Source organism: Ostrea edulis, chromosome 5 (genome assembly GCF_947568905.1).
Source record: "Ostrea edulis chromosome 5, xbOstEdul1.1, whole genome shotgun sequence".
Taxonomy (NCBI): domain Eukaryota; kingdom Metazoa; phylum Mollusca; class Bivalvia; order Ostreida; family Ostreidae; genus Ostrea; species Ostrea edulis.
The window spans coordinates 36,713,387-36,785,475 of NC_079168.1; the positions used below are offsets into that span (position 1 = coordinate 36,713,387).

A 72,089-nucleotide genomic window follows, 5' to 3' on the forward strand; every position below is an offset into this window, starting at 1 on the left:
TCAGAAATTCAGATGAAAACTACATGGTCCATGCAGCAAAAGGTTTGAAGCTTAGAGGAAAGGTAGATGGCCCCATATGAAAAGTAAAGTTTACGAAGGGCAGAGTTCTTGAACAGTACTCTGATGGAGTTTGGATGGTGCGGTTTTAGCACAAATGAGGGGAAGATCAAAGCGAGAAATGGGCACCTGCTCAGAGGATGTTTATGCACCAGCATGCATGGATTACATGTAATTTAGGGCACTACATCAACATGAAACATGCAAGTTTTGATACAAAAGGGAAATAAGATATTTTATCATAACGTGACATTGATGTACCCTCCTCCCCACAAGTTTCAGGGGGGATTGTCCCCTGGCACTGGAAGCTGGAAGAAATATCTTAAACAACTGAACTCAGGTTAACCCGTCTTGCTTTCATAAATAATGCCTTAACTTTATGCATAATAAGATGTTTTCATATATGGTTTCTGGCGTATATATTTTAACAAAAAAATCTACAATTGTAATAGCGTCATAAGATGGCCAGCTACCTCTGGTTAATATTCCAGGAACTTTCGATCATTGGTATTTTCCCCAGGCTGATACTTCCTCAGATAATTAAAATCTTATCAACACCATATGGATTGTTTTATGAAAGTTTATTAGACATTTAGGTAGCGTCATCAAGCATAACAACCGGTGAATCATGTATACTTGTGCACGCGCAAACTTACTTTCCCTATAACATCCGGTTGAACTACCTTGTACATTTTCTGCGTGGACTTCAATCAGTCTACGCAGATACAATTTGTTCCCAACCCATTGCTCATTGTTAATGATTTAAACAAATACATGTATACATGAATCAAATCTATAGAAGACACATCGGAAGCTTTTTTGTGTCGTTATTGATAGCATGATGAAATTTTGGATTTATTTTCAGGTTTTATTGGATTTGTCTTTCTCATGTGAAATATATAAACAATCACTGATATCCATTTAAGATTATAGAGGTATTCAATATGCATATATGCTTTGAAATTGACATATTTGCATATTTACATTTTTCATTTCCATCTATATAAGAGGCTACATAAATTCCATTTTATTTCATGGTATCTAAATTAGCTTTGCTGTAGTACTGTTTTGTAGAAACCTCTAATGATACAATTACGCTTAATGATATAAACTACATTAAGGGGTGGAGTTGCAAAGCTTAATGATACAAATTATCGCATTAACGGTCTATAGTATAAACCGTTAATGATACAATCCCCCCTAATGAAACAATTGTATCATTAATCGTCCCACTCGCAGTTTTGTTGCGACGCTTAAGGATACAACCACAAATTTGCAGTCCAAACCGCTAATGATAGAACAAGTTGTATCATTAAGCGTCGCAATAGCAACGCTTAATGATATACTTTGAATTAATTAAGGTATATGTGAAAGGTAATTTTGATTTGCAATTATTCTGTTGACAATATCTTTTGAAATTATTATAGACATGTTGAGTTATTTTTCCTTCTATACATGAACTTTTTCCTGTTGAAAGGGAAAATGGGTTTTTTTATTATCAAGAGGTGTCCATAAGAAAAATAAATAAATTGATGTTAGGTGACGAATTTCTCATATATAGAATGTAATTAACAAGAATCGGAGACAAGAACACATGTACCGGTGTTATATAGTGAGAAATCCCCCGTAGTGAGGTATCCCCCGAAATACTGACTATATAGTGAGACTCTCCCTCAGAAGATTGGCTATATAGTGAGACTTTCCCTCAGAAGATTGGCTATATAGCGAGACCCCTCCCCCGGAAGACTGGCTATATAGTGAGACTTTCCCCCGGAAGACTGGTTATATAGTGATATTCCCTCCCTGGAAGTCTGGCTATATAGTGAGCCCTCTCCCGGGGATGTATCACTATATAGCCAGAATTCCGGGGGGGGGGGGGGGGGGGGTTCTCACTATACAGCCAGTCTTCTCCGTTTATAGTCAGGCTTTCAATGAATATTTTCATATTTGAACTTAATTGTCAATGACTCTTATATCCGAAGGACAGCATCAATTTGAAGTGTCACATTATATCCAATATGTATGTTCATAAGTTAATCAAAGGAATCTGGTTTTCTATCACGGCGCGCAATCAGGTTCAGTTTAAGAGGGGTGGGGGATGGGACTGGGCGTGGACCAATCCTCATAGGCTGCCATTATGCCTTCCGTGTGTGCATGACTAAACCTTGACGGGACATGGGATGAAGCCTCTGGTGCTATAGAGTAGACTCCCCTCTGGAAAATCTACTTTATGCCTGGCGATTTAGTATTCTTTTAGGAGATATCATGATAAAAATAGGATCCAAAGGGGTTTTTACGACCTATGATAATATTGAAAATTCAAAAGTTATTCTTTATTCACTATTTGATTAATCGTCTATTATTCAAGCAATGCCTTTCTCCTCACCAGGAGGGGATCCAGGATTTCAAGGGGAGGGGAGCAGTAGGTCGTTGGGCAAAGAAAGTCCTAGTGGGGGTCAGGGTGAAGACCTCGGTATCTCTTGGATTCTAGTGATTTTGTATGGCAAGAATGAAGTCTTTTGAATAGACATTTTAACCATTTCATTTAGTCATGTATGATTCATGATGAACGTAATAGAAATTATATTACGTTCATAATTTAGCTTAGAGATGACATTTTTAGAGGATCACGCGCTGAGTGCGTTCCAATCATAATTCCGCAACTGCTCATCTCTCCCTTTTTAATTTTTCCTAGATCCTCCGGGCACAAACAATGAAGTAACACATGCATATGGAGAATTTATTCCTTTTCCAATTCCATTTTTTTTTTCTGGGTAATTTTCAGAGATATCGATGAAATTAATTATCGCTAATAAACTATAAGCTCCTATTTGAAAACTTCATTTGAATAGAATATGTATGATATTTAAGTAAAGAGACAATTCTCACTCGACCCGCGTCATTCATTTACCAGTATTTACGCCAAATTAATATAAACTCAAATAATTGAAGATGTTTTTGATTATTTGAAGATATCATCAATTCAATTACTACGCGCATCAATTGATGACAGCAATAATTGATTTGCGTACATCAATTCAATTGATGATAATTATTATGCGCATTATTTGAATCTATACGCGCATTAATTGAACTTTTGCTCTATTCAATTAAATTTTAGCACGCATCAAATGAATTGGTGATATCTTCAAATAATTAAAGATATCTTTGGCGCTGCATATTCACCCCCCTTAGAGAGGTGGCTACATGTATATCCCCTACCACTAGTAATGAATCTTCCCCTACAATACACATATGTGATTGGTTGCAATTTTATCAATAATCTTTCATGTATATGTGTTAATTGAACGGATAACTTCTTTTCTCAGTCGTTCAACTACTAAATTGAATGAGTTTACCAAGGATCATTTTTTGAATAAAATGTGTATTTTCAAAGGAATTTAAACCGAAGTGCACTGAATATATCATCTAATGTTCATCCTTTCCATTAATGAACTATAATCATACCATACACTGAATTGAATATATATCCTTGATAATTCAACTACTAGTACTGCGAGCTGTATTTTATTCATTCAATTATTGCACATAATACATGAAATTGAATGTACAGTGTATGATATCTGTTCATAACTTTGCACATTTCTGTGAATGATTTGCCTTCAAATTGCTTCCCTTGGTGCGAGTGTATAACACATGAAACTCCAAACCTTGCTACGACTTCTTTTACAACTATATCCACCACTGTTGTTGCTTTCATATTTTGCATAGAAAATGCTTCGATACATTTGGTGAAGTAACCAGAAACAACTAAAATAGATCGGTTGTTTCTGTCAGTGCGCGGGAGTTCTCCTACGATGTCTATTGCTATGCGTTCCATTGGCATTCCAGCTCATACGAGCTGCATTGGATATCTCAGAGACTTGTTCGGGCTCTTTGATTTCATGCAGATCTCACAACCAGTTATATACCGTCTGATATCTCTTTGTAGCCCAGGCCAGTAGAATTTTTGCCTTATCCTACTTAAAGTCGTTATCACTCCGAAGTGACCTGCGGTCTTATGGTCTCGGTTATAATTGAGTATATGTCGTCTCTCACTGAAAGGCACAAAAGCTTGGAGGACGTATCACGCTTTATCAGTCCATCTTCTGCAGTGCAGATCATCCCCACCTCCAAATATGTGCTTTGGGACCACAGAGACTTCAGCATCGGTCCTCGGACGACAATTCGAGGGGTTCCGGTATCACATTTTGTTCCAACCAACTTCTTTCTTTGCTGATTGCAACGTCTTTTTTCTGGAGATCAGAAAGGTACATGTATTTCTCATTGCAATGCGTCGAAAGTCTCCTGACATTACGTACCTCATGTTTTTGTGAGTCAATCTGTGCAGCGGTTTGGCTACCGTGACATACCCCTTAATAAATCAACGGTAGTAACTGCAAAGACTCAAGAATGATGGAAGCCCTTTCACTGAAGTAGGTTCAGTCCAAGTCTTGATGGCCTCAAATTCTTCGGATCTGTTGATACACCTTGTTCCGAGATAATGTCCCAAGTACTAAACATCATTGGCAAATAAATTGCACTTTTTAGCTTTCATTTTCAAACTGGCAGATGATAACGTTGTAAACATATTTCTCTGATGTCATTAATGAGAGTCATGTTGGCGACAACTGTTCCAGACCTTACAACTTTTACCTCGTTTTAATGCAAACAGGGATCTTGTCTGTATTTTGTACTAGCACTTACCAGTCCTCTTTCAGATGCAAAGAATTAATTGTCTGGCTCAATCCAACTTACTCCTTCTGGTAGGCTAGCATCATTGGGTTTGACCACATCGCAGTAAGTGATGATTTCACTTCTTTATGGTATACTTATGTTTTCAGCAATTGCAATCTGTAGCTTTTATAATACCCACGTTTTAAGAGCCGGATTATTTCCTCCTCAATGATCATCCTTTGCTCTGACACATTGATCGTACAGTTATTTCTGCTCATTAAATCCAGTCCTAGAACTCCATCTATATTGATGTCAGTAATAGCAGCCATGATGTTGAGTGACCTATTTCCTACGCTAATCAGTATTTGCGTTCTACCATATACAACTAACGTTTCACCACTTGCACCTGTGATTGGCTATTGAATGGGAGCCAGGTAGTGTTTTTTCCGAAAAGCTGTCATAAATCCTTTTCGATAAGATTGTCAGAGAAACACCTGTATCGACGAGTAATGTGGCACTTACTTTTTCACAACACTTGAGTTCAGTACTCCCAATATAACCATCTACAACGCAGTTTCCCTTTGTTAACACATTTGCACAGGACCCCTGTTTTTCTTGGACTCGTCCTTTACTCAGAACACTTTCGGACTTCTTACATTCCCTCTTTAGCTGACCCTTACTACCATAATTATGGCAAGTGACATTTTTCCTCCAGTTCTGGCGACCGGTTTTGTCTTTATTGGGAGAGGTATTCTTCATTTCAAAAGACTTCATCTTTTTCTCCATTTTCTTCATGGACTGGCGTAACTCATCCAAAATGGAGTGAATGGCGTCAGTTTCTTTAGGTGGTGCATTATCAGCGGTATTACATTTTGCTTGTATCCTTTAGACGCTTTCCTTCTGTCTTGCAATATGCCTCAAGTTCAACAGCAATCTACTCTAAGGTGCTTTACAAGGGTAAGAAGAGGAATAAAACAATCAAACACAATCAAATAGAATTAAATGACAGTATGACTGAAGATGTTATATCTGTAAAATTACCAAGTAAAACAACTAAAGCTTTAACATGTTGCGGAAGGTCATACCACAAACTGACTGCAGCATAACTGAACTTGCGTTCTCCATAAGACTTTATACGAATTTTTGGCACAGTGATGTTTCAGATCTTAGTGGTCGAGATGGGTTATACACGCCAATGAGTTCTTGTAGACATTCGGGAACACATCCCGTCAGCGAACAGAAGGTAAACACCAATATTTTGTATTGTGGACGATACTGCACTGGAAGTCAACGCAGCTACGTTAAGACTAGGGAAATATGATATGTTTTGATGTTCTCGACACAAGCCTGGCTACAGTGTTCTGTACTTTATGTAAGCTGTCCAAGGTGGTCTTCTTGATTCCATACAGAAGAGAGGTCGCATACTTAAGTGTTGATGTAACGAGTGTATGGACAAGAGTATTACACGCTTCTGTAGTTCAATTTGACCCAATCTGTATAAATGAGAATAATGTAGCGGAAGTAAGGGCACAGGTGAACAATGTCTTATTCCTATGTAAAGTATTTAGTACAGTTATATTATTACTGACTTTGTATACCTACCTACCTAGTCCTTGTTGCGCCCGTGGGCACATAGGGCAAGGACTAGTTTCTTCCACTCCTCTCTGTCTTTAGCAGCCTATTCAATTTTGCCCCAGGTCATGCCAATCTCTCTCATTTCTGTTTCGACAGTTCTCCTCCAGGTGGTCTTTGGACGGCCTTGTTTTCTTTTCCCTTCTGGAGTCCATCGAAGTGAGACCCCCCTAATGATGTCATTGATGGGTTTCCTTAAGACATACCCAATCCATCTCCAGCGGTTTTTCATAAGTATGGTGCGCATGTCTGAGGATTTTGTTCTTGCATGTAAATTCTCATTTGTGATTTTTTCAGGCCAAAATATCTTACAGATCTTTCGGAGACATCCATTATGGAAGCTTGATAGTTTGTTAATGTCTTTCTCCGTCATCCTCCAACATTCCGCTCCGTACAACAGAACTGACAGGACACATATGTTGTATAACCTCATCTTGGTGTTCTTGCTTATGCTGTTTGACTTCCAGATGTTCCTAAGATTGATAAAGGCACCTCTTGGTTTTCCTAATATTGCCTTGATGTCTTCTTCCGCACCACCATCTGTTGTAACAATGCTACCCAGGTATGTAAAAGATCTTGTACTTTCCAGGTTTTTACCATTAATCTGTATTCCTTGTGGATGCTTGATATTCAAAGACATTACCTCTGTTTTCTTTATGTTGATGTTCGATCCAATTTTGCTGTCATTAGATTGCAGGTTTGATGTATTTCTTTGCATGTGTTCCTCAACGTGTGACAGTAGGGCAAGGTCATCTGCGTAGTCAAGATCTTCTAGATTGGAAAATAGGGTCCACCTGATGTCGTTGTTGTTTCCACTCAGGGTTGATCGCATTACCCAATCTACTGCAATCAAAAATAGAAGGGATGACATTACACAGCCTTGTCTTACCCCAGATTTCACGAGGAAGCTTGTGTCTGGTTCTCTGCCAACCGTGCATCTGAACTCGGAGTAGAAAGCTTTAATTAACTCCACTATCTTAGCTGGTATTCCATAGTGTCTTAAGATCTTCCATAAGCTTTCTCTGTGGATACTGTCAAAGGCTTTCTCAAAATCGACAAAGTTGATAATTAATTGCCTCTGCCACTCTGTGTATTGCTCTATGATGTTTCTGAGTGTGAACACCTGGTCACAACAGCTCTTTCCTTTTCTAAAGCCTGCCTGTTCGTCTCGCAGTTTGCTATCTACTGCTGTCTTTATTCTATCAATTATAATTTTACTAAAAACTTTGCTAGGTATGGAAAGTAAGGTGATACCTCTCCAGTTATTGCAGTTGGTTAGATTTCCTTTCTTTGGCAGTATAATAATGTTCCCTTCAGCCCATGTATTTGGTATGATGTTTTCGTTCCAGATCTTGCAGAAAAGTGGGTGGAGTATAGCTGCTGCTAGTGTGGGATCAGCTTTAAATATTTCTGCTGGTAGCTGATCGTTTCCAGATGCTTTGTTATTTTTTAGTGTAGTAATTGTTTTCATAAAATCTCTATTTTTGACGGTTCCTTAATGTTTATTACTAAGTCATCTTCTGCGTCTTGGATTTCTGCTAATACAGTGGGTTCTAGTCTATTAAGAATCTCTTCAAAATGTTCTTTCCACCTCTCATATTGCTGTCTTTCTGATGTTATCAGTGCTCCTTGTTTGTCTCGTACTGTCATGTTTGCGTTTCTTCTTTTCCCACATAGTTTTTTGATTATCTGGTAAAGATCTCCCATTCTCTGCTCGGAGGCAGCTTTCTCAGCTTCCTTTGCCATTCCTTCTATAAAATTTCGTCTATCCTTTTTTGTCGCTTTTTTAACTTCTCTATTGTTGTTGCTATATTGTTCTGCAACTTTATCTTTTATTCTCTCAGAGTGTGTGTTACATAGCTTCTTCTTAAGGTCTTTTCTCTTATCTATTAGCTTCCACGTTTCTGATGTAATTCATTCTTTATGAACTTGCCTTCTGAAGCCCAATACGTTTTCGCTTGTTTTGCTGAAGGTATCTCTCACCCTGTTCCAATGTTCGTCTATTTGGTTTTCATTTTCTATGTTGCTGTTTTGTAATACGTGGAATTTGTTTCTTAGCTCTATTCTGAAGTCTTGTTTGATTTTGTTGTCACTAAGCTTCCCTGTGTCGTACTTTTTAATATTTGACTTTAGCGCTATTTTCTTCGATTTCAACTTGATGTTAGCAGTGACTAGGTGGTGGTCACTCCCTACGTCAGCTCCTCGTCTCACTCTCACATCTTGGAGTGACCTCGTCCATTTACCGTTAATTGCGATGTGGTCAATCTGATTCTTATCTCGTCCTCCAGGTGATACCCATGTTAGTTTGTGAATATCTTTATGTGGAAAGAGTGTTCCACCGATGACAATGGTATTGTTTCCACAAAATTCTACAAACTGCTCTCCGTTTTCATTCATGACGCCACATCCATATTTGCCAATCACTCGCTAGCTCGAATCCTGTGTTTTTGTTTCCTACTTTTGCATTGAGGTCTCACATAACTATTGTCAAATCATGTTTAGGAATCTTTTCTATTTCAGCTTGAAGTGCTTCATAAAAATCTTGTTTAACATCACTTTCTGCATCATTTGTTGGAGAATAGACCTGTATTATGAATGTTTTGACTGGCTTGGTGTTTAGTCTTGCTCTTATTATTCTTTCATTAACTGGATGGTATTCTATTAATGACTTAGCAGCTGATTTAGATAAAATGATTGCTACTCCTCCATCTTTTCTCCCTGATAATACTATTGTTTCTCCTGTACTTGTTGTATTCTTTCCAAAATATGTCCATCTGCACTCACTTACACCTATAATGTGCAGCCTGTTCTCTTTCATCTCTCTTAAGACTTGAGCCTGCTTTCCGGTCTCATACAGTGTACGGACATTCCAGAAGCCTACTCTTAGCTTGGTTCTCGTATTCAGTATACTCTTCATGCTGCTAGCTTCCTGTTGGATTTCACTAGAAGCATTCATACATGCAGGATTCTGCTGGTATCCTGAAGTCTGGAGAAAAGTTGAATTATTTCTAGTCCTTGTTTCCGTAATCAATATTTTTTACGATAAGGAGAGATTACCCCCTTGCTCAACCTCCAACCTGTTGGGCCAGGGATTTGTATTCAATGTTACCTTCCTCTAGAATGGTTGCCTACCTCAGCTAATGAATCCATTCTACCCAGGTTTTATATCAGAGTTTCCTTCTCCTAGATGAGTTACTTGCCAAAGTTGACGACACTCACCTGGCCGACCATTTGCCCATGGTTGGGGCAAGGTTGATGAGTGCTAGGACATGTCCACACACCGGTGGGCCTACACACTGCATCTATGGGGCCCTTGCTGCTCCGAGATCCCCTACAATTCAGCCTGTGATACTTGATCCCAGTTGACGTGCGTTGCCACGGGGAGGCATTGAAGGAGTCTTGGTAGTGTAGAGGCTCTATACTGGCAAAGAAATATTTACGCATTTTACTTTCCTTTTCACCTACAAGTAGGCTAGCCAGCGGCAGCATTAGATTTACAATTTTGATCTTAGCCACACTAGACGCATTTTACTACCCTGAGATGATTCACCAACACACTGACTTTGTATAGGGAAGACTTATTCAACCACGTCAATACCTTACCGTTGTTGAGTTTTCTCTTCTTTGTGATGTTCTCTTCATCACGGTGTGTGTAGACTACAACGACGATGGTGGTGATTTATAGTACAGACTACCCAGAAGGGGCCCTGCTACATTTGGTTGGTTGCGGCAAGGTGACGTTGGTGGTCGACCCTCTGATCTCCTGGAAACAGGGGCGGATCTTCTTGAAGATCCAGGGATGGTTGGGTCCTCCAGAGTGGTGAATGGGTCCACCTCCTCTTCCTCGAGTCGATCGCCGACGGATCCCCACAGTATAATCGATGGAACGGCTTCTTGAACAAAGATATTACAATTCTTCATCTGTGGTTAATCGATCATCGGATTCCCGTCAGTAAAATCGGGGAGACGGTTGTTCTTAAAGACTGTGTTGAGAATGTGGCAAAGGAGGTTCGGAGTGGAGCCCTCTACTGGATCCAGTGCAGAAACCCACCAGCCCTATGCTTAATTTGTCTAGATAATTTAAATAATCGCCTAAACTTCCTGATCTATTGAACGAAACCAGAAGGATAGTTGTGTATGCAGATGTGTTTATGGCCGAAAGTGTTTAACGTGGTGTTGACACCAAGCTCGCACGTCCATGACTTTATGCGAAAGCCACGGAAGACGCGTTAGACCAATTATGTCTTTAAGAAATAGTTGGCCTCTAGTACCGATGCGTTAATTGGTAATCATTGTGGTATATGTATCTGATTTAAACTAAAATAAAGTGAGTTTTATATCCATTATGAAACATACTTTACTTATAACAGAAGGAATAGGATTCTGAATCCTATGTTTAACACAGGATATGCCTGGTTAAAAAAACCTTTAAAAAATTAAAGTTTATGTAAAACAGTTCTGAATCTTTATTTCATAGAAAGAAACACTTGTCATAGTATCCGTAACCTTTGCAAAAATGCTTATTATCAGCATTTACAAAATAAATTTCAAATGAGAATATCAGCAAACAACTTTTGTTTCCTTCAAGCACTTTACCCTTTCCAAATACCATAATTTTCGTTCCGGGTTATAATTTACGTTCCGGTCATAATCACACTTTTAGAAATATGAAATGCATATGTTTACGCACATTTCTTGTGGAATTTTTTTCTATCTTCGGGTTATACAGTAATCAAAGACTAATATCATTAGAGCCGAATTATTTACACACTCTACGTCTATTTTTGTGTTTTCAAAAAAAAAAATAAAAAAAAAAAATTGTCAGATCAACAGGTGTTTATTCTTGTTTTATTACGGAGGTTTGCAAAGGTTGTGAAACCTGTGTAGATACATGTAGAGTTGTTATGTGATAACTGCAATACATGTGTATGTACTGACACAAACCCTCACCATTATTAGATGTACATGACATGTAGCATCAGGTGCTGATCCACATATCTCGAATAGGAATGAAACTTATTGTTAAAATAATGATATTTTCATATTATAAATACATATTTAAATTAAAATTTATCAATATATAAAAGGAAACACGTCAAACACGTAATCATCTAATGAGATTAACAAAAAGGCGATCACGGCCTCCATTGTAAATGGTATTGGAATCGCACAAAATTCGAAATATTTATTCGCATTAAACAATTCAGCATCTAACCACAGCTAAATATTCTCTACAGAGATACCCATAGTTATCTCACCCCCCCCCCCTCTTCCCATCTATCGCGGCCGGCGACATTATATTCCAATGATCCATTGTCTCCGACGACAGTATGTACCGTGATGCCAAAAAAAAAAAAAAAGCCTTATCTCGGCACGTATCATCGTCGACGACAACATGTAGCATAGGCAGGCGGGTCCAGGAATTTGTGAAAGGGGGGATAGTAGAACTTGATCTTCTACGTACTTTTCCCAACTTCCACCCCTATCCCATTCACACCTTTTGCTGGTGTGCATAACATCTTAGGGAGATCTTGAGACAGTTTTTATGCATGAAAATGCTCAGTTATGAATTTATTACTCGTTTCTAAAGTTCTAATCATTCTAATCGCCATACTCATACCTTATTTTCGCAATGAAATGATAATAATTGTTTTTAAAAAGCTGATTTAAAGGTTACTCCCAATAGTCTGGGCCCCCAGAAGCTCTAGGGTAAATGGTGCAAAAACCTGCATTCCGAGCATTTCATGGCACTTCTTTTCCACTTTGAAATTGTTTACTTCTTAAACAAATCTTTTATGTTTCATATACTTTTTAAGAATTCTTAAGTGATACTTGTATCTAACGAAAATATCGTAAATTTATATCTTTATCCTAGAATTAAATGATATACTGGTGTTGATAAATTTGAATGTCAGAGGCAATTTTAATTAAAAGTACATGTGTATTCGCTTTTCATATCATTTTGACTCAAAGACTCGTTAAAATTGAATAACTCTTAAACTTTGTGGTCCACAAAAGGGGGGTTGGGTTCAGTACCCCTGCCCCCCCCCCCCCTCTGGATCCACTCCTGTGTAGTATATGCACCAACGGACAATATGTACCGTGAGGGTACGTGCATATGGTCTCCGAGGACGATATGTGACACATGAGAATACATGTATGTGTATATATCATCACAGTGTGCACTTAACAGCGGAATTACAAGAGTCTTGAACTTTCATACACAGTTACACTAAGGATTATGATAGTTTAACTTTATTATTAGCTTATATTATCGTAAAACTTGTAAAATTTAATTGATAGTGCAGAAATTTACGATAATAATTCGTCGTTTTCTTTCCTTTGTATTTTGAATACATGAATAAATTTTCACTCTGTAAGTTACCGTTCCAAAAATTCTAATGGTCTACTTGGCATGCTCTAAATATCATGAGACTAATACTTATATATTTTCTCGTAATTTCGTGATAATCATCTCGTAATTGCGAGACTTTTCTCGTAATTTTGAGGTAATTATCTCGTAATGACGAGATCTTTTCTCGTAATAAACGACATCTTTTCTGGTAATTTCGAGATAATTATCTCATAACTACGAGATAATTATCTCGTAATTACGAGATAGCAGGAGGTGAATTAATTTTTTTATATGACACTAAAAACTGTCTCAAGATTTCCCTAAGATGTTATGCACACCAGCAAAAGGTATGAATGGGATAGGGGTGGAGGTTGGGAAAAGTACGTAAAAGATCAAATGCTAGACCTCTCCCCCTTTCACAAATTCCTGGATCCGCCTATGCTACATGTTGTCGTCGACAATGATATGCGCCGAGACAGGACATATTTTTTGCATCACGGTACATGCAGTTTTTATATATGAAAATGCTCAGTTATTTATTACTTGTTTCCAAAGTTCTAATCAATCTAATCGCCATACTCATACCTTATTTTCGCAATGAAATGATAATAATTGTTTTTAAAAAGCTGATTTAAAAGTTACTCCCAATAGTCTGGGCCCCCAGAAGCTCTAGGGTAAATGGTGCAAAAACCTGCATTCCGAGCATTTCATGGCACTTCTTTTCCACTTTGAAATTGTTTACTTCTTAAACAAATCTTTTATGTTTCATATACTTTTTAAGAATTCTTAAGTGATATTTGTATCTAACGAAAATATCGTAAATATATATCTTTATCCTAGAATTAAATGATATACTGGTGTTGATAAATTTGAATGTCAGATGCAATTTTAATTAAAAGTACATGTGTATTCGCTTTTCATATCATTTTGACTCAAAGACTCGTTAAAATTGAATAAGTCTTAAACTTTTTGGTCCGCAAGAATGGGAGAGGGGTTCCGGACACCCCCCCCCCTCCCCCGGATCCACCTCTGTGTAGTATATGCACCAACGGACAATATGTACCGTGAGAGTATGTGCATATGTATGTCGCCGAGGACGATATATGCCACATGACAATATTTATCATGATCACAGTGTCAGTGTGCACTTAACAGCGGAATTACAAGAGTCTTGAACTTTCATACACAGTTAATGCACTAAGCATTATGATAGTTTAACTTTATTATTAGCTTAATTATATTATCGTAAAACTTGTAAAATTTAATTGATAGTGCAGAAACCTACGATAATAGATCGTCGTTTTCTTTCCTTTGTATTTTGAACGCATGAATAATCTTTGCATAGTATCAAACTTGGGGATCAGATTGTATTTGGCGAACTGTTCTTATCGTGTCAAACACGACGCCCTACCAGGGCCCAGACTCAGTTCCCTTATATACAATCTAACAAATCCTTTTAAAATAAACAGACACATAGGCCTATATGTAATTTAAATTCACAGATCGGTTGGTGGTTCTTAAGTCTCAGATCGGTACATGTCATTATTGGTGTTTTTGTCACAAATCGGTAAAAAGTCACAATTGGTTTTCATCGCCTGGCTTGCTTTGTCTTACTTTTAAGGGCGGATCCAGAGGGGAGGTCCGGGGGGTTCGGACCCCCCCCCCCTTTTTTTTGTGGACCAAAAATTTTAAGAGTTATTCAATTTTAACGAGTCTTGAGTCAAAATGATAGGAAAAAGTATATATGTAACATAAACTTTTCGTTCAAGAAATAGACAATTTGAAAGTAAAAAAGAAGTGCCAGGAAATGCTCAGAATACGCACAGGATTTTGCACCATTTACCGCAGAGCTTCTGGGGTCAAGGCGATTCAAATACGCGGCGATTCTATTTGATACAAAAATTAGAGAAACTACAATAACACATATATTGTACACAATTTATTTTTATATATCATATATATACACTTTGATATGGAATACAATTTTCACATATATTGTACACAATTTATTTTTATGTATCATATCTATACATTTTGATATAGAATGCAATAAATTTCACATATATTGTACACAATTTATTTTTATATATCATATCTGCTGTGGCCTTCATTTCGACATTTCTAAAGATATATCGACGACGTTTTGTCTATTAACAATAATACCTTTCATTCATATGTCGATTCGATATCCTTGTGAGCTCGAAATAAAAAGACACCACAGAGTCGTCCACTTCTGCTTCATACTTATATATTTTATTGAAAGTAGACATTAACGGCAAAGTGACAACTCAACTGTATGACAAATGGGATGATTTCAGCTTCTCCATCGTCAACTTTCCATATTTATGTAGCATTCCAGTATCACTAGCTGCAATAATGTAGCCCTCTCTGCTTTTTTTTTTTTTTTTTTTTTTTTAGGGAGAGGGCTACAACTCCTTAGGATCTCCGTAATGGTGCAAATGCGGGAGTGATTCACTCCCGCAACATTTGCGCTCATTCTAAACATTTCCTGACTTTCTTTACGTAAATAAAATGATATTCTATGTTTCTTAGTCAATATATAAATTTACAACCTGCAACTTAAGATTTGTGAGGCTCTATTCTACCGTTTTCAACAATTTCGATAAATTCCAATTTCTCGATTCATATTTGTGCGCCATGTTTGATGTACTGAAGTTTCAACTTCCGATTGTCAAGTCATTTGCATATGCCATATAAGGTAGTATTTACATCAATGGACAAGTATGGAGGCGAAAGCTATTTCGTCGGTATTGAAAAGGTTTGAATTTAATATCAAGTTAAAAACCGAACAGCAGAGTGTAAATTCTTTCTGCAACAATATGATTTTCCTTTCTTTGTCGAAGTGGCTCGAGTAACTGCATTTTCGCGCTGATTGTCAATGTTTAGGTTTTTCATTTGATCCACCTACGAGATCTCGTGATAACAAGCATGGCGGAGCAGACGAAGAATTTTGCATGCTGTACATTGTATTTAATGAAAAACACCTTTATTAGACATACCCGAGCACAAAGTTGGTACTCCTTTTGGTGTAAACAACATTTGGGACTAATACACAGAGTTTATTATCTGTTATTCATAAAATTATTTTGCACCATTACGGAGATCCTATGGAATTGTAGCCCTATCCCGAAAACGTCAGAATAAAAAAAATTGGATAGGGCTACATTATTGCAGCTACAGTATCACCTGCATATGGGGTATAAATCTCTCAACTGATTCGATATGCAAGAGCTTGTATCGTCAGTTTTTAAACCGAGGCAAACTACTGACAAACATGTTGATGGTACAGGGGTTTCAACAGTCTCGATTGAAGTCAGCATTTCGCAAATTCTATGACCGTTATAACGATCTAGTTCGTCAATACAACCTATGCTGTCTGACATGTTTCATAGCGATTGTTAGGCCGTTATTGGCACACTGATTTTGACTACGGATAACTCCGTTTACCTGATCAGGATATAGGGCTCACGGCGGGTGTGACCGGTCGACAAGGGATACTTACTCCTCCTAGGCACCTGATCCCACCTCTGGTGTATCCAGGGGTCCGTGTTTGCCCAACTATCTATTTTGTATTGATTTTAGGACTTATGAGATTGATCACTGTTCATTATTTTCACCTTTCATCTATGCACTTTGATATGAAATACAATATCTTTTTTATTTAATATTATGAAATGTTCAAATACAAATATAATTAATAAAAAGAGGCCCATGGGCCTAGAATCGCTCTTCTGATACATTGTAGAACAGGCAAAAATTCTCACTAACCAACAATCATCAATTAACAAAGCTTAAGTTTGATGACGTTAAGTCAAATAGTACCTGAAAATTTAAATGTAACTGTCCAAAAGTAGATCACGGTGACCTACTTTTGGTCGATACACTGACGACCCAAGATGCATCAACTGTCAAGTCAAATAGTATTCAAATATAGCCGTCAAATTCCAAAAGAAGGCCACAGTGACCTACGTTTTGGTCGACACACTCCAAAGACTCAAGATGCATCAACTGACAAAGTTTGATAATTGAAGTCAAATAGTATCTGAAATATTCAGATATAAATGTCAAATTTCAAAAGAAGGTCACAGTGACCTACTTTTTGGTCGACACACTCTGAAGACTCAAGACCCATCAAATGACAAAGTTTGATGATTGTAAGTCAAATAGTATCTGAAATATTCAAATATAGCCGTCAAAATCCAAAAATAGGTCACGGTGACCTACTTTTTAGTCAATACACTCTGGAGACTCAACATGCATCAACTGACAAAGTTTGATAATTGCAAGTCAAATAGTATCTGAAATATTAAAATATAGCCGTCAAATTCCAAAAGTAGGTCACGGTTACCTACTTTTTGGTCAACAAACTATGAAAACTCAAGATGCATCAACTGACAAAGTTTGATGATCCTAGCTTTCATAATGTCCAAAATATGCATCTAAAATTGAAAATGTGAAATTTGAATGTCTGCAAAATTCAAAAAGTAGGTCACTGTGACCTACTTTTTTTTTTTTATAAATATGTTTCGAGGCCTCTAGACGCATCAACTTACAAGGTTTGTTGATTCTAAACCTCTCGGTATTTGAAATAACAACCTAAAATGTATTCATAAATGATTAGCCATAAAATTCAGAAAGTAAGTTATGGTGACATATTTTTCACATGACGCAGTTCAAGGTCCCATGATCCATCAACTGACAACTTTTGATGATCATAGGCTCAAAAGTGTCCAAGATATGCATCAAAATCCATTTAATAATAATTACCTGCGAAATTAAAAAAGTAGGTCACCATGACCTACTTTTGAGACAACATGATACCAGGTCCTAAGATGCATCAACTGACAAAATTTGATGATCCTAGTCCTTATACTAAGCAAAATATCAAAGTTTTAACAAAACAAAATTTAAGGTCAAATTTGAAGTGACCTTGAGACCACAACCTTTGCCCCAGGATGATGCCTTGAACAATTTTTTTAATCTACAATCTATCCTCATCCTTATGCATAAGTTTGGTGATAATTTGCCCAGTGGTTCTTGAGAAGAAGATTTATTTTAGCAACCACTACTTTTGTTTGCATTTTCCTAATCATCTCCCCTTGTTAAATGGTCACAACCCTAGTTTTAGTACAAATGAAAGCCCTTGGGCCAAGGATATCCTGTGACAAAGTTGACAAAAATTGGCCGAGGGGTTCTTAAGATATAGCCCTTTTCCCAAAAAGTTGACGCACACCGCACGCCAAACATATGGCCATATGATTAGCTCTTTGAGCCTTCGGCTCAGAAGAGCTAAAAATTCATAGATCAAATCATAGTTATTCATTTCCATTTGTAAGCTCATTATTAATCTTTGTAATACATATAAATTTTAGATTTCCATTTCATTATTAATCTATATAATACATATTTAGATTTCCATCTGGGTACATTTGACTTCCATTTAGGTCCGTTTTGGGTAATTCGACGAACCGTATTTTTTCTGTCATTAGTATGACCGTAAATTTACACCATTTCCGGTTGTTAGCACGTTATTATTCATTCACTACTCAGTTTTAGAAATGGTAAGTAAATGAAAAATGTACATAATACTCAGAGTCAATTAGTTAAATATTCTGCACTACTGAAGAATTTTTGTCCCTCGAGGGATCCGTGATCACAGGAGTCGTCAGTTAATGGTAAACGTAAAATAAAAAATGAAAAAGCTGGTTTAATCACTTCGTGTATTTCACGTTTACTTCTAAACTGGTGACTTCTTTTGTTAAACATTATTTTATAAACTAACAAAACATTGCTGTGACAAACATGAAAAACCTTGTGTCAGCTAGGACCCTCACACTATATGGTCCATAGACATAGTGTCAGCTGTGGTCACTGGTGGAATGGCTTTCGTTTAGTTCGTAACTTTGTAACAGAAACAGTACTGGGCTCTGCTGGGGATGAAACCAAGGGACCTCTAGTAAAACTGTCCATAGCCTGAAATATCTGACGTTTCCCCAAGCTTTGGTTGATTTTGATACTTATAAATGTCAGCCTCAGGTATTTTGATCTAAACTGTTCAGTTCTCTACCTGTTGAATTAAAGGGTTAACCCACTAGCCAGGCCTAGTAGGAAGGTGATTGTGTTATGGGACTTTCAAGATACGGATCCACTCTTACTTTTATTGCACGTTGAATGTACATATAATTGTGAGGCATATGCCACTTTTGAATTACAATAACAACTAAGTTGTAATGTAGAATACTTCAATTGTGATCAAGTTCCTGCATTAAAATGCTATCTTTCCAAGAAAGGAATCTATACAACCATTTACAAGAAAATGCATTTGATTACATTGTGCAAGTTGACGAGGGAAATAAATCTCGATAATGTAGAAATGAAAGACGATTATGCCAACATGGATAAGAAACAGAGAACTTTCTTCTGCTTTACACCCAGGTACTGAGCACCAATAGGGACTGGAATTGTCAGGGTTCTTCCTCTTTTTAGGACTGCGCACAGCTTTTTAGGGACCCTCTGCTAACAAAATCAATGTCAACTTTGTCCTACAATTGATAACTATCATTTGACCGCAGGGTATAAATGTCAATTCTAATTGGTTGTTCCAGAGTTTTTTAAATAAAAATAATTTTACTAGTCAAGCAGACTGGTGAATTGATGAAATTTACTGGTCTGAACAAATGATGCATTTGTCTACATAACAAAGTCAAATTCACGAAACAAAAGCTTTATCATTAGCGGCTTCCATCCATACCTGCTTACGATTTCAATACGATCCGGAAAGTATGAAAAGGAAAGTGTCTAATTTCGCAATTGCAATGTCTATTCATTTGTTTTCAATATTTGGTACTCGATCCCAAGTCAGAAAAGTGCTTGAATTTACTCATTTGAATATGCAGATTCAAACGTTTAATCACTTTCACAACTACTGGTTTTGCCTATGGGACCAGCAGATATAAAAAACCTGTTGTTCCAGCATATCCTGAAAGTTCCATATTGTATCTAGCACTACCACATTGTCCCTCAGCAGAGTTAAAGGCATCCTGACTTTCCCAGAGTACCAGTGAAAGTGGGGGGAATGTCAGAGGGCAGTCGCTCTCACCCACCAGAATACTAGTGCCAGTGGGGAAAATTTCAGAGGGCAATCACTTTCACTCGCCAGAAAGTACTCTGATTCCGTTTTACCAGTGTGGGCACCAAATGTAACATGGATAAAGAGCCAGTATTTGCCTTGGCTGAGGATCAAACTTGGGACATATGGAGCAACAGTACAGAGCTTTGCTGTTACTTGTAGTGGGAAGGCCATATATCTAACATTCAACACAACTACATTGTATATATACATGTACATGTATGTTCTTCAGGAATTTTTACAGTTTTGAAAAATTTTGTTATCTGAAATATTAATTAAAAAACATAATCATTGTATTAAATTTCTTGTTTCCCACTGAACTGAGTTGAAACACTGTTCCTTTTCAATAACTTTTTCATGTCTTCATCACTTGCAACAAATCTCGTCCTCAATGTGCATGGCAAGTAATCATCAATACTATGATAGATTGCCTCAAACATGAAGAAGGTGAATATTGTTTGATTTGTGTTAGATTTCTAGGTTCAGCACAATGTTGATTAAGCTATCTATTATAGCTTAATCAAACAATTCAAAATAAATTTACATCCAAAGCTGAAGCATTTAATTGTCACATCTTGAAAACTGACTTGAAGAGGTATAAACCAAATTTGCAATATGCAAGTTTTGTTATAAGAGCTCCTGTGTGTAGGTGTAGGGGTGCATTTAATGCTACTTTGAATGTCGAAGTACATGAAGGATAGAGTGCACCTACAGTTGGTGAGGAAAATGAAAAGCAGCTTCTGTGTAAAGATATTATACATGTAATTGATGAATTCAAACTCGTTTTGAGTGTTAATTTATTTTTGTCTTTTCTATCCACCTCCTCAATTTTAATGTCCTACACGAGGCTTGTGTAGCGATAACAAAAAAAGTAAAGAAGCGGATCGAGGAGCTCATTTTAATCAGATTGCTTGTTAACCCATCTTCTTTTGATTTATAGATTGAGTTAAACATTGTAGTCAAGCAGTAATTAATATCAAATTGAAATTGTCCAATTTGTAGAGTGCCTGTAAAAGTTTATAAACATCTCTCAATGTATTTATATGAAAATTACTTTTGAATTTGAAATGGGTTTTTTTCAATAGTGAAAGATAATATTGCAGTCCATCATTAAAATGCAGTATTTTGGATAGTCTGAATAAAATGCATATTTAAAAAAGAGTTGTCAGAAGACAATATAGCTTGTGGGGGAAGGGTGACTCTACTAACCCTATCCCTCTTGGTTCAAAAGATACAGCCAAGTTTTTGAAAAGTAGGTCAAAGTCCCAGGTCAAGGTCACTAGGTAAAAAGTTCTTGTACCAAATGAAAGGCCTGGTCATGAGGAATTGATATATGAAATATCAAAGCTTTACTCCCCTTGATTCAAACGAAAAAGTATGACACCAACACCAGCTAGGGCCTTTCCAGACATGTGGCATGGCAAGCTAATTATTTCAAGGAAAAAATGTATGGTTTGGTTGTATTATGAAGGTTTAAGAAAGTTGAAAACAATATTAGCATGCCATTATGTGGTAATTTGTATAATCCTTCAGCTATTTATGGAAATACCCCTGTGTACATTGTTTTCATATTCACCCATCTCATGATACAAACAAACTAGATGTTCATGTAAGTCATTGATTTATGTTTTGTAATATAACATTTCTAATTTAGAGTTTGTATATTAAGTGGAAGGTCACTTTCATGTCATGGTTTTCATTAAAAATGATCACTCAGAAAACATCAGTAAATGTATATATTGTAATAATTAACAAGTAAATAAGGTGATTAAACTTTTTAAAACTATATAAATAGCAAATCAAGATATGCTGGACCTATTTAATTTAGAATTGCTTTTAATGGGCAGCTGAATAGTATACTACTATACTACAGTATATTGAATAGTGCAAAATTTACTGTTATTTGAATTTAAATCTTGCAGGGGAAAGGCAAAACTAAAGCAGCAAAGACATACTCGGCAATGAAACGAATGATAAACTTGAAAGATTCACGTATGTAAGTACACATGTCCTGGAATAGCCAGTTTTCAGTAGATCTGAAAAATTCTATGAACACATTTTTTGAGAGTTAAACTGAAAGAAAATATTTTCGATGTCTTGCATAGAAAATACCAAGAGCGACAGAAAAAGAAAAGGAAATCAAAGAAGCCTAACTCACAGAATATCACAGAAAGAAATCTGTAAGTATTAGAATATCACAGAATGAAATCTGTAAGTATTTTGAAAGTATGATTGTATTCCATGGAAGCAATAAGTTGTAAAATAAAGTAACTGATTATGATGACTGTATTTTGAAATTCTTTTTCGAGATTGGGGGCAGATTGTTATCTTTACCATATACATTGATCATAGAGAGGTTGTATTACAAATGTATGGTGTGGCATAGTGCGTTCGTCTGCACCTTGTTGATCAGATGAAGTTGGTGCTTATACATGTAAGGCTAGGGTCATTAAACTTGGTACCATGCTACCCATGATTAGAGGAAACAGGCTTTTGTTTTTCAAGGACTTCTGTCAAGGTCATACGTACAGTACAAGAGTTTTTTTTATAGACACAAAACAAGATAGAAACAGTACGGATAATCAAACCCAATACACAAATTCTCTATCATAGATGTTCGTCTCTCTGCACATCTGTCTGTCACATTGTGGATTAGATATAAACAGTTCTTATTAGGCTAAGGTCATCAAACTAGGTACACATGCTTTCAATCATTATAATTTTCTTGTACTAGTAGATTATGTGTTTGTACTTCTTTTTCAGACCTCAAGCTTCTTCAGCCATGTTTTTCAAATACAACACCCAGCTTGGACCTCCATACCACATCATTGTAGACACCAACTTCATCAACTTTTCTATCAAAAATAAACTGGAAGTGATACAGTCTATGATGGATTGCCTTTATGCTAAATGTGAGTGAATCGCAAGCCAATGCAGACATGTATTAGTAGATTTAAAAAAAAAAAAAGATGAATGACATATCAAGCATTCATTTGTAATTGAAGAAAGAATGTTTTTAAGGTATACCTTATATCACTGACTGTGTTATGGGGGAATTGGAGAAGTTGGGGTCCAAGTACAGAGTAGCACTGAGGTAGGTTGTTTCTGTTTGCAAGGAGAAGTTTGTTAGTCAAATTCTCTGCATCATTTTTAAAAATTTAGACTTTTATTTTGTTTTATTACTGATTTATTTTCAAAACTTTAGGATAGCAAGAGATCCGAGATTTAAAAGGTTGCCCTGTTTACATAAAGGGACCTATGCTGATGACTGCATTGTACAAAGAATTACACAGGTAAATGAGAGCATTTTACACCAAGCATCAAGAGGTGCTAGATTTGACAAAGAAAATTCTGTTGTATTTTTATATTTGATATGACAATAAATGTCCGACTATCTCTTTGCCTTGCTGGCCATTTGTAGACAGTCTGCTGTTTGGATTTTTATGCCCCCGAGATCGAAGATCAGGGGGCATATTGTTTTTGTCCTGTCTGTCATTCTGTAATTCTGTCATTCTGTCTGAAACTTTAACCTTGCTAATAACTTTTGAACAGTAAGTGATAGAGCATTGATATTTCACATGAGTGTTCCTTGTGACAAGACCTTTCCGTGGGTACCAACATTTGTGACCCCGTGAACTTGACCTTTGAGTTTGACCTACTTTTTGAAAACTTTAACCTTGCTAATAACTTTTGAACAGTAAGTGATAGAGCTTTGATATTTCACATGAGTGTTCCTTGTGACAAGACCTTTCTGTGGGTACCAACATTTTTGACCATGTGACCTTGACCCTGGAGTTTGACCTACTTTTTGAAAACTTTAACCTTGCTAATAACTTTTGAACAATAAGTGATAGAGCTTTGATATTTCACATGAGTGTTCCTTGTGACAAGACCTTTCCGTTGGTATTAAACCTTTTGACCTTGACATTTAACTTACTTTTGATTTTTTTTACATTGGTCATAACTTCTAAATGGTAAATATTAGAGCTTTCATTTTATACATGAGCATTTCTTTTGACAAGATCTTTCTACTGGTACCAAGATATTTGCCCTTGTGACCTTGGTCATCTTTGGAATATTGGCCATTATCGGGGGCATTTGTGTTTCACAAACACATCTTATTTTCTTATTCTTTGATGTTTGGTTTTGATACTCACTATTTCATAAATGATGAAATACAGAACAAGATTAAGTTTGTGAGGAATTTGGTCTGATATTTTTAGAGTTGTGGCCCTTTTAAGATCTTTTTGTTGATTTCAGTTGTTCAGACTTTTAGCTTTAAAACCTGAGCTGTGAAGGCTTGACTGTACAAGCTAACAGCATAACATAGAAAGTCTCAAGTGAAATCAAACACAAATTTAGAGTGCCACAACTATGTCCCTCTGTTTTATGTCTGACATTTAACAGGTCAAGTTCGAATTTGTTCCGGTCCATGTCTGTTTTGCCAAGTTATGGCCCTTGGACTTAGAAAATATTTGCACCTGGAGATTTTGACTGATATTTTTAGATTGATTTTTTTTTTTTTTTTTTTACAAATCAACCAGGAAGTTTGCATTCTATCCTTGTAAAAAGATTTTTCTATCAGTAGGGAACTATGTATTGCCGAGCAATATTTTCAGAATACTTGCTAATAAATAAGTAAAGAAGTATAAAATTATGAGCATATTTTGTATTGCTCTTGATTATTTCATTTACCTCTCGATTACATACATGTTTTTATATGAGTTTATATTTATCGTCATTATGCATGTAATTATTATTTAAACCTTCAGTTATATGTTTATCATATGAAAAAATGGTAACAATGACTTTCTAATAAGGAACTTAGAAATGTGCAAAACACATGTACATTTATATGACTGTTTCAGCACAAATGTTACATCGTTGCCACATGTGATAAAGACTTGCGGAGAAGAATACGTAAGATTCCAGGCGTACCTATTATGTACTTACAACAGCGCAGGTTTGTATCTTAATTCAGAATACTCTCAAAAATCCATTTAATGTTGAAAATGCCAATCTTTGTTTTGCTGCTTACTAGTGTTACTGTGCTACAGCGATATATTACAGGGATGGTCTTTTAATTATGTTATATTCTGTTACCCTGTTATTTAAGAAATAAACAACATTATTCAGTGAACGTGGCATTATGAATAGCAATTGCTCTGCTGGCATATTCCATGATGCGCGTGGGGAAAATTTACACTAGATACGTGGTCTCGTAATAAGAGCGTAAATGTCCCCCATATGTATACTTATAAATAGTTGATATAAATTATATAAATGTATACATTATATTCAGTTACCACGCATTTTCCCCCATGCTTAATGTTGGACGTTGAAAAACACGTACTTAACCCCCAGCGTAAATAACCACCTTTACAGTATTGAGATACAACCAAATAAAGATTTTGGTTGCAGTATTTCGAGCAAGATTTTGTCACTTATTGTGAAAGAAGGCTGTTAAAGTGACATGCTCCAAATGTAAAAGATTAATTGCGAAAACAATGGACTTTTAGATTTTTCATATCTATACTGGCATGGAAGACATATTTTTTAAAAACAAAATCATTAGACAATGTACAATAAAGGTGATTTTAAAACTTGTGAATGTTTATGTCTTCTATTACAGATACTCCATAGAGAGAATGCCAGATGCTTTTGGAGCCCCCAAAACGTGATTAAAGAAAGTAAAGGAGGATGAAAAGATCGCGATTGTTGTAGAATTATTGTTGTTTTCATTTGATTTTAAATAAAAATGAAAAATTTTCACCACTTTCATATACATTAACACCTATGTGGGTTGTGTATATTTTCATTGTTTGAGACTGAATCTAAATCATGTATAATTAATTTGGGATAGGTCAATAATATTTATTGTGTATTAAATCAGTTCAATATGAATAAATAAGGCAACAGGACAATCACATAAAATTTGTAGCACGGATCTTCTGGTCAGTGCCATCTCCTGTAACAGTTGTTCAATGTGTACTGTCACCATGTCCAGTAGTAACTTGTGATGTATATAAATCTGGTATATCATAGGAGGAATAACACATCATAATGGCTGACTTTCTTTTGAAACATGCATAAAAAATGTAAATATCAGCAATGTGTACATTTGCCTAGCAGGGTATCTCAATAGGTTAACATGTCGACTACTTATCTGTCTAGCAGGGGTTTTAAAATTTTTTTCCAAATTACTTTCTTCTAAAACTGGATTAGTTAACTAAATAAGGTAAAATTGAAAGTTTTCAATTTTAAAATATTATTGTACATACGTTTGTTTTTTTTAGTTTTGTTAAAGTTAATGGTCAAACACACTTGATATTGGTTTAATATATAATATATGTACAATCATTAGATTAATATTTTATTTGAAAAGACAAATATTTATTTTCATGGCAAAATGTCACGAATTTAGAGCTTAGAAAAAAGGTCGTCGCGCGCGAAATACCCCATGGAGATTTTCAAAAGTTGGCATGTATGCCTGTCCTGTAAATGTAAAGTTCTGTGGCCCAATGGTTCTGAGATGATTTTCTCTATATATTTGTATGTAAAACTGATTTCCTATTGTTGGCCCCATCCTATCCCCAGGGGACATGATTTTAACAAATTTGAATCTGCACTATGTCAGGAAGCTTTCATTTGAATTTGTACTTTCCTAGCCCAGTGGTTCTTGAGAGGATTTTCCCCCCCCAAATATATTTGTATGTAAAACTTTGATCCCCTATTTTGGCCCCATCCTACTCCCCGGGGGCCATGATTTTAACAAACTTGAATCTGCACTATGTCAGGAAGCTTTCATGTATAAATCTTGGCTCTTTTGGCCCACTGGTTCTTGAGAAGATTTTCCCCAATTTATTCCCATGTAAAACTTTGATCCCCTATTGTGGCCCCAACCAACCCCTGGGGGCCATGATTTGAACAAACCTGAATCTGCACTGTGTCGGGAAGCTTTTGTGTAAATTTCAGCTCCTTTGGCCCAGTGGTTCTCGAGAAGATTTTTAAATGACCTCACCCTATTTTTGTGATTATCTCCCCTTTGAAGGGGGCATGGCCCTTCATTTGAACAAACTTGAAAGCCCTTCACCCAATGATGCTTTGTGCCAAGTTTGGTTGAAATTGACCCAGTGGTTCTGGAGAAGATGAAAATGCGAAAAGTTTATGCCGATGACAGACAACGAACAAATTTTGATCAGAAAAGCTCACTTGAGCCTTTGGTTCAGGTGAGCTAAAAAAAAGATGCCTCGGAAATTGAAATCTTCTTTAAACTCGAATGTCTACCAGGCGTAGATACGCTTACAATGAGAAGGAGGAATTACTCTTTTGTTTAAATAGGAGTTGCGAGATTGATGACTGTTTGTTATCTTCAGTTTCTTTTTTAGAGAAGTGAACAGACATTGGTGCAAGTATGTCCATTTCTCTAAAGAGAATAGCCCCTATTGCCAACATGATTCAACTTTCCATCTACTCAATCACCCCTTGCAATTGTTCAATTTCACCTCAACAGGTCAGAGAGTGGACACAAGACAAATTGTCTAAGTTGTGTTAATGGGGCAATTTGTGAAATTGTCAACACCATGCTCTTTAATCGTTTTTGAATTTTGTTCGCAGAATTTTTCTGACTTGAAGCTCAACACATTAATGGTCAACTTAAAGAGCATAATTTCATAGAGCAATGCTGTAATGCAGTAAGAAAAGCAAATTAAAAAGCTTTTATGTTGAACATGCCAGAAAATACCTGCATATACATGTACAATGCATTGCAGTTAATAACCAATTCCTTTTAGGTTGAACAATATTTGGTACACCCCTATTGAGGGAATTCCTTGGCCTTCACGAGACTTGCATTCCTTAAAGACACTGAAAGATTTGACAGTCAACGGTGGTGTTTCATGTAGATTTGAAACACGTTTGATTCTGTACAGGTATCCATTTTTTAGAATAAAACATTGGATGAAGTTTTCATTATATTTTATTTGTTGACTGATGAGTAGTGAATTTTGCACAAATCATATCAAGTAACAAGCCTGCTTGCTCCTCAGAGACAAGAAGTTCATTTGCTCCCACATAAATGCATGAAAACAACGATACAATGATTTCCATCTGTTCGTTCTAAATACCATGTTATTTCTTCCACGTTACATGCAAGAAATCGGGTTACAACCATGAATGGCAGTGCTACTTTTCCCCTTAAAGACAAAGCCAAACTGCTTATTAAAAATATTTACTTCTAAATTTTGTACATTTTGAAATTATGCACTTTAACATCTGTTGAATGAAGGTTACACATTTTTGACAAAGTTCAACCTTCAATAAATGTTTTCACAAAAGCAATTTTCTCATATTAAAGTGACCAGTTACTGTACATTGAAATCATTTTAGACACTGTCACAATCATAATATCGGTCTGGATGAAAACAGACATAAATACATGTACATCATACACAATCACTTCATCCGTTCAAACCATTGAAAAAAATTTACAGAAAAGAAACACGAGATATGAAACTGACAGCACTGTCTGGTCTGCATTGTATTGTACATCACTGAAACATGAACTGTACACGTTCTGTCAATCGCTGTGCATTGAATATTTCCACTGTATATATATACTTTTAATGTTACGACCAAGAAAACATATACATTAACATGTATATCTCGCAAATTTATCTAGGTAATTGTTTGGCTATCAGTGAAATACCGTATAAAGAAATGGCCCAAGTAAGTGAAATGTGTACAAGACTATTAATAAAACATACAGAGATCCATTCTCACAGCATAGATGTTCAACAAATAAGTCATTCTGATAAATAGATCAGTATGATAAAATGGGATAAATATACACAGATGCTTTCACAATGAAGACTGTTTTCATGTCAGAATATGTCTACCATCCCACATTAATATGATAAAAGTACATTTCCTTCCTAAGCAAAGTACATACCAAGTTATCTAAAACTGAGAAGGAAATGTCATCGGAATGCTCACATCGTGTAGCGGCTGATTGGGAACTTCTGACATGGGAAACACCTTAGTGTTTGCATCATACACATACAAAGAATATTGAAAAACTGTACATTTACAATCAAAGAAGCATAAATATTTTTCAGTTTTTACATAATACACATAATTATCACTATGAGAAACAAAAAAGAAAGCTTTCTTATTCTTCACTGAGTTTGCCTACGGAGATTTAAATATTAAAGAAATTCTCCAAACAGAATTAACAAATTATCAATAAAAAGCAAGAGAAAACTTAGACACACCAAAAAAAGAGAATACAATCAATAGAATGAAGACTCTACTACCTGAACTTAAAAATCTTGGGTTTAAGAGTCTCAAATTCTGATATCCCCCATTTGGGCATAACAAGACACCATCTCTCATTTACTGGACAGTTCGATACACAAGAGTTTTACCCCCACATATAAATTGTGTGTCTTATACAATATCTGAAGTTAACAGCACCCTCCTGAGGACTTAACGGGGTTGCTAGCGTTAATTTTAACACTGGGTTTGTTGTCCTGTGAGGCTGAAATGACAGGTCCCATCCTATTCTTGATTTCTGCAGCCATCGTCATAAAAGCTTGTTCCACATTTGTAGCGTTCTTTGCACTGGTCTCCAAGAACGGAATTCCAAGCTGGTCAGCATATTCCTGTTCAATGGAAAGAAAATCATCAGAAAAGGATAAGAAAATTAAGGGAGAAACATAAAAGCATTACATATAAAGTTATGCTCTAACAATAACTATCAATACAAAACAAAAGTTACTGTGGAATCATTTTAATTCGTAGGGGCCAACGTTCGTGGGTAAGCAAAATTTTGCTGGCTTGCGGGGACGTAATTTTGTGGGTAAGCAATATGATGTCATTAGGAGATAACTCTACTTGGTTTAAAAAAATGCTCGAGGGCACGTAAATTCATGGGTAAGAGTGACCCACAAAATCCAGAAAATTCAATTTCATTTTAGTTAAACACAATGATAGTATATTTCCTTATTATATACACAAAACACCGAATTTATCAATTAATACATGTACATCACCCTGAATTAATCTTCCAACTATTCCCATATATATAACCCTGAAGAATTCTAGGTACTATTTAACTACCCCCCCCCCCCCCCCTCTCAATTTTCTGTCTCTTCTCATACATTTAGATACATACATGAACCTGCATTAATCTACTGTCTATTCCCACAATGACAGATAGATAACCTTGAATTTGTGTATTCTCATACCAATAACCCTGAATTATTTTAGCAATCTACTGCCTATTACCATACTAACCTTTGCTGTTGTATAATCTACAACTTTCTTTGTCTCCATGTCTGATTTGTTGCCCACAAGTAATTTATTGACATTTTCACTGGCATATCTGTCAATCTCTTGTAACCACTGCTTCACGTTACTAAAGGACTCCTGCAATAAGTACATGTTAACTATGTATCATCATACACAAATTATATAAATAAATTTTATCAGAAATTTGAAATGAAAAATTACTTGTAATAACACAGTAAGAACATTTCATATAGATCTAGATAAAATTTGAAATGAAAAATTACTTGTAATAACACAGGAAGAACATTTCATATAGATCTAGATAAAATTCAGTATGTCAAATGATAACAGTGAATAAACTCTATCCCAACATAACACAACCACATGAATATATAGCAACACGGAGAATGGCATTAATGATTTCCAGAGTACAAGCCAGTCTAACATGTTTCGGGAACAAATGTATCAAAGCAAAATGGACAATGTAAGCCATTAATTTGCTCATCAAAAAATATAGTTGAAGTACTTCACGTGATACACAATCAAAGCTTAATCAGTACGAACAACTGCATCGTAGGAAAATTATTCCTTTCGTCAAAGTTTCTAGATCAGTAGTCATTGAAAACTGCATTTAGAATCAAAAGTTGAAATACATCAGATTTTTTGGCATCTTTTAGTTCTATTGAATAAACAAGTGACACAGCAGATCATTTTGCTTCCTGTTAGTTTCTTCTAATATATTTGATAGCCTACTATATTCACATTGGTGAGTGCACAGATAAACATACACTACATGCATCACTATTTTTGTGTGTATCTACTTTTTTGTCTTATTCAAAATTTTCTTATACATTAATTTAAAACTCTGTTAATTCATAATAGTTACCAAAATGCGAGCTTAAACCAGAGACCACGAGATTTGCTATTCAACCATGGAACCACAGTACTGATAGTGGATATATATATATATATATATATATATATATATATATATATATACACACATACACACACACACACATATAAACTAAAAGTTTACGATTACGAGGGCTGTTCGATATGTAATGTGTATTGTACCACAGCGCGATAACTCTTTGCACGATTTCGTGGATGATGATACTCCTGAATAGTTCTATTCAATTTGATACCTTTCCAACGGTATAAACAATAGCCTTCAGCTCCACATAGTTTTAAACTTAGTCATTTCAATAGAGCCAGTCCTTGACCACTGTTGTAAAAATGGTTGGGAAACAGGTTGAGAATATTGAAGAAAGAGCTTATATAAAAGTTCGCACAAAACTCGGTCCTTCGGTAATGCAGATTTTTACTGAATTGGGGAAAGTTTATGGGTCTGATAAGGTATCTTATGAGACAGTTCGTAAGTGGAGAAAGAAATTTCTGACTGGCACAGAGTCCGTCAAAGATGCAGCAAAATCTGGCCGACCTGTAACTGTAACAGGCAAGGCAAATGTCTCGAAAGTCAGGGAAATAATTGAAAGTGATGGCAGATACATGATTCGTGATATTGCCATAGCTGTTCGCGGGTGCATTTCATTTTGAAGCATATTTTGAAAGTACGAAAGATTTCTGCCATATGGATTGGATACCGCATATATTGACAGATGACCAAAAACGGGTACAAGTACAAACCGCTAAGCAATTGCTAAAAATGTTTCCCAAATTCAATCAAAGACAATTTGCAAACATTGTTACTTGTAACGAAACCTGGGTTCACTATTTTGAACCAGTAAGAAAAATTGGAAACAAAATATGGCGAACTAAACACGGTTGAAGGCCTGTAGTTGCCAAAAGAACCATAAGCACAAAGAAGGTTCTTCTCATGTGATGGTATAGCTGTACAAATCCCAGCTCCAAAGGGCAAAAGTGTTACAGGTCGGTATTACCGAGATGTTATACTAAAAAAGCTCAAGAAATATTATCATAAACGACGCCCCGTGTCAGGATTTAGGCATGTTCGTCTACTTCATGATAATGCTCCATCACATACATCTGAGCTTGTGAAGCAATTTTTGAAGTCGAAGGTTACCGTCTTGCCACACCCACCATACTCTCCAGATCTAGCCACATGCGACTTTCCCCCTTTTCCAAAACTTAAAAAGTTCTTAATTGGTCGTCGTTACAAGTCCCGACAAGTCCATGGCTCAGCCATCAGTCAGTGTCTCAGAGGTCAACCTAAATCAGTGGACTTCAAAAATTGCTTCACAAGCTCAGATGTATGTGATGGAGCATTATCATGAAGTATTGAGTAAGAAATTTGTTGTAAAAATTGCAGATTTTTTAATTTTGTAAAATATGTAGGAAATTGAGGGTTCTGTCATCTAATATTGGTCCACATAAGTTAACCATCACAGTTTGAAGTACAACATGTTAAAAGACAACAAATATTAATATAGAAATGATGGTGATACACATAATGCAGACAGCTCTATTAATGAAAACCTACAACTAGCATATTGTTAAGAGAGTTCAGACTTTGAGAATGCCAGAAAATTATTCATGATTATGGCATCACAATTAAAAAACTATGACTACACTGCAATTTTTTTTATTAATCTAATTTGTGTGTGTGTATATATATATATAAATATAATTTATTTCTATATGTATTTCTAACATTTTACTTGAGATGATGAGATGTGGTGTTGATCACAAACTTAAAAATCCCAACTATAGTTACTTTCAGTAGTATGGAATTGTACAGATACAAATAAAATGGAACACTTACATTGTCTCAAAACTGGGAATTTCTAGACTATGAATTTGAATTTTTTTTTGCTTATTTTCCAATTGAGAAGGGTCCTTTTATCGGAACCATTTATGCGAGATTCACAGCCCTGTAATCAACTCTTTAAAACTGTGTTTAAAATGCTCACAACTTTGCTACATACATGCTGATGTCCAAATCTCATTTATTTTTCTTTTACTTATAAAAGAAAAATAAGTTGAACATGTTAAAAATTCCATGTTTCATAAAATTTTTATTTTTTGTTTCTTTGAACCTGTTGAATGAAAAATATTTCATACCATAAGGATTCACCAAAATTTGTTAGGGACTCATCATTTTCGGGAGACATATGCTACTTATAAACCATGCATCCCGGACTCACTTTGAAAAATTCATACTGACTACCATGTACGTCAACATGAATTTACTAGAAAATTTTGAAATAGGGTTCTCTGTACAAAGCACTTGTGAAAAATGAAATTTACAGAGATTACATTTTATATTTTTACCTGGTCTGTGACATCATAGACGACAATAATACCATGAGCACCTCTGTAGTAGCTGGATGTAATTGTTCGGAATCGCTCCTGTCCAGCAGTATCCCACTAAAAACAGAATGTTACAATTGCACTAACTGTACACCAGAAAACATCAATTTGAAAACTGTCTTACACATATGTCCTTTTCATCTTTATCATTAATAGCAAGATACAGTATAATTTGTCCAAACCGGCCTCTGAGTACTCCGGCGCTCTGTCAATTCCGGCCACAAAATATAGTCCCTAACATTTCTTTAACAAATCCTTTATTAATAATTCCCTGTACTCCGGATACTGTGTATTCTGTATATCGGCCGGCTTACACAGTCCCAACTGCTATCAATTAACTTTAATTATCCTGTGTAAACCGGCCCCTCGATGATACACCACCCTAATTGTTGCGGTCAATTGTATTCGGTGTACACAAGGTCCCAACTGCTCGTAATTAGCTCTAATTATTGCATTTAAACCAGCCACCCCACAATGACCAACCTGTCGGTATTCGGTCGATCACACACGGTGTACACAAAGGGTGTCTCAAGGGAAGCCACAGGTAAGTAATAGAGTGCAACTGGCGAGGAGTCGTGATCAGTTTAACATACAACCTGATCTTTAGGGGGTGCACTTTTCAATTATGACAGCACCACTCACGAGGTAATGGCGCTCCCCCTAACGACAGAAACGAGAACTGACATTAAAAGACAAAGTTCAATTAATCGATGAATTCGATACATTCTTGGAATGAAACAAAATCGGCAACAATCCCGTTATGTTTTCCAAAAGCAGGGTTTCCCCTCGTGGACTTCTTGGAGCTCTACGGCGAGTCAGACAGTGATGATATGCAGTTAGTTAGCACTACTCGCCATGTCCGGTCGATCACTCGGCATTGCATTAGTTTCCGTTTCACAAATTGAGACAGTTGAAAGCGATACATTTACATTACAATGAAAGCTGGGAAAGACAAATTTTAAACGAACACAACACAAACTTGACGAACATACGTAATGTAGCACTTGATAACGGCGATGATGTGGACGAAATCGACAATTTACCAACAGAAAATTGCGCGAATAATTCCCAGATTTTAAACTGTTTAATAAAAATTGAAACTTTTTCAAATGAGCACGACAATAAAACACTGACATTTGTATTTTTACATTTTGAATTCTTTTGTGATATATTAAAACGTTAGCAATCATTACACACGTATGCATAGATAGTGAATACAAGGGAAGCAACTCTCATTATTGTCAACATTCTGCACTCCGGACTCTGTGCAAACCGGCCAATTTCTTTGGAACCACACATAGCCGGTTTAGACAGATTATACGGTATATGAAAGTAAAAACAGTTCGTAGGAATTTCTATGCTTCCTATTACAGGTAAGTTAAACATCGAAACTTTAAGAACATCTATACTTACTATTTGTAACTTTATAGTTTTCCCATCTAATTCAATAGTTCGAATTTTCTGAAAACAAAATGACCACATTTAAATAGTTGTACCAGGTATATTGTCAGTGAATGAAACACATGTAAGTTTCTTTTTTATATATTATTAAATATTTCAGTCCATAATTTCAGAATTTCCCCTCTTTATATATTGGTGAAGCCAATGGAATACATTTATCACAAGACAGAGCAAGAATCTGATTCTGTGGATTGTACTTATAATTTAAATGTACTTACAAAGTCTACGCCTATAGTACTTATATAACTCTCTGTGTATGTGTCGTCCTGAAAAACAGAAATTAATTTTATTTATAGAAATTGTATAGAGATCTATAAAATTAATAGATACTTTCCTTTGTAACTTTAACTTTTCAATTTCATTTCCAAAATTGTTTATTTTCTGGTGCACTTATGACCTTCTTTCTGGGAGGGTGGGGGTTGGGGTTGAATACTCACTGCAAACCGCAACAGCAGACAGGATTTGCCTACACCTGAGTCACCAATCAGCAATAGCTTAAATAGGTAATCACTGAAAAATTATACAGTAATGACATTTACCAACAGTCCAACAAATTGTGTTCACTTAAAATTAAAAATACACTTAAAACTATCAAACCTAGTTTCAAGATGACAACTCAGTAGAATGCACAATTCATTCATGATCATGAATGTAGGTGACTATATCCAAAGGATTGTCACAGATTTGAACAATTATCTAAAACTTTTACATACAGTGGAGTTTGCTTTGAAAATCATCAAGTACCATTCAGATTTCTTGCAGCTGATAATGGGGTAGAAAATATTGAAGTTTAAGAGGTAGGAAGTGTGTGCTTTATATAATCTTGAACACATGCTTAAAATTTGTAAATCATTTGCCAAATATGAGGAAATTAAGAATTTTCATTAACACTGATCATGCTGATAATCAATTTGTTATAGTTATGACCTGTTTTACGTAATAATGATCTAAAGTTTAATAAAGGACTCTTATTCTACATTCTTTTTTTGAAATAAATCCAAAATGTTGGATTCCAGGACAGTTTGATAACTATTAATTGGAAGTTTACATGAGTTTGTACTACAGACCTGCAATTATTTTCAGGAATTATTCATGTCAATCAGATGGCACTAAACATACAACTTTGCTGCTGTTATTACCATGATCATAATAAAATTTTATTCTTATTCATACTATTAGTTTATTACTGAATGTACAAAAGTGTCTCTAACCCCACTAAAAATGTAAAGCATTAAGCCAGTCTTCACGAAAACTCAGTGGTCCGAAGACCGAGGCCAGTGAATTTGACGGTCAGGTCAGTGAAAATTAAAAATCAGGAAGTCCGATGGGCTTGTAGACTTTTTGTAAGTCACACTAAACATAATTTTGGATTTAGATATTCTAAGCGTCTTATTTGCTTAAATTTATCATCAAAATAAAAAAAATCAAATAATAGCACATAAACTAATTGTTTGGACATCGTGGTTTGTTTATTTCGTAAAGTACTTGTAATTGTCAAGATAACTTGTACGTTGATCAAGTGAATATTAAACGAACAATTTGTTAAAACAACAAAAATCGCTGCGTTCTGTATCGCACCGCACACCGGTAATTGCTGCTTTATTGCATTCTCCAATTAAAATGAACTTCGACAATTGCAGTTATCTCTGATTTTATGCAATTTCTATAGTTTATAGAATTAATCAATCGTTTACATTTGATGTTAGTAGAGAAGGTTAATTCCTAAGGGGCACTCGGGCTGTTTTCATGTTTGTGAAAAATACGTGAATTTGTAGTCTTGTTGTTTGCGGGCGAAGAGAGAGAAAATACCATGTACGGTGTTGTTTTTCTGGTATCGACAGAAAGGATGTCTTAGGATGGATATGAATACGCGTAATAACCATAGTTTCAGTAAATTAATTGTACAATTTTACAATGCATTCCATAATGTGTGTGATAAACATATGACAATTTAGGGGGCCAGTAAATTTTACTGTGGGCCAGTAAATTCAGACAGTTCACTGGTCCAACTGGCCAGTAAGTTTTAAATGTTTTCGTGAAGACTGTTAAGCCAAATTTGTGAAAACTTCATGCAAGTGGACTGCAAATCGATCTTCATATTGAATTGAAATAAAAGAAAATGCTATTGTTTCAAGAGCTTTCTTTATAATCCACCATAAAATTGTTAATTACAGATGTGGGTCCCCAGAAATTGGTGTGGGTTGGTAAAACTTTTGAGCATTTGGGGGTCCACACGACCCCTATGCTTTTGAATGTTATCTGCAACCCTGCAATGATTTTTCTACATTTTTTCAAAAGGGTCCTGTGGCTTTCGAATTGGGAAAAATAGTCATTTTATCAAATTGGGAAAATCTAGACATTTGTAAACATCCTAAATATATCTTATCAAGCAAGAAATCAAACACAAATTGATGTAATTCTTCTTTTATTTTACATATTTAACTTTCTTTTCTAAGCTCTTTTAAAAAAAATAGTGGAACATTTTTTTAAAAAGTCATCTAGAATTTATGCTTCTATGTAATGTCGTACATAAACTATTCACACTGAACTATTTTAAAACAAATTTTATACGTTTTTTGCCAGTTTTTATTACTGGGAAAAGTGCAAGTTAAATTGTAAAAAAAAAAAAAGAAAAAAAAAAAGAAAAAAAAAGAAGAGGTAATTTTTGGACCTAAAATGGGTCTCTAAGAAATCACTGTCCTGTAAACCAATATTATTCACAACTTAATTTTGAATCAATGCATGTATTTTGTTAATGATCATTTTACAATCACTCTCTATCTCTATTTGATTTACAAAATACAGTGTTCGAAATTAACCATAGATCGATAGACCAAGTCTATATGTCAAATAACACTGGTCTATGCCAAATTGTAATTAAGATAGACCAAATTGTCTATGCCGATTTTCCAGATTTAAAGCATTAAATTTCTCCCAAAGGACCTTACATGGTCAGTCGACGCCTGATAAATGTTATGAGGAAAGGAGGATATTGTTACGGAAATGGAAAGAAAATATGTTTTTAAGTACATTAGAGGTAAAGGAAAATGTTTTTTGTGATATGTCTTTGCAATGTTGTGGTCTATGCCAATTCGATGAGGTCTATGTCATCTTGTTTTGGCATAGACCTGTGGTCTATACCAAATTTAAAACCAATTTCGAACACTGAAAATAACAAACTACTTTTATACAAGACTGACTGTGAACTTGTTTTTCATTGTGACATTGTGTGATTAAAGTGATAACAATAGGGCTGAAATGATTCATCGAAATATCAATACTGTTCAATATAAACGCTTGATTCAATGTTCGATTCATTGCCTCGATTTTGAATTTGATACATTTATTATATTCGCATAGACTGCAGATCTAGTACAATTTTAAGTTATTGGTCCGACTGGTCTTGCAGGGATTTATCTAGGTTGTTTTTACTACTGGTATAAGGTACCTTTCCCCTTTGGCAACAACTGGATATTTCCCCTTCCATAGATAAAAAATTCCTCTTCATTTAAAGAAACTTGACAAAATTGTATGAGAATTTTCAACAAAAATCATTTATTATATATTCCAAGTCATTTTCTATAATTATCATACTTACAATATAGATAAAATGAGTAATCAATCAATTTATATGGCTGTTATAATCTGTGGATATTATATTCCATGGATGTCCCCCACCACCATCCCCTGGAAGCTCAATGACCGCATTCTCAAAAATTCCCCTTAAATTCAAAATGGGTAGCAAAATCTAAATGCTGGGTAAAACCCTGTCTTGTTCTGTTTATAGTTAGTGTTGAGCCCTGGATAGGCCAAAATTTATCTGTTAAATGAAGTTATCTCTGTGTAGTATGGTACAGTGACTTAGAACGTTAAATATATATATATATATATATATGATCAAGATACATTAGTTTGTCACATTCCGACCAAATTTATGACCAACATAAAAATCTACACACAAAATACTAATAAAATCAATAAATCATAATTTTGGAAGTGGTGATAATTATTTTACAATACTTCATTCAGAGCTCCAGATAATTTTTTACCACAAAGAGTATTTACTCTCTGATTTTCAAATCAATGAGTATTTTGCTTTTTAGAAAAATTCAAAAGTGTATTTTGTTAATTTACTGATTACCTTTGTTCTTTAGCACAAAAGATGTCACCAGATAAACGATACTTCCGTTAAACTTTAACTTAAAGTCTATACTAAAAGGCCGCTCCAGCTATTTACGAGGAAAATCCTTTGCAGTTCTTTTTATCAAAACTATTCATTGTCATTGGGAATTTGATATTTATCATTGATGCATTAAATTTGAATATGTCAGACACTCAGTCACATGATTATGATCCAATTCTGTATATCATTCATCCACGATTGATAATACAATTTTTTTTCTGTGTTTTTGACCGCACACTACCTCTTTTAATAAGAAAGAAAGTATAACAAGTAGGCCTATATACTAGTGTTTTGAGTTAACTCTTCCAATTTTTCAAAATTGTGATTGTCATCAAAATGTATTTCATAACGCTAAATATCATGTATGATCAAGCCCTGGGTTAACCTCAATTCATATGAATAGATAATTCATATTTATATCATACTACATGTATCACAAATACGTGGACTAATACGCATTACTTTGGGAGTGTAAAGCGTATTTACATTCGCTAATGCGTAATTGTATGCATGATTTTCAACTTAAATGCGTATTTGGTAATATTTAATGAGTATTTACGCTGATACGCACCTTATCTGGAGCTCTGCTTCATTATTACATCAATGCTTTCCTCTAGCTTCTTGTGTGAGATAATATTAATGAGAAGTCTGTACTTTGTTAAATTATTTGTCTTTCTTTAGTAAAGTTAAGAATAGCTAGATTGTAAACCACTGCCCAACACAACAGGATATTAACTAGGCCTAGTCGTTTCAAGTTGCACGTGTTCATATTAAAGTAACTGATGGCTCTTTAGAAATCAACAGCTGATGTGAAATTCGAACATTCATGTAATCATGACCATCCCTCCAGGCAGTGTCTTAGTGATAAACATTTCAAATTCATTACATTTCAAATAATAGTCATTTGTACCAAAGAAGTTCGGATTAGTTCAACTACACAAAATTGGTAAAAAGGTAAAGTCACGAGATAGGACACACATACAAAGATGTGACAGGTCGATTTCAACAGAACGATGACGAATGATGACGTAGACCGTTTAAAGACAATTCTACATGTTCAAAGCAATACTTACTATTCTGGGTTCATTGTGGACATAATATGTTTACGAATCTAACTTTTTCTTTAACAGTTCTTCCTCAAAATTGCTGTATAATAAATTGTATATGTAACTGTTACTTCGTCGTACACCTTCGTTCAATATGGCTTCCTCCTTCGTGAATGCGCATGCACAGTGAGGGGTGGAATTATTTTGCATATGACGTCATGCTCGAAACGTGGCATCACGAGATCAATGTTTGAGTTCCGGTTTTGTTGGGGATCATATATAAACCGTATTTTAATGCCACATCATGGGGGTTCACTCAAACTTTTTATTTTCTTGCAAGGACGCTACACAGAGTTATCGTTCCTTGCTCTCTCTTGTAAACTTGTACAAACTCGGATTGTTTCTGTTGCGTTTGGTAATTCAAGTCGGTTGTGTTTCATTTTGGGCTATGAGACATTAAAAGAAAACCCAAACTACGCAGTTTTGACATAACTTACATGTATATATATATTCATGACAACATGAGGACTATAATATGGAGCATTTTTGCAGGGACCTATAGCATTTTGCAGGGACCTATATATAGGTCCCTGATTTTTGTTTTAACAATTTGTTTTGAATTCCGATAAGTCCAAGTTATATATAAAATCCAAGAGCAATAACTGTTTCTATTGATTTCTTTATTAAGTCTATTATGCGATATATATCCTTCATTTTTCAGACATTTTGTATATTTTTGTGAAGAAAGTTTCATGAAACTGTTATGAATAGCAATAAGTTTTTATGAAGTTTGATAACGCTGTTTAAAGCTGTATGGTCCGAATGACAATATTATTTTCCATCTCGTAAAAACGCTATTAAATCATCGCACGTATGTAGTTATGAGGCTGTATGACATATAGATCTACATTATTTCACCTGTTTTAACCCAAATAATTTGATTTTAAATCGATGTTTACAATAACCGCGTCAGACTGCCAGTTCAAGTGACAGTCACGTGACCAGTTCAAACTTTCAGACCATCGGTGGTCTTATCTGTGTAAAGCTGTCTATTTTGTTACAACAGTACCGTGTCACAAGTTTAATAGAAATAAAAATATCAAATACCTCTTATTAATTTGTTGTTTTACGCTCTTTCAGCCTTAAAACTAGACAATTGTGTATGAGTTAATATATCATGTTGGGATTCCCCTGACGCACGTGGGTCTATTTATAGACGTCTATTATGGGATGATTTATATATGTGTACCACACATATTTACTTTCTAAATAATATGCTCGCTGTTTTCTTTTACATGCAGATGTTTTCAAGCATGTAATTAAGGGAAAGTTAATAACTTTATAAAGTAATTAATCTGCTTTAAAGCAATTATGTACACAAAAAATACATGAACATCGGATCATACAGCTTTAAGGAAAAATGCAATTTTATGACGTGGATATCTGTATCTGTATTGGTACGTTGAATCACCACTTCTGGCATATGATCAACGGAAATGAGAGAGCGCAAGTAGATCTTATTCGCGCTGAAGGCTTGATTTAAAGCCTTCTACAGTCTTTGAACACACTTGATGTCACTCAGTTCATTCCAGTCAATGACTGTGCGTACAAAGAATGAGTTTCTTCTTATAGGTGTGTTACACGATGGTATATTGAAACAACGGCTATTGTTGGTACTATGGATGATGTTCGTGTTTCAAAGTCAGTAAATTTCTTGGCCTTGATTCGTCGCTTGTTAATTGATGGCTGTTACCAAGTAAGTATCAGGCGGTATCGCTGGTGCTAGCCCCTCAACCACCTTGAACAGGAACGTTAGGCGTAATTCTTTCCTTCGTTCTTGTAAAGATGGAAGATCTAAGGTCTTAAGCATGTTGGTAATGCTCCCTGGTGTCCGGTTCTTATAGTCTCCAGTAATAAAACGAGCTGCTTTCCTTTGTATCTTCTCCATCTTAATGATGTCTGATTGAAGGAAGGGATCCCATATAACGGCCCCGTACTCTAGTGTAGAACGTACTAGGGAGATATATGCTGTTCTACGAGTAGGTGAAGGGCTGTGGCGAAGATTCCGTCTCAGAAAACCTAGTGTGGAACTTGCTTTCTTACAAATATTATTTATGTGGGTCGTCCATTTAAGGTCTGATGACAACATGACCCCTAAGTACGGGTTTGTCTGTACACTTCTGAGGATGGTTCCGTTTAGCTGGTAAAAGAACGTAGACTTCTGTCGGATACTAAGTACATATCATTTAGTGGCATTAAAACGCATCCCCCACTTCGCCCACTGTTCCAGGTTAGCAAGGTCTTGCTGCATTATTAGGTGGTCTTCGTGTGATGTTATCTCACGGTATAGTAGGCAGTCATCGGCGAATAAGCGGACTTTAGACGGCACCGTATCAGGTAAGTCATTTATATGACAAAGGAATAGGAGGGGCCTAATACAGTACCCTGGGGTACTCCTGAGTCCATCGTGACTTCTTTTGAGCACTCCCCATCAACAACTCCCTCATCAGACGGTTACATATAAATGATTGGATCCACTGGTGTAGGCGGCCCTGTATCCTGTAAGCTTTCAGTTTATGAAGAAGCTTATGGTGTGGCACGGTGTCAAATGCTTTCGAAAAGTCTAATATTGCAATATCAGTTTGTATTCCTCTGTCGTAGCTTGATGTTAGGTCATCAATATTGACAGCTAGCTAGGTTTCGCAGGAATAACCTGAACGAAAACCATGGTTAAGAGAAGTCAGGATCTTATGACGTTCTAAATGCTTAATCATATGACGACAGACAATGTGTTCGAGTAATTTACTTAGCAAAGAAGTTAAAGAAACTGGACGTAGTTTTCCGGTAGGTGGCGGTCTCCCTTCTTAAAAAACTGGTGCTATATTTGCATTGAGCCAGTCATTTGGTAGGCTTCCTGAATCAAGAGACCTCTGGAAAATCAATGCGATACTCGGGGCAAGTTCGGTAGCACAGTCTTTCAACACACGGTTAGGTATAGAATCAGGTCCAGGCGCCTTCGAGGTTTGAATGTTTTTCAACAACCGTCCTCGTTGATAGTTATGTCTGATAATATAGTCTCACTCGGTCCATTGACTAGTGGTATGGTAGTACATGTATCTCGAGTGAATACAGAACTAAATTGGTCTATTAATATATCAGCTTTTGACTTGCTGTCACTGAAGAGCTGGCCTTTTCTCTTCAGAGGTGATACTCCAACATTGTCTTGTTGTTTTGACTTCACATAACTCCAGAAGGGTTTAGAGTTGTTATTTGCCAGACCTTCTTGAATAGTCTTGTTCATGTATGACCACTCCGCTCTACGGAAAGCCTTTTGCATTCACGCTGGAAGTGACGGTAGTTCTCCCAATTTCCGGTTTTCTTTGCTTGTCTGTGTAAGCGTGTTTTGCGTCTGGTCATTTTACGCAATGTATGATTTATCCAAGGTGGTGATTTACGCCGTTTAGACACTCTAGATGGGATGTGCGTTTCTATTTCGTGTTGAAATGCGGACTTAAAGTAAGACCAAAGGTCATTAATGTTCTTCCCGTCCTGGTACATGGATTTCACAGTGACATATATCCCTTTGCACTTATCACGCAGTGCGTCCCAATTTGCTTTCCCGAATAGGAATGATTTCCTTGGTTTCTGTCGGTTATAGTGCGGCTTGGTGTCAGAATCCATTACAACAATGTCATGGTCAGATATACCCGGAATTACAGTGATGCTCTTAATGAGGGACGGATTTGTAGTAAATACCAGATCTAGTATATTTCCTTGCCTCGTAGGCAGTTCTTGCATCTGGGTAAGATCGAACTTAGTAGATAGGTCAATAAGATCCTGGTGCACTAGTTTGTCTATGGGAGATGTAACCGATAGAATTGTCCAGTCAATATCTGGGCAATTCAAATCACCACATAAAATTTTCTGCCGGTCTTTTTTCTCCGTTAATAGTTCAAGTGATGTATCAAGTTTCTTAAGTAGGTCTCGGTTCCGGTGTGGCATGTAGTAACACCCGATAGAAAGCTCTTTACAACCTTTGAGTTGGATTTTGACCCATGTGATATCACAGCTGGTCACAAATTCTGGTTGTTCTATTGAAACTATGTCCTCAAGAATTAATATGAATACACCACCACCCAGCGAACTGCGGTCATTTCTATATACCTTGTAATGACTAGGAAATATCTCACTGGATTTAATAGCATCCTTTGTAGGGTTGCATCCAGGCTTGACCCCCCTGAGCCACGACTCCGTTCCAGATACTATGTCAGGTTCTGTGTACTCGAGTACTGCTGATATATCATCCATTCTCAGTTAATGTGTGCATTACCGTCGCCGACGTTTATAGTGATTATTCAAAATGTTTCATGAAAGGTTATTGTTTCTTAAAAAGTCTAAGAATTTTTTCCTTGGGCACCCATTGATATGTAAACGTGTTTAGTAAGGACTTCCGTTATGTACAATTTAAATCACAGGCACCTGAAGTATGGATATTACTACCCCCCCCCCTTTTTTCATAATTTTTTTTTTGGTGGCAATAATTTCTCTGAAATGTATGAATTCCCAGTCTATCTCATCCCTCTTTCGATTCATGTAATCGTTTCACGCTTTTTGTAAGCTTTAAAGATTGGCCTTCTACCGGTATAGGCCAATCTTTAAAGCTTACAAAAAGCGTGAAACGATTACATGAATCGAAAGAGGGATGAGATAGACTGGGAATTCATACATTTCAGAGCAATTATTGCCACCAAAAAAAAATTATGAAAAGGGGGGGGGGGTAGTAATATCCATACTTCAGGTGCCTGTGATTTAAATGAATGTCGCCAGAGCAGGTATCTTATATTTCAGTATTAGTGATATAAAATTTACGTATAATAGCATTATGTTTGCTTTTTAGATAAAGTTAGATAGCATGAATGAGACAAAAAATAAGAAGTTTTATAGTGTATTTTTTCAATCTTGGTAAATGTATGATCTTCTAAAGTAATGTCGCCGATCCATAGGTTTCAACATCTAAGATAATATAGCCGTTAATTTTCTGCCTACATATTAGTTTTCCTCGCTAATAATGGTAGCTTTACAACTTTAAAAATGTAACAAAGATAGTTTCTTAGTATATATAATAAAAGTATATATATGTGACACTTTTTATTGACATTATCCGAATTTCAATATCGTGTTCTCAGAGCCTATGGATAAGAATGAAACGTACGTTACCTCATAAGTTTTCAAAGAACGAGTTTTTCAATGCAATATATGCATGGTGAAAATTGTATAATACATCTTGCGTATTTATAATCAAATATAAAAATTTATGACATAGCGTTTACCTTTGAATTTTTAAGCTACAATGCATTGGTTGCAACGTACATGTACATTACTGAAATGTACGTTACCAAATCATACGAAAAAGCGTTTAAAAACTTAGCATAAAGTATATGACTGCGTGGTTTTGAAGGTTTCTATGTTTAAGATTCGAAGGAAAACAGAAACAATGCAAAAATCAGTAATTTGAGGTAAGTGATATGAGTTCACTGATTTTGAAATCTTGTGATGTAAACAAGTATAACATGCATATGCAAATTTTTAGACGGTATTTTTCCCCATTTCTGAACTAGTAAATGATGTTCTGTCTATATATCAGGACGACGTTATGAGGGGGGGGGGGGGGGGGGGTACATGATATATTGTAATGTACCTTTCTTATAGTTTCATAAACTACTCGGTTGTATTCATAAACTTGACATTCTGTCAATCATGATACATTATTTCTATTGTCAGAAATTAAATTATAGTTTCAATTATTCCAAACATTAATATATATTGCTTCTATTGATTATAACCAAGATTTAGATTAAAGATTTGTTTGTAACACATACGTCTGTTAGTAACGCTAGATTGAAGGAATGTGAAATGTTTTATGGTTTTCCAGTTCGATATGATGTTGCTCAGAATCTATCAAATCATTTACAAATTCGATATATAGCAAATAATTCGTAAAGAAAAACTCCATAGTCGTGTTGGTAACGTACATATTATCTTCAACATAACGTACAATCAACATTAAAATGCAGCTCTATGGGAGGAGAACCCGTTACTATTTTATTTTGAATCTATAGTATCAAGAAGAAGGGGGTGTCCCTCTTTTGACCATTATTTATTTAACGATGCATATAAAAGAAATCTTAAACAGTAATAGCGAATGAGAAGAATGTAAGCTTGAGAGTTTTGAATAAAGACGATAAAGTCAGGCCCGTAGGAAGCACTTTCACTTGGGGGGGGGGGGGGGGGGGGTACCACACCAAAGTAATTTACGACAAAAAAGTGATATCGACAAAACCATTAGTAAAAAGATAACTGCATAAATATGTGCAAGCATTGAGGTGTACGTCATGTACATAAATCTAATTATGTACATAGAATCTAATTAGTTTCCCAGAAAACCCTTCAACTTTAATTTTAAGTTTGTTGTTTTTTTTGGAGGGGGGTGTTAGGGATTTTTAAAAATCTTTTTTTTTTTGTTTATATCTTTATCATTTTGTTATCAATCATTTCTGAGTCATAAAGTATTTAGTACTCGGTAAACTTTCCAAAAATCACCAGTCTGTGTTCACTTTCACTTACGAACTCCTCAACTATTTTTTCTGGATTCAGTTCATCAGTCTCATTTTTATGAACATGCAATAAAAGCAAATTGTTTGTTCGTATTTGGCTCATTGTTGATCTCAGTGATGTTTTCAATCTTTTCAAGGAGCTCACTGGTAGCGTTAGTTGCAGGAAGTACCAAAATTAGTTTGAGAATTTTGAGGATCTCGGCAAACAGACTTTTTTCATCTGAATGTCTGAAAAATTCAACCACACTTGGTATATCTGGTGTAAAGTCTTTTGGCAAAACAGTCTTTAACATTATAAGCTGGCAGTGAAGATGCTTTGGCTTCAAATCTGTATCATATAGGGTCGGGACAAAATTGAATTTTTCTTCAAACGTTTGACCTGTGCAAGCCTTAATTACGAGGTTTTCAAGATTAACATAAGCTTTGTAACCTGGTTGGTGAAATCTAGATTTTATGCCAGCTAAAAGCAGATCTAATTCCTCGTAGAAATCTTTCCTATACATATCTGCACACGATGAAAAAGTATGTGCTGCTGTCCCATCATCAATTTTACGAGGAATTTTGCGTTTTCTAGGAAGAACAGGATCATCGATGTTCATCTGTTTTGCTTTTTCAACAACTTCCTCGTAAAACTGAGTGAAGATTGTCTCATCTCGGAGACTTTGCAAAGCACTCATTGTCGTTGATGCCATTTTTTGAATATCACTCGCCGAGAGATTTGGAGCCTGCAGAGCCCTTGCCAAATTATCACTATAACGTAAAAGTTTTTCACTCAGTAAACACCCAAAGAAGAAATCAAACCTGCACATATAAGCAGCCACTCCCCTAATTCTGTTTCTCATTTCTACCTCACGCACGTATTGGAAGCTTTCATCCCAAACATTTCTTAGGATTTCATAGTTTGACAAAATGCTCCAAAATGTGTCGGCTTTTATTGTCCATCTTGTGGGACACAAAACCCTTATTCCCGCTGACGTTTTCTCTAGATTTTCGGCATTTTGTAATGTATTGAAAATCATCTCTCTTCTTGGAGATTCTTTAATCAACTTTGTTATATCCTTTGCAATGTCCAGGGTGTCTCTAAGCAACTTACATCCCTTAATAGAATCACTGCAAGCTAGGTTAAGAGCATGACCATAACAGTGTATGTAAAGGGCTCTGGGTTTAAGTGCATGAATTTCTGTTGCAACACCTGTCTTTGAACCAGACATAGAAGCAGCCATGTCATAACACTGGCCTCGTACTTTGTTGATAGGCAGATCGAACCTCGAAAGGGCATCTTTAATTGCTAGGGTTATTGAATTAGCCCCAATGTCAGAAAGACGGTACATCCCTAATAAATCTTCATGAGCGGTAAAATTTTGATCAACCCATCGAATGCATAAAACAAGTTGCTCTTTGTTGGAAATATCTCGTGTTTCGTCTGCCATTATTGAAAAGAATTCAGACAATTTGATGAAAGCAACAATTTGTCGCAAAACCTGCAACCCCATCACCTGCGAAATTTCATTTTGTATATCTGGAGCAACATACTTATTTGTCTTGCGTTGTAGCCATTCCTGAAGCTGGGGATCGCGTTTAGCCTCTAGCATGAGAAGTTGATTAAAGTTCATGTTTTTCTCGTCTTTGTCACCCCGAAGAGCAATTCCTTGTCGAGCAAGAAACTTCAAAATGTTTATGATTTTAAGCAAATTCTCTCTGTTAGACTTCTTCTCGACTTCGTGCGTCTTTGAAAGACATTCTCCAATATCTTTAACCTCCTCCTTTATCGTAAACTCCCTTTCCATTGCCTCTTTATGGCAATCACTTTTCTCGTGTGCGGCGAATTTTGTGGTTGCTTTTTTCCAGTTTTTAAAACCACTTGATATGAAAGTTTTTTCTTTCTTGTGACAACTGAGAGTCTTCTTCTGAAATGATTTTACGCAAGAAAACAGAATACAACATCTTTGATTTCTACATAATGTAACCAAGACCATAGATCAAACCAGGAGGCATTGAAAGATATCATCTTTTTACCAAATTTTTGTGCTGGAAAGAAAATATTCCGTGGCTGATTTGGGGTACTACCGATCTCTGGTGTATGCCATTTTTCATGTACAACCTGGGCCTTTTGAACTGGTATTTCTGAGATATTATCTTCTGAAGAAGAAGAAGAAGAATCAATAAAGGAAGCAACCTTAACATGTTTGTCTGTTTCTTTGTTTGCAGTTTCCCCCAATTTACCTGTTTCAATAGACTCCTCATTTGTGTTAGACTCCAAGAGTGGGGAAGGACTATCTTGTGATTGTTTTGGTTCAAATGAGCGATGAGGTTCAGAATCCTCAAAGGATAACCTCGAATGCTTTGAAAGAGGTTCCTCATGCTTGTGAATACAGGCAACAAAATGATTAGGTGTCCAACCATCTATTTTTGTAGCAATTGTTTGAGTCCACATGATGTGGATAGCATCCTGATATTCTTTAGCATCAGCACGGTCAAGGGGAACAATAAGTTGATTAATATGATCTTGTCTGTTTACACCAGGGTTTTGCACCTCGGGGAAAATCGACATGATTGGTTTCTGCAAAACGTTAGAAGCTACGAACATATGTAAAAGGCTTGAATAGTAACCGTTCTGGGTTGTTTTTATTGCTTCCTTTTGTAAGGAAGCAATCAAATCACCAGTAATTAAACACTCTTCTGACAGGGAACTTTGAAAGACATATTGAAGTGAACTTTTGTTTGTGGACATGGTCACAAAAGTGTTTTCATTCGTGTAGCGCTTCAGGTTTGAAACTAGTTCAAACACAATTCGTACCCTCATTTCCTTAAAATTGTCCTCATGTCCAAACACAAAAAAAGAGAGAGTTCTGAATAAACAATTCCCATCACCATATATCTGAATCGGGATAAGCTCAGAAGGAGCATCATTTGGATAAAGCTCTGAGGAAACAGCATCTTTTCGAATATTCGAAGTTGGGATATTAGGTATGCTTGTTGGAAGAGGATATTTCTTAAAAAATTGCCCTTTGAGTCTAACAAGAAAACTCAGTGCTCCCCATCCCTTTTTTCCTGCATTCCTTGCTTCTTCGTGCACTTTTTCGAAAAATGCCTTTCTTTCGTCCGTCTGGGCATACATTGTGAAATATAATCAAAGTTAAAACTGTGCGGAAGGTTGATCTTACACTGATACGATAGTGTCTACTCTTGGACCAAGAATGAAACAGGTCTTGACAGCCTGAGACTTTACAAGCTTTGAAAAAGTTGTTACACGTCATGACCTACGTCACATTGGGGGTGTTACGTCACTGATAAATAGTACTTCACACATTGTCGGGTTTAACTTTACCATAAAAACTGTGATGATAAAAAAGTCAACAGTTCATCATATTAGCTTTATAAAGAGATTTTAAATATATACAAACGTTGAATTGGTATTAGGGCAGTTGGGCATAGACATGTTTGTATCAAGACGAAGTTTCTATGAACAAGCTATCTAATGAATTATTAGACCTTGAAGGTTAGTCAAGGTCACACATATTAGATACCTTTTGATCAGTCGTCCCTTGCGAGATTTTTTCACTCGTATGAGTCGTCAACAAATACCGGTAAAGGACTTTAAACGACACTAATGCCGGGCACTTGGCAAAGGAACAGTCACTACATATCATAGGTTTGACGCCAGATGCAGAGCTGGGAACGAGAACCGAACCATTACCTCATGATTACGACCTTTTGGATGATGCCCTAAGAAATGTTAAGGCATTAAGTGCTTTTCATAATATTTTTTTTTAATTTAAGCTAAAGGACAGTCACACTGACTGACTCTGAGTCTCATTGAATTAAATGAACTTTCTGCTTAAAAATAATTATACATTACACTATATGTGAATTTTACTATATGAATTTTTTTTGCCCCCCCCCCCTCCCCCGTGCCCCCGGTTCCTACGGCCATTAAAGTATCAATAGAAAAAGACTCCACCCACCCCGATTCAAGAATATGAAGTTTTAGGAATTTTGTTTTTGAGGTTATCATAGTAAAGGTCGTCTCCCTCCTCCCCCTACTTGCAATTTTTTGAGACAGTCATTGTAGAAGACTCAGTTAGGATTTTGAAGATCGGTCTAAACAGCTTTTTATTATTATTTTTTTTAGTTTCTTTCTTCCAATTTTTTTTTTTTTTTTTTTTTTTTTTTTTACATACATGTACTTTTTTTCTGCCTGTCAAGATGTTTTGAGAAGCCAAAACTTTCAATTTGTAATTCCGACCCCCCTTCCCTTTGAAAAACAATGATACTGCCTGGTCAATGGATATAAATTATTGTTAGGCAATTTAATAATCATGATAGCCCCATATAACAATTTAATAATCATGATAGCCCCATATAACAATTTAATAATCATGATAACCCCATATAACAATTTAATAATCATGATAGCTCCATATAACAATTCCATTTATATTCATAGTTGCAGAAAATGTCACCCTGCAGAGCGGAAATAATGACGAAACTCGATACATATATATACCAAAATTAAGTATGGAAAATGAGTTTTGCAAACGTGAAATGTACGTTACGTGTGCGTTATCTGTTTAGAACACCACGAGTGCAGACACTGCTGTGTAAATAAGCAGTGAATTACCTGTTATTTTTGTCAAATTCTGTAAGTTACTTTCATTAAAATGTAATAAAATATTGAACAACACAAGACCTAATGGTGTCAACTCTAATTTTGCAATTTATTGCGCAGTTAGATTATGTTAATTTCTTGACTTTTAAGAGTACAATGGCATGAAGCTATTGGTGAGATGTACATTACAATATGGGGTCTTTGAAAAAAAGTTTCATAATTGCTTTAGTATGAGGGAATACAAAGTTATCGCATGCCCTGTAGTTTGTTTTTTTGTTTTTGTTTTTTTGTTGTTGTTTTTTTAAGTTTCAAGATTTTTATTTATGAAACAAGACAAAACATATACAAATATACAAAACAAATGAAATACATGTATAAGATACAATGTGTATAAGATATGGTTATCATTTTACCATGAAATCAAAATAGATACAGTATATGTCAAACAATTGTAGTTATTAATTTACATCAACATAATTTCAAGTGACGGAATAATACTGCATAAGAAACATATTTGGCCGTGTGTGTATAATAAAGATAAGTTTTTGGGGTTTTTTCTTAAAAAACAAAACAAAAAACAAAACAAAAAACGCCACGCTGCCACAATGCGTCCACACATATCACGACAGTTCATATCCGACTCATTGGGCAGCTTTATTAGAGGACAGGACCCTCTGAATAGTGGCTTCAGATATAACACAAGTATATATAATACACATATATACACAAGTATACATTTGTACATACATATGCGTGCATAGATATAATAGCAGTAGTAACAATGCTTAAATTTTATATGTTAAAAATTTTGATATAAAGAATTTCATAGTATAACTATAGATTGGATATAAAATTTTGAAAAAGTTTCTGTTCTTTTGTTTTATATAAAAACCTGAGAATTTGACAGTGCGATCTCAAGTATTCCTTGATGGAACGAATAACAAAATCACTTGTCTCATCAACCTGTACAACTCTACAATACATCTTATATTTATAAATTCTAAATGCAATAAAAGAAAGAAAATAGTTATATATCTTTATCAACTCAGTATTATCTAAATAAAACCCAACAGCAATATGTTTCCAAGTAATTGTGAAATTAATACAGGTACTTGCGACCTTCCATATATGTCGTACATTAATACAATAAAAAATAAGGTGTTTTGTGTTTTCGATTTCATTTCTACACAGTTTACACTTATTTGTTACAGTGTTGTTCCATTTGCTAATAAGGAGATTATTACTCAATAAGTTGTGTATTAGTTTATAATCAAACTCTGCTAAAGATTTGTCTTCAATGTATTTAACTTTCAATAAAAATATTGATTCCCATTCCTTTTTATCTGTTATTTGGAACTCTCTACTTAACTTTGTAAGCGAGGGTTTTTGGAATTTATGCTTTATCAAAGTAGAATAGAAAATTTTAGTTTTATGTTGTAAACATAAATTTTTATCAATATTTTTGGTTTTAATGTAGGGAATTTTAGAAAAATTATATCCGAGTTCAAAGTTTTTAAAAATATGTCTTATCATCTTATACTCGCATAACCAGTTCGTTTTCTTAGTACAATGTAGGACAATCGTAAATTTGTTTACCTGATTTTGATAACCCATCCTCATTAAAAATGTCTTTAAAGCTGACATGAATTAATAAATACGTACACCTTTCTCATCTTATCCGCCATATTTCTCTCAGGTAGCCTAATTTACTCTACCCGTATATACCCCAAATGTGATTGTCACACCTGAGTGATTTTTCTAGGTGGACTCGACCAGTGCACATCTCCGATAGTAATATATAGGGAATGAGAAACAAATAAAATCACATTTTAAAACATTATGCTTTGCTCAAAATTACAAAATATTTATTGTATACCAATGCAACATTTTGAAAGTTTAGATAATTTTGACAAAAATGCAAAAAATAAATTAAAAAAAATAAAAGAGCTTTTCTTGCATACTTGCAAGTGCATGCAAGTATTTGCAGTTTCTTATAAAATAAATGCGGAAAAATCATTTGCCAATTACATACTGATAGAATGGAATAAGCAAAGAGCATAAAATCTATTATTTATATCAATTCTTGCAAAATACAGGTGCATGCCATATGCATAATATGTAATGCACATGGCATATTCGCCAAAAAAAACCAAAACAACAACAACAACACCAAAACGTATCAAATACGGACGTCTACTGAACAGGTATCGGAGATGTGCACTTACTGAAAATATTAGATTCTCTTTATTCTGATAAATCCACGAAACAAAATGATAAACTCCATTTGTATATCGTTAGAACTTTACAACACGTTGTCGTTCCATTATACAGACTGCGACACACGTCACCTGTGCCAAACAGGGTGTCTTCAATCAGGGGAGATGTCAGAGTCGAATTTTCCCCCCTGTATATTGAATGCTTGTCTGGTCGAGGTTTTGCAGTTTATAGAAATCGGGAATCTAATGATATACACCGAGCATCTGGTTGGATATATTGCGTGCACAATTCAAAATTTATTGATGATCATATACAAACCTGGATATACAAATAAGGGAATAATGATCGAAATATACACCTGTGTGAAAATGCGGGTATTGCATTTGCAATCCATATAAACAATTGATTACACAAAGACACATATAAAAGGAAATATATGAACGAAAATATAATTTTATTGTCTCTTTGGGAACCATATGATTATTTACGGTCTATGTATATGTCCATATTCATTGATTGAACAGAAGAGAGAGAGAGAGAGAGAGAGAGAGAGAGAGAGAGAGAGAGTCTTACTTCGATGTACAATATATCATTTCACAGAAGGAAAGAAAATCGATCACTGATATAAATGTAAGCTTACAAGCATTAAAAATTTCCAGCTATTTAAAAATTTATGAATTACAATATATTGGAAACTTACAGGAGTTGGTGCTTATAATTGAATTCATTACAGTTTTTAAAAAAATATTAGTTTGAACTGCGCATGTAGAAAATACTGACTTTGTATGTTAGAATAACGGAAAAAAGTAAATTGTCAAAAACGTGGGGGAGAGCAGACCAGTCTCCCTGCCCACCCCAACCCCCTGTATACGTGTCTGAAACAACATATCAATTCTTGTTGAAAGAAAGGTGCATACCTGCACTTCATTAAATTCCAAAGGAGCTCGAATTTATGTGTTCCCCATTTAATTATTTTGTATGTAAGATTCGTTCCCGAATTTAGAATCATGCTTTCAGTCAGAGCAAACGAATACAGTAGAATATTTTAACCTGATTATAAATAACCATAACAAAATATAGTGTCTCCGTTTAAGGGGTAGTTTTCTAGCCACATGAAATATATACCCTAATACTTGGTTTCCATTGATGTTTTCAATATTCTGGCAGCATAATTGAAATACGTATTGATAGAGAAACTAACGCAGTATCACCTTTCAAAAATGTGTGATCTTGTGTAACGTACATTTCAAGTGTTAATTTACTTGCTATAGGGTACTTATGTTTGTCATTGTGTAAAAATGAAACACAAGACAATTACATGCAGATAATTATATTTCTCTTTTCTGCAATTATTTAGCTATATGAAAAAGGACAGGGGGACAGCTTTGGAATTCTTTATTTTTTCAGCAATTAGATTTGTGATTTGCACATATTAACTGAGAGTGGACGATATGATTCTGTTTATGTATGTCTCGCATCTTGGGATGTTTACTCCTCCTAGGCACCTGATCCCACCTCTGGTGTGTCCAGGGGTCAGTGTTTGCCCAACTATCTATTTTGTATTGCTTGTAGGAGTTATGAGATTGATCACTGTTCGTTATCTTCACCTTGCATCTTAAAAGGTGTGATGACCTACATATTTTATTTGATTTAATCAAGATTATTTGATACATATCAAATAGTCCACAATTAATTAAGATTGGCTAATACAGTTCGTACCGTTTACGAAATAAACCTGGTTCGAACTATCTTGCCTCTTACAATTCCGCCTAACGGGGAACGAGTTATCTTTTCATTCTGCTCAAACCTTAGATTCAACACATTGTGAAAAATGATTTTCTTAATGACAATCCATTGCCATCGAGCTAATTTATTAACATCGTGCAATCGTATACACAGTCAAACAATCCTTTACCAGTGCAGCAACAGGATGAAGCCAAAAAAAAAAAAAAAGAAAAAAAAGAAAGAAAAAGGGACAGATAGAAGCTATACCGATCGATTGGTTTTTGATTTATTTTGTCCATGGTGAAGATACGAACTGTGACCTATCTAATTCCTATAAGCAATACAATAAAACATCTCTTCCAACAATGGAATCGTCACCACTGTCGGCGATGGGTTGCTAAACTTTGGCCCGAGTTAGGTGTTTTCTCGGCCACTTAGCGCACAGGGGCTCGGTTGTCAGATATTGAAATTTTGTATTATTTGTTCTTGAATAATATATAAATAAAATCCACCATCAAAACCCGCTCTTTTCGTCGTTTAAAAAAAAGGTATATCATATGTACATTAAAAAAAGTAAAGGGACGACACTCGCCATCTTGGATTTTTAGGGGGCCCTCGATTCACGGCTTATTTTGAACAATTTCTACTGTCTGCCTACCGGTTTCTGGCGAGATCTATGTTGGAAAAACATCCAATGACTTCTCCCTATCGTCTGCTTATGTATACATGCCGTATTAAACATCCAGTGAACCGAAACATCCTCAATACCTGACCCTACTTATCGAAAGCAACGGAAGTTTACATCGACCGACGCGACGCCTACCGGACGATCTCCATATAATCACGGAGGTGTTCCGAATGCATACGGTAAGTCCAGAGAAATCTAAAAACCCCGCGAAAATGGACAAAGATCAACAAAAAGTCATCGAAATAGCTTTAAATGGTCATAATATATTGTTAACCGGTCAAGCTGGAACGGGTAAGACCTTCACAGTAAAAAATCTTGTGAAAATACTGAGAGAACAAGGTAAAAGCGTGGCTTTAACCTGTTATACTGGCATTGCTTGCTTGCAGTATGAAGGACTTGGTGCCACAACATTGCACAAGTATTCTGGAATAGAGGATGGTAGACATACAGACTCTGAATTATCTCATCTCATTCAAAATGATGAGCGCTTTCAAAACACAAAGGAAAACATTAAACAAACAAATGTTTTAGTCATAGATGAAGTGTCTATGGTAAGCTCCAAAATACTTAGACAGGTAGAATTGGTGTGTAGGTTAACTAAAAATTCTCAGACTTATTTTGGAGCTATACAAGTTATTTTATGTGGAGATTTTTTTCAGTTACCCCCTATTAAAGATGAGTTATATGGTGATTATGGACATTATTGTTTTGAGGCAGAGTTTTTCAATAAACTTTTTCCACACACTGTGACTTTGACAAATGTGCACCGCCAAGCCTCTAACGAGTACAATCTGATCACTGCTGTGAATGAACTAGAAAAGGGGTGTGTTAGTGAAGAGACTGTAAAGTTCCTTAGTACTTTATCAAGGCCCTTACAATCTGAGACTTGTTTAAAACTATTTGCTCGTAATTTAGATGTAGACATATATAACTATGAACAGTTACACATCTTGGACAATCCTTTGAGGACCTTCATTGCCCAGGATGAAGGTGATCCCTTCTACCTTAATAAAATGCTTGCACCAAAAAAATTAGGAGTAAAGGTAACAGCACCTGTTATGTTGTTAACAAACATCTCGGACGAATTGGTTAATGGTGTAATGGGAACTGTTTTGAAAATGGACGATGAAACCATAAGTGTAGAATTCCAAATACATGACAAAAGTAAACTTGTAAATTTACAAAGATTTAAATTTACAAAGTTTGACCCTATCAAAAAGATTGTGATTGCTTCAAGATACCAATTTCCCATTAAATTATGTTTTGGAGTTACAATACACAAATCTCAAGGCATGAGTATACCCAATCTTGAAATTGACTGCAAGTTTGCACGTTTACCTGGGTAAATTGGAGTTGCAGTCGGCAGAGCAATGACAACAGATGGTCTACGTGTTTTAAACTTTAGCCCCTTTCTCTGCAGAGAACACCCATCAAAGGTATACAAGTTCACCAGTACACATGGTATAGGAGAACTCTGTGACTCACTACATTGTTGTCAGTCCCATGTTTGCACAGCAGCAATAATGGATGTGTTTAAGGAGGCAGATTTTGGGAGTAATGAATGGGATTCAGACAGTTTGGAACTTGACTACGCAGAAAAATTCTCCTTATACGTAGACAGATTAGACGAGCATAGCTACTCCCGAAGCCCTGAAGATTCAATTTCACCTGAGATTAAAGACATCCTGCATCAAGCACTCTCAGACTTTGTAAATACCCCAGCAGAGAAAGAAGCCAACCAAGCCTTAGAAAGTTTACTGTGCAAGAAAAACTTGCTAAATGAGTGGTATGCCACCCAGTGTTCAAAAACAAAGGAAATTTATGATTTGGCAACTTCTGGAGAATCTGTAGATATTAAACAGAAGCACTTTACCGAATTTTACTCGTTGTTCAATTCCTATTTAACATCAGCACCATACTTGGATTCTTTGAGACATTTATTAGGTGATCTGAACAAATGTGGCAGCATTATCAAGCAGTTACTAACAACTGTAGTGTTTGTTATTCAGCGTAACTTATTACAAGAGAAAGCTTCGTTAGTTAAAACAGATACCCAAAGTTATCTCTCCATCTCAAACTACAGAGTTGTCCTCTGCAGGCAAAGGAAAAGTGAGATATGTTGGAGGTTACACAATTGCCAAAACCAGGTATCATCTTGCAATAAGTTTGCGCAATTTGTTGTTTACACCAGGTATGGATGAGGAGGTGAAAAACATTCAAAACAAGTTATGTATCTTGGACAATTTCACAGTTTCTGCCTCAGAACTCCAACAGTTTTCTATTTATGAAGACACTCTGGAAGAAACAAATAGAAAACAAAATACATCAGAAGGTCTTGTCAACATACATGACAAAGTATTTGAATTTTTTGAAATATTGGAACAGCAAACCCGTTTTTACTTATCTTATAAAACATTGGTTAAGTATAACAAACACTTGTACAGATATGTTTGTGATCAGCTTTTAAACGATACAAAGCTTGTAGAACTTTTCACGCAGTGTCATTTATTTTTGAGACCAGCAATTGAATTTGATGGGACCCACCCTGAAGAAATTAAGGTACCTGATACAGCATGTATTTCAAGTATTTGTGAGGGACTTGCTCAGAAAACCACTGATTTGTGTTTCTTGTATAACAAGATTGTGAGTCTTTTTGTGGCCGTGTCAGTTGGGCAGTTTAGAAAAGACTATCTGACAAGTGTACGGAGGGAAAAAACCAAGACACTACGAAAGAGAGTCATGGAAAAGTCAAAGAAAACCCAGCAAAATATAGATTTTGCATTTATCAGTCAGGATTCATCAGAAAATAAGTTGGCATCCCACTTAAAATTAAAGTCAGAATGTCTCCTTAACACAAAATTTTACATGAATTTCACAAAAAAGGAACTTCAATTGTTAACAGAGGCATATGGCTGTAAAGTATCTCAAAGGAAATCAAAAGAAGAAATTGGAAGTATTTTCACACAAAAACTACAACAGTGTTCAAAAATTCCAAATCCTGAAATTCTTAATGCTACCACCCAAATGTGTACCGGCACTAGTGAACATACTGGTGATGAGTCTAGTGCTAATATAAGCAATCAGCCACAAACAAGTGAATCAACTGTAAGTGAACTAAGTACTAGTGAAGATATGTGTAGAAGTGAACCACATACTACTGAAGATGTGTGCATAAGTGAACCAAGTGGAAGTGAAAAAGCATGCTTGCTTCAGGAAAGTACAAGTGATACAATTGGAGTAGTTGAACATTCTAGTTCTAGCACCAGAACACATCGCAGTTTAAAACGCATCAGTAAAACTAAATCAACTTGTAAAAAAAAAGGACCACGCAAAAAGTCAAGGAGGAAAACAACAACAAAAGACATGGCAGATGAACATGATTTATGTGGGGTGTGTTCAAAATCAGAAAAAGAAGATGAGGAGTGGATATGTTGTGATGTATGCACAGTGTGGTACCACAGAGAATGTATTGGACTAGATGACGATGATTGGGTTATGTTGTCTGATGCAGCATCACTGTACACATGTCCAATGTGTCTTTAATATTGGGTAAGCAGATGTTTTTGTACTGTGCTGTGTGTGTGTGTATAATATATATCATACATATGTTCCATTTCATTTAATAAATGTTAATAATCACAAACTTACTAGAATACAGGGATAATTCAGTGATAAAGTAATAAAATGAAGGGCCATTACCTATTAATAAATGTTATATTTTAGTTGCTTTACCTTGATTTATTCTATGTTAGATAACTCATAAAATTTCTTTTAAAAATAATTATCATTCAAGCCAGGATTCTCTCATGATTACATTTCATATGAGAGTTTGTTGAGGAACAAACACATTTTTTTTAATGACAGTATATGAAAAGAACATACCTCTTTGTAGGTGCTGAAAATCACCCTAACAGGAATGGTTTCTTGTGGAGGAGGAGATAATAGTGGAGGAGGGGGAGGGTCTATAGATTTGTGCAGCAGTATCCTCAGCATTTGCTTTTTTAGAGATTGGTGTCTCACCCAGAATGATAGCATTCATTGACTGGCTATATGTAAGGTATGAGGGATTTGTGTTTGATCCGTTGTGTAGTCCTCTTTGTTGGGAAAATACATTCTCAACAACATCACTATTCACTCTGTTTGGAATAATGGATGATGATGTTGACTGAAAATGAATGTCACACATCTCATCAAACCCAGTCAGTAAAGACACAATGTCTTCCATTGTTTGATAAGAAAATAGAGATTTTTCCAAGTCCTTTTTCTTGAGATTAGTTACAGTCTTATTGTTTTCTTCCCAGGTGCGGAACCATCTGAGGACCTTCCGATTATCATCAAGACGCTTATCACTGTAACTAATGATTGGACGGGCATCTCTGAAGTTCTTGATGAGGACTGAAGTCTGCTGTAAAAGCTCAATGCTGCCCTGGAGTTCCTCCCCCTTATCACCCAAAGATCTTTGATAACATGTCATGAGGTGAAGCATATTTTCATTTAGGACATCTTCTGCTAGTTTATTTCTCATTTTCAGTTGTGAATTTAGAAAGAAATGATCCTGAGTTAGCTGCTGGTATACCTTAAGGGTGTTGGAGCAGAGGTCCCATTGATAGGTCTTGTACCAGTGTTCCCACACAATGTATTTCTGTCCATGCTTTAAGTGACGTTTATGTGTTTTCAGTGTACCACTCTTTGTAATGTTATTGCGAATTTTCTTAATTACATGGGAATAATCCATGATCAGGCAGATTTTAGGTTTGGTCACATCAAATATGTTGTCGAACGTCATTGTGTTGGACACTTTTTCTCTTAATAACATTTTCATGAAGTCTCTGTTTGTCTGGGCCCCATCCAAACTGACATAACTTACAGTGAACCCAAATAGACCCAACATCTTAACAGCTTTCCAGAATACTAAATATAGTTCAGATGCTGAAGCTTGCAAACAAGGAAAATGGGCCAAAGGGAATCTGAAACCTGTATTGCCAAGGAATACCAGCTGGAGAACATGAGTGGAAAGTTGTATCATATCTTTATGAGTAATAAGTGTATTGATACTTTTAACTTCCTCCACTGTGTCTGTAAAACCGATCAGTTCATACTCTTCACCTTTACGCCTTAGTTGCAGATCCTCTTGGATTGCCATCTCATCTATCATTAATCCACCCCTTAAACCCTCTTCACTGGTATTCTGTTCTTCTGCAATGGATTTCATCCACTCCAACATTTCAGGGTTAATCCCAGGCTCTTGCTGAACACAGTTCTTATAGCGTTGTAGAATTCTTTGGGATGGCAGAATAACAAATCCACTTTTACTCAAATCCTGGTAGGTTTTAGGTGAACGGCAGTAAAGGGAAAGACACATCCTGATGATATCTCTGGGCCATCTTCGTCCATTTGGATGAGATGTAATAGTTTGAGCTTGTGATTTCAAAAAAGTAGCCATCTTGTCAGGCACAGTCTTTAACACATGATCAAGGACATCTGTCATATCTTTATGGCTAGTATCTGATAATTGTATGTGAGTGTCAGTTTTGTCTAATTTCAATGCATTATCATTAGGCTTTGAATGGGTTACAAGTAAGGGTGTACACTCATCACAAACAGATTTATTTGTGGTATATTTTAAAAGTCTTTTGCATTTCGTAGAACGAATTCTTGTTGATGTTTCACCATTTTTGTTTGACCAGTGTTCAATTAATGTGTCCTCAGTAATTGAGTTGTCAAAGTTAGCTACCCCTACACAAAGGTTCAGCTTTTTAATTCCATCCAGAATTCCAGAAATAGTTTTTGAGTCAAACATAAATTTACTGTTCAGCTGAATATCAGTCAAATTAACTTGCTTGTTGCACACAAGAACACCTACATGTTCATCCTCATGAAATGTCACTTCAGTCAACATTTTCCATTAACAGCAAATCCATTGAAATATCCTAGTTGTACTTTGGTTTCACACTCGGTCATAACAAAGAAATCACTGCCTGCAATAGTCTTAATATCTGATAAACTACAATTTGAACTAGGAAATGATTTCCATTTCAGTCCATAATACATCTTTGTTAGTGTACTTTTGTTCTTTGTTCTTACAGATTTTGTCAAGGTTCCTTTGAATACCTTTTTGATTGTCCTGCCAATAGCATGACCTGTGACTGATTTATCAGGATATTTTTCCTGAATTGCTGACAATGTGATCTTTCCATTTTCACATTTACTGATGTTTTGGAGAAGCCTAAAATATGATAAATTTTTGTTTTGTTATTTTGAATAAAGATCTTGTATTTAAATTTAATATAACATTATTTAAAACTTTAAAAATAAAAATGTACACAGTGTACTTAGTTTTGCATATCTGCCCAATAGAATGTTTCTAAAAGGGAAGGGAGATTTCTTTCTTCTTCTTAAAAGAAGAAAGACAATCAATAAGGGGGAAGGAAATTACTCTTAAGGAGGTACTCTACATTGTCATAATGGCTGACTTTCTTTAATGACATGGAGGAAAAAAACAATATCAGCAATATTTGACTTTTCCTTTTCAATTTAAATACCTAGCCGAGTAGCTCAGTAGGTTAGAATACCGACTGCTGAACTGTAGGTCGCAGGTTCGAGTCCGGCAGGGGTTTTAAATTTTTTCCCAGATTATCTTCTACTAAAACTGTATTTTTTGGACAAAATCAAGTAAATTTGAAAAATTTCAGCTTCAAAATATTGTTGTACATATCCTCCATTTTTCATCTACATCAAATTTCTCAGGTGTAGCATACCTCCTTAATCAATCTCCCTTCATGGCAGGAAAAAAGTGGATTTAGATTTCATTGTCCAAGATAAGTTGTATAAATGGAGGAGGGGAGAGGTTTGCATGACAATCAGTATGGGCCTGTGTTTATGTAATCAGTGCTCGAAATTAACATATGCCCTTCAGTCCGTGACTGGTTAAAAGTGTGGCGGACTGACTGACATTTGTTTCAATGTTCAGTCTGATGGGACTGGTCAATATTCTAAAACAATTTTGAAAAACGTATTTATGGAATCTTAAACACACATTTGGTATTCCTCTGTAGATATCAGATGAACCAGATTAGTAAATATAAATCTTACATTGATATAGCTTGTGTTGCAATATTGTCTAAGGCATATCGAATTAAATTCTGGTATTTTATTTTAATATAAACATGAACAATATATGTTTATTTATTTGTGAAAAACTCTGGTGCACACTGGTTTGAAATTATACCCTATCAGTCCGGCTAAACTGGTGACATAAAGAGTTAGACTAAGTTTCAGGCCCTGTACTAACACTGATGAGTTGAATACAATACACCTACCATACTTGTATGGTATATCAACATATCAGCTCTTAATTATATATATATATATATATATATATATATATATATATATATAGGTAAAATATTAAATAAAATATGACAACACATTTTACGTGTTGTCATATTTTATTTAATATTTTACCTATTGGACACTGAAACAATTTTTCACATTTGTATATATATATGTTTATTCACACACACACACACACACACACACACACACACACACACACACACACACACACATATATATATATATATAGCTCTTAATTATATATATATATATATATATATATATATATATATATATATATAATAGATCTTATATAGGTGAAATATTAAATAAGATATGACAACACGTTTTACAACGTGTTGTCATATTTTATTTAATATTTTACCTATTGATTACCGGACACTGAGGCAATTTTTCACATTTGGATATTATATATATATATATATATATATATATATATATATTTATGTGTGAATAAACATGTGATCTGTGGATCATGAGCCACTAGTGGTTTAATTAAATCATGTTTTGTGCGTATGTTTATTTAATGAGAATAAATTAGTTATTGGTATATAAAGATATCTTCCATACATTGCATTGCTCACTATTTACAGCTTACCATGCTACAACATTGTCTGTTGTCTTCATTTTTCCGTTGAAAACGCCAGTCTTCTTTCATTCAGTTTAAATTCGGCGCTTATTTTAACTTAGATTTCTCTGGACTTACCGTATGCATTCGGAACACCTCCGTGATTATATGGAGATCGTCCGGTAGGCGTCGCGTCGGTCGATGTAAACTTCCGTTGCTTTCGATAAGTAGGGTCAGGTATTGAGGATGTTTAGGTTCACTGGATGTTTAATACGGCATGTATACATAAGCAGACGATAGGGAGAAGTCATTGGATGTTTTTCCAACATAGATCTCGCCAGAAACCGGTAGGCAGACAGTAGAAATTGTTCAAAATAAGCCGTGAATCGAGGGCCCCCTAAAAATCCAAGATGGCGAGTGTCGTCCCTTTACTTTTTTTAATGTACATATGATATACCTTTTTTTTAAACGACGAAAAGAGCGGGTTTTGGTGGTGGATTTTATTTATATATTATTCAAGAACAAATAATACAAAATTTCAATATCTGACAACCGAGCCCCTGTGACTTAGCGGGGAGCCTCAGCCTCAGCGATTTTTATCGTGCCACCTGTGACTCGGACCCGCGGTTTAATTTGACGACCTGTTACAACTGCGATGGGTGCTGTGGACCTTTCTATCCTGGATCCCCACGGGACTTGAGTCCGAGACTAGGAGGGCAAGGCAGTGAAGCACGGCAACGTTATGGTCATCCCCCTCTTTTAAATGCAGGAGGTACCCATTCAGCCGGTGATGGAGGTTTAATCCCGGGCGAACGCTACTCGCCTTTCTCAAGGTCAACCTGAATAGAATCGTCACCACTGTCGGCGATGGGTTTCCAAATTTTGGCCTGTGTTCGGCCGCTTTGCAGGGGGCGATTTTTATCGTGCCACCACACACGGACCTTTCTAACTCGGATCTCCACGGGACTGGAGCTCGAGACAAGGACGGCATACCAGCCAGGCAGTGAAGCACGACAACGCTGGTCCTCCCCCTCCCCTGAAGGCAGGAGGTACCTATTCTGCCGGCGATAGTCGTCTAATCTCTGACGAAGGCTACCATCCCTTCTCAAGGTCAACATGGTGAGTCGCTGCATTTATTTGATATTCCAATATTCACTCAGTTCAAATTCTACCGGCTGTCGTAAAGCACTCGCACAACATAGCCCATAGGGCGATACCATACTTAGTTTCTGTTTGTATCTTCTGGCAGTCGCCATATGTAAATTAATATCCTGGTCATGTCCTACACCACCTAATATATCTAGCATTGCCGGTGCTCTATTATTATGTATCCCAATGGCAAACCTATGGCACAATTTTGATTGTATCTATTTGGCCAAAATGCCATTCATGATTCAAGGTACTTGGTTAACGTAGGTTTCATGACCTTTCATAGGCATGGTTAGCGAGTCGGTCAGGCAAAGGGCACCAGATAGTCAGATCATGCTACAAATTCCAAGGCTTGCTTACTCTTAATTCGTCCCATTCTGTAATCAGTTCATTATGTCGCGTTACTTGTATTTATTCAATTACATGTCATACACAGATGAACCTGGATAACGTTCAGGCATACCTGATGTCGACACTGCATAGACCAGGGGCTCGGACCTCAACCTACCACGAGGTTCAATTTGCAATGTGGCCAACCACTACATTATCTCGCTAGGTTTACTTGCTAGGCATTATTGGGCCCCAAGTTTCAGGGTAGGCATTGCTAGTCACGGTCACAGGGGTTCACGGGTTTTTACTACGCACGATCACAATTTTAGGTACCAAGGACCTCACCGGTCAATTTATGCAGAGTTATTAACTTTATAGTACTTATCTATTATTAACATCCCTATGCAATTACGTGGTATTCGTGCTATTTCAGCAATTTGCCTCTTTTTATTTTATGTAGTTTACAGATGATTCCGACAACGTACGTGACGTGGAGCGCTATATGCTATTTCGTACACACTTTTCAGGTTTGTGCTAGAACCAGCATCACAGAGTACGAGTAGCAGTTATTCTCACCTTGTCGTTCTTTTGATATTTAGCAATTTCCATAGCACAGAGACCCTAGTTCCATATCATTAGTTGCATTTAATTGCAGTTTTTGTTTCCGACAATTGTCCACAATCTCAATTTAAGTTCGGACTTGCAGATTGTTGATCGGTTCGTTGTTGTTTATTCTCAATGTCAAGCCTAACCAAAAGTTATTGTTTGGTTAACTTTAAGTCAATCACACTCCATTCCATTTTCATGTAAATAATTGACTGGTTTTGTCTCAGATGTATTCGGCGTTGAATTTTTCTTGCCATAATTCATTCAATAGCCATTTATTGGAGTTTGTATGGTTCCAGCAGTCGAGATACCACGTCAGGAAGTGTCATGTTTTGTTATCCAACTTTTTTCCGAGGAGGCGTGGCTTTGAGGGTAGAGGCTTAGGGGTGTTAATGGGCTGAGTAATTTTCGTATTTTGGCTCGAGTAATCGGTCTTAATTTTAATTCTCAGCCGAGTTTGGGTTAATTCTCACTGGTTCTGGAACATTTGGATTAGTTTGACGAATTTATGAGGAATTTCCGGTCGAAAAAGTTTGATCCATTACAGTTTATTGTTTTATCTTAGGAATCGTCGAAAATGGTATTTAGCAATGTGCCATTCTGCTATCATTGCCTTAGTTTTTACGGAAGTATTTGGGACTTGTAGTTAGATCTTTTTTGACGGAATTCAGACTTCAAAATTATTCTAGAATTTTCTGCTGAAACTCTTCAGAATCAATCGGAATCCTTTAGAGGTATACCAGTTTCAGTTATGGGGCGTAATTTTCCTCCAGTAGGACTGGGAGATGGTTTGCTAAATTGGTGTTTGGAAATTTTGTCCAACTTTTGCTTTCCATCATAGGAGTTATTCAGAGCTGACAAGTCTTATAGTCCGTCCGAACTGCGACCACTTTGTTGTTAATATTACGTCACCTTTGAGATTACACATTTTGAAATGGTCATTTCAGAATTCAGTCTAATTTTGGTCAGGAATCCTGAAGTTTTAGCTATTCCCTTGAAAAATCCAGGAAATTCAAATAATTTACAACTTTCATAATCACTATCAAAATGTGTCAATTTGGCGATACCAGTGACCTCTTGGTTAAGTCACCATTGCTTGAGAGTATGCAAGGGGGTTCGAAGCATAGAGATAAACGCTCTCCCATTGTGCCTCCAGGGGGCCTGGGTGACGGACGAGAGTGCACGTCGCCCACCCCGCACAATTCAGATGACCTTGTTGTTAATTTATTACCTTCGAGGTTATACTTTTTGGAATGATCAACTTCAGAATTCAATCTAATTACTGCTCGGAAATCCTGAAAGTTTTAAATATTCCCACGAAAATTACAGGAAATGCAGGTAATCTTCAAGTTGAGAGTGATTACCGAAATGTGTCAATTTGGTGATAACTTGGTCTTAGTAACCATTGATTGAGAGTGCACAGGGGGTTCGGAGAGGGGAGCGTAGAGATAAATGCTCTCCTCTCGCGCCTGCGGGCCCTGGGCGACGACGAGGGTGCACGTCGCCCACCCCACTGTTTAAGTGCCTCCAATTTCAAGTATGCATGAAGAAAAAAGGAAACAAACATACAAATATCAATTTTTGTGGGGGACATTGTTCCAATGTCTGTGGCGGACTGGGGAGTGCGTTGGGGTAGTTGATCACTAATTCTGCGCCAAAACCAGCTCTCCTCCCACCTACTACTAAAGCAGGGGGCAGGTATTTCACGTGTACCCTCCAGACGACCATTAAACTAGGTCAAGGGTCAGTGGATATTCATAGAAAATACTAATTTCTTGCATAAGTTGCTAAAGTTTAATTCGTGGGGCTCTCGGCTAGTTCATAGCTGGGGCCACATCCACCTCCTACTCAGGGAGGGGATGCTACAGGCTGGTGCATGTTGCGACAACTGTAGGAGGGTCTACAAGCTTGCTCCGCACTTGCTAATTAAACCAGGTAGCACGCAGGAGACCGGTGAGATGCGCAGAGATCTCTACCTCCCTTAGAACGTGGGGACTCGTTCAGGTTCGGGTACCTATGTCCACATAGGGCCCCCTGTGTTGCCCCTACTTTGGTAGTCAAACTGGCACACTGGCCGCCTCCCCAGTTCCTCACAAAAAGTTTGCATGCGACCCTTTCCACCATATATGTAAATTTGCATCCTGTTTCTGATCCAATTAATAAATATTAAACTTGTATCACTCTTGTCATTGCAGCTGCTAAGCAGCCTATGAGGGATTACAGGGCAGCCAGTTAAGCTTCGACACACCTACTGATCTATTCAGATATTAGGTTAAGGTCACTATTCAATTCGGGTAGTAGGTCAGATGTATTGCGGCTGGTTGTGCTGTATATTAAGTTTATTTTAGCACAATGGCTTCTCTAGGTAAATTTAACATACCCTAGGTCAGGTCATGGCCATAAAGCCAATTCTTTTATTAATCAGTTTTAAAAACTCTAATAAATGGAAATAAATACACTTTTTCAGATAAAACTGCTAGTATGGAGTACCTTGAGGGGTTATTTGCAGCTTTAGTACAATATGAAGAACTGACAAAACCACAAGAAAATCAGCACTTCATACCATTTATTCCTTGGTATGCCTCTGTATCAAAGCTGTCTATGTTGTCAAACGCCTAGTCTCTATATCACGAGGAATGGTCGTTCAAAGTGTTGAGAAATTGTACTTATTGATGCTGTAAATTTTATAAAGGTTTTGTGATTTCAGATTGAATAGGAGCTCTTTGGAAGTGTTGAGAATCCACATTTGATTTACATCACTTCTCGTACAAGTACATGTATATCTTGTGGCACAATACGTCTGATGTTTCTCATTCACAACAGTTAATATTTCCGTGAGATGTTAAACATTGACTTGATACTTCAATCTATCTCTGTTGTAAGAGTTTGAAAAGTTTTGAAATCCAAGGCCAGTATAGGTAAAATAACTCAAATTCATTCGTCCCGCTTACTGGGATATTTAAAAAGGTGAATATAATAATATCATATTTATATACTACCCTTTTCATACACTATGTACGCTCAAAGGTGCTTTACAATGCATATATACTATACAACAGAATGTTAAAACATGATACATAGAAAATAAATAAAGCATAAAAATGCAATGATATAAAAGGCGTTATCACATGTAAACAGTCCGTAGCTGTACCTATCCTGATTGTACATGCAAGGTGTTGACCGGTGTTGACTGGTCACACCCGCCGTGAGCCCCATATCCTGATTAGGTAAACGGAGTTATCCGCAGTCAAAATCAGTGTGCCAAGAACGTCTTAACAATCGGTATGAAACACGTCAGACAGCATTTGACCCAATGCGAGGTTGTATTGACGAACTAGATCGTTATAACGACCATAGAATTTGCGAAATGCTGACTTCAATCGAGACTGTTGAAATCCCTGTACCATCAACTTGTTTGTCAGTAGCTTACCTCGATTTAAAAACTGACTATACTCAGAACAAGCTCTTGCATATCGAATCAGTTGAGATATATAAAAACCATATGCAGGTGATAATGGAATATTGCTACATAAATGTGGGAAGTTGACGATGGAGAAGCTGAAATCATCCCGTTTGTCATACAATTGAGTTGTTAGTTTGCCGTTAATGTCTACTTTCAATAAAATATCTAAGTATGAAGCAGAAGTGGACGACTCTGTGGTGTCCTTTATTTCGAGCTCACAGGGATATATCAAATCGACATATAAAACATGAAAACACAAGATACCATAAATATGCTAGATAAAAATAAACACCAGTTGCAGGGAGTATTAATAATAATAAATAAAATTAATAATGATAATGAAATACACACACACACACAGCATATAATGTCTCAGGTATAATACATTAAAAAATTCTTTCTTTCTTTTAAATAAAACATCACAAAATGGTAATTGAAAACTAAGACACTCAGTCAAATCAGATAATGCGATGAAACAGCAAACACGAATGACTAATTTAATAGAAACTAGTCCTGGAAAACTTGATGGAAAAAATGTGTTTTCAGTGACTTCTTGAAAGCACATAGTGTTCTACAGTCCCTTACATGTTCTGGAAAGGACATTCCACAGTTTTGGAGCTATTGTTCTGAAACACCGATCCCAGTACTTTTTGGAACAACTAGAGTGACGGATTGTTTTATAGACCTAAGATTTCGGGTAGGCTTATATACCTCCAGTAATTGTTTGATATAACGAACAGTGATCAATCTCATAACTCCTATAAGCAATACAAAGTAGAGAGTTGGGCAAATACGGACCCCTGGATATACCAGAGGTGGGATCAGTTGCCTAGGAGGAGTAAGCATCCCCTGTCGACCGGTCACACCCGCCGTGAGCCCTATATCTTGATCAGGTAAACGGAGTTATCTGTAGTCAAAAACAATGTGGCAAGAACGGCCTAATAATCGGTATGAAACACGTCAGACGACAGCATTTGACCTAATGATAGGTTGTATTGGCAAACTAGATCGTTATAACGACCATAGAATTTGCGAAATGCTGACTTTAAACGAGACTGTTAGAACCCCTGCACTATCAACTTGTTTGTCAGTAGCCTACTTCGATTTAAAAACTGACCATTAGCAGAACAAGCTCTTGCATATCAAATCAGTTGAGAGATATAAACACCATATGCGGGTTATAATGGGATATTGCTACATAAATATGGGAAGTTGACGATGGAGAAGCTGTAATCATCCCGTTTTTCATAAAGTTTAGTTGTTAGTTTGCCGTTAATGTCTACTTTCAATAAAATATCTAAGTATGAAGCAGAAGTGGACGACTCTGTGGTATCTTTTATTTCGAGTTCACTGGGATATATCGAATCGACATATGAATGAAAATTATTATTGTTAATAGATGATACGCTGTTGATAGATTTAAATGTCGAATTGAAGGCCACAACAAGATATTTTTTTTCTCTCGTAACAGTTTTTGAATAAATTCTGCTTCATAGGAATATAAAACAGGTCAGCTAATGGGGATTTCAACACACTGTTGGACGACCTGTTCACCAAAGACCACAAATATATTGTCAATGAGGAAGTCCAGCATATTTTTTATTTCAACTTCAGAGTACTTGTGTGTTGAATCAGAGTGGCGTTTAACAAAGTAATTTGTTGGATGACTTTTCACTAAAGAGGAATATTGGCATTTTCAATAAATGTTGAAGATGCAACTGTCTATGATGTCAAATATTTTAGTCTTTAATTTATCTTGAGGAATGTTCGTGAAAAGTGTTTAAAAGTAATAGGTTTTGATGTTGTTGATTTGAGAAACGTTTTGCGATTTCAAGTACAAATACATAGAGTTGTTAAGAATTTTTTGGAATCCACATTTGATTTACATCACGTGTGGCATATGTAGTCGCACAGTAAGTGTGAAGCTTCTCCTTCACAGCTGTTAATAGTTTCGTGAGGAGCAAAGATAGGGGCTTGGTAGAGTACTTACTGGATTCAGCAATGTTTCTTTGTAAGGATTTCTATGTAGTTTAGGAACCTAGTATAGGTACAGTAACACATATTCATCCATCCCATTGACTGGGATATTAAATGTGTCTAAAACTGAAGCAGGTTTTGAAGAATTTCATCTTTTGAAAGGGCAGTTGGAGTATAAGTACGATTAATAAAAGTGGAATTTAATGCCAAGTTCGTTTAAAATCCAGTTATGATAATGAGCCCTACAAACAAAATGTTGTTAGAAGCTTTGTCAGCTGGAACCAAAACATATTCCTATCTATGTAATTATCTAATTCTTTTAACACTTCTGGTTTATTTAACACAGAAGGATATATGGTACGTACTTTTGTTTTAATATGTCTAATGCGGGGTTTTAATAGTCCTCTAATACTTTTAATCCATTCTGACAAAGTATCAAGTTCTTCCTTTTCATATTTCGCCCATCGTCAGGCATAATCTTCGACAGAATTCATAATACCGAGCGAAGCTCGGACGGGCCGAAGGCCCGTCCACGAAGCAAGGCTCTAAAGGTAACACGTATGTAAAAGAAAAAAGTCAAAATCAGTAAAATAAAAAGAGATAATCTCTATATACGTTCACTGAAATTTTCGTGATCCTTAT

The 72,089-nt window shown here is 35.9% G+C and overlaps 3 protein-coding genes across 5 annotated transcripts; 1 reads left to right on the plus strand and 2 right to left on the minus strand.

The window, feature by feature from the left end:
• Positions 1-7,833: 7,833 nt before the first annotated feature.
• LOC130054942 (uncharacterized) lies at positions 7,834-8,763 on the minus strand. The gene is made up of 2 exons (XM_056166059.1): positions 8,300-8,763; positions 7,834-8,131 (listed from the first exon to the last, which is right to left on the minus strand). Exons 1-2 carry the CDS (start codon positions 8,761-8,763, stop codon positions 7,834-7,836), a joined length of 762 nt encoding a protein of 253 aa, XP_056022034.1.
• A 6,408-nt stretch (positions 8,764-15,171) lies between these two features.
• LOC125649295 (rRNA-processing protein FCF1 homolog) lies at positions 15,172-25,643 on the plus strand. 3 transcript variants are annotated; one of them, XM_048876730.2, is made up of 8 exons: positions 15,172-15,500; positions 21,794-21,867; positions 21,977-22,051; positions 22,635-22,783; positions 22,893-22,965; positions 23,077-23,164; positions 24,740-24,834; positions 25,504-25,643. In XM_048876730.2, the coding sequence occupies exons 1-8, from the start codon at positions 15,429-15,431 to the stop codon at positions 25,550-25,552; spliced, it is 675 nt and encodes a 224-aa protein (XP_048732687.2). In that variant the 5' UTR covers positions 15,172-15,428; the 3' UTR covers positions 25,553-25,643. The 3 variants fall into 3 exon arrangements, with proteins under 3 accessions (XP_048732687.2, XP_048732689.1, XP_048732688.1); XM_048876732.2 differs by lacking the exon at positions 15,172-15,500 and adding an exon at positions 18,187-18,303; XM_048876731.1 differs by lacking the exon at positions 15,172-15,500 and adding an exon at positions 20,295-20,318.
• Positions 25,644-27,831: 2,188 nt separating this feature from the next.
• On the minus strand, positions 27,832-40,358 carry LOC125649296 (ras-related protein Rab-1A). The gene is made up of 7 exons (XM_048876733.2): positions 40,173-40,358; positions 35,354-35,426; positions 35,135-35,182; positions 34,869-34,916; positions 33,417-33,512; positions 30,168-30,299; positions 27,832-29,533 (listed from the first exon to the last, which is right to left on the minus strand). The coding sequence occupies exons 1-7, from the start codon at positions 40,193-40,195 to the stop codon at positions 29,336-29,338; spliced, it is 618 nt and encodes a 205-aa protein (XP_048732690.1). The 5' UTR covers positions 40,196-40,358; the 3' UTR covers positions 27,832-29,335.
• Positions 40,359-72,089: the final 31,731 nt, after the last annotated feature.

Bases quoted from the DNA above. Each gene is read 5' to 3' on its own strand.
- LOC130054942 (XM_056166059.1), bottom strand. From the start codon at position 8,763: ATGAATGAAAACGGAGAGCAGTTTGTAGAATTTTGTGGAAACAATACC. The intron at 8,132-8,299 runs GCAAGTTCATAA...AAAAAAGGATAG, and splicing joins AACGTATTGGGCTTCAGAAG to ACGAAATTTTATAGAAGGAA.
- LOC125649295 (XM_048876730.2), top strand. From the start codon at position 15,429: ATGCCATATAAGGTAGTATTTACATCAATGGACAAGTATGGAGGCGAA. The intron at 22,052-22,634 runs GTAAGTATTAGA...CTTCTTTTTCAG, and splicing joins AATATCACAGAAAGAAATCT to ACCTCAAGCTTCTTCAGCCA. The intron at 23,165-24,739 runs GTAAATGAGAGC...TGACTGTTTCAG, and splicing joins TTGTACAAAGAATTACACAG to CACAAATGTTACATCGTTGC.
- LOC125649296 (XM_048876733.2), bottom strand. From the start codon at position 40,195: ATGTCCACAATGAACCCAGAATA. The intron at 35,427-40,172 runs GTAAGTATTGCT...ATAATTTTTCAG, and splicing joins TCCACAATGAACCCAGAATA to TGATTACCTATTTAAGCTAT. The intron at 29,534-30,167 runs GTTAGTATGGTA...TCCATTGAACAG, and splicing joins TAGATTATACAACAGCAAAG to GAATATGCTGACCAGCTTGG.